General features: G+C 46.8%; 3 protein-coding genes across 3 annotated transcripts in view; all 3 read left to right on the forward strand.

The window, feature by feature from the left end:
* The first annotated feature begins 2066 nt into the window (after positions 1-2066).
* On the forward strand, positions 2067-36299 carry LOC149995628 (uncharacterized). Its single transcript, XM_090260003.1, is given in 7 exon segments — positions 2067-2292; positions 5741-5793; positions 6382-6508; positions 24767-24835; positions 30350-30475; positions 33020-34080; positions 34083-36299. Coding segments are annotated over 7 exon segments (2580 nt in total). The 3' UTR covers positions 35001-36299.
* On the forward strand, positions 10732-14468 carry LOC149995629 (uncharacterized). Its single transcript, XM_090260005.1, has one exon. The coding sequence runs from the start codon at positions 11945-11947 to the stop codon at positions 14408-14410; it is 2466 nt and encodes an 821-aa protein (XP_090116131.1). The 5' UTR covers positions 10732-11944; the 3' UTR covers positions 14411-14468.
* Positions 36300-70498: 34199 nt separating the features above from the next.
* LOC149995630 (uncharacterized) overlaps positions 70499-71892 on the forward strand; it is a 13997-nt gene continuing 12603 nt past the window's right edge. The window contains exon 1 of the mRNA XM_090260008.1: positions 70499-70578. The gene's annotated coding sequence lies outside the window, so the exon portion shown is untranslated. The remainder of the gene's footprint in view (positions 70579-71892) is intronic.

Consider the following 71892-nt stretch of genomic DNA (forward strand, 5'->3'; position numbering starts at 1 on the left):
TTTTTTTTTCCACAAAAAGGTTTTTCAAACTGTGTTAATAATTTCAATGAGAGTGTAGCCAGATCCTGCCACCCTGAAAGACAAAGATGCCTCTTAAAAATGGCTGCAGTTTTCCGCCTCATCTGCTTTCATCCCAAGCTCCCCACAGCCCAGAGAGCTCTGTTTGCAGACAACAGCAGTGCTCATTCCCAGCTGGGTCCATTCTTTGAAGAAGCAGTAGATAGAGCTGCTGGTCTGAGTCAGCACCAGGGACAGGTGTCCTGATGACATTCAGCAAGACGGTCTTGTCAATGGGTAAAGGGTTCAGTAAGACAGACATCTTACCAGGCCTGGCTGTATAGCTACAACAGATTTCTCTCTCTTCCTTTCTAAAATCAATGAGCATATCTTCCTGTGAGGATTAAAGAGAAAGATAAAGAAGTCATTAATCACCGCCTAAGGCGGCTGCAGTTGAATTTTTGTGATCACTAGGACATTCAGAAAATGCTTTTGCACTTGGCCTTGTGGGTCATGGTGTAAAAGGGCCCCAGCCTGAGGCCTCTTTCTACCCCAACTCCCCCACTTTTCTCTCTTGTGACCGCCCTCGTCTGTATCACTGTGCTCATCTGGAAAGTAGCTTGGTTGCCAGGACCAAATCCATTTGTACATCTTAATGACACAGATATCGAGGCCGGACTATTAGGAGAAGGAAAGGGTAGAATCAGGGGAGGCCACCTGAGCAGATCTCCATCTGCCCTGTGCCATGGCAAAGTGGGAGGGCATTGCCTTGTCAACCAAGCTTTTGCCTGGAACGTGGAGCATCCTCTCCTAGAGGCAGATACTCTTAAGTCAGACAGGAGGGCAGAGAAAACAAAGTACTACATTGAGTAGGCACAGTGGAAGAAAGGTGAATGGATAGGGGAAAAGCCCTCCTACCTCTTTTTACTCATGATTGGGGGTGGGATCAGAGGTCAGAATTGGTGCAGGGGAAAGTTCTGGAAGGAAGACTAGCCTGTCAGTCGTCCTTGGGGAAAGAAGCAATTGGTCGTGGGTACACACACCGCTCATACCTCAGAACTCGGAAATTGGGAAGGTAATTGGACGTTCAGACCATCCCACACCTGAAACTAATATAAACCCAGTGAAGGAAGGACCATTCTGTTACCCACCTGTGGAACATAGTGACTGGTGCGTTGGCGGGGTAAGGATCAAAGAAACTGGTCACTCTCAAACCGGTATGAGATACTTAACAGCTAAGGCTAACTAACTGAATCTTGAATCAGGGAGTCAGTCTCCAAGTTAACAGTAAAACAAAGGGAGAATATCACCAAACAAGCCAGGAAATGACATTTCTCAGCTAATCACAAATGTCTCTGAGATCAAAGGGTGGAAGGTATTCATCACCAAATACAGGGAAATGGGAAACTCGGTGTTAGAAACAAGGACATAGTGACTCCCAAACCAGGAGAAAGTCATTAGTAACAAAGGGCAAATGTAATTAAAGGATCTCTGAGAAGGGAGTTGATAGCATTAGCATATTCACAAATCACAATAAGGCCATTTAGATGAACGCGTTAGATTGTAACTCCGGAGTAACCAGTAATGGAGAAACCGGGAAGAAGGAGAGGGGAGGGGGAGCTAATTGCTCTCACTTTAGGGTGAGGAAGCTAATCACTTTAGGGTGGCAATTTCAGGGTGGGAAAGATAATCACTTTCAGGGCAATTTTAGGGTGGGGAAGCTAAGACTATAAAACCAGCCACCTTTGTCTACTTGGCGTGCACATTCTCCTGGCTGTGAGGCTGAGCCTGGCTCTGCAGACTCGTGAATAAAGGCCTCGTTTTACTGCTCAAGTCCTGTGTCCCAGTTTTTTAATATGAGCATTTCTCACACCCGGCAGACAAGTTAGGTAATCTTCAAGGAAGAGCTGCAGACCTAGAACCCGATTCCCCTTAGTTAATCACCACCCTTAGTTAATTGCGTTAGAGTGTAACTCTGGAATATCTAGTTAATGAAAAATGGGGGAGGAGGAGGGAAGGGGGTGCTACTCTGTAGGATAAAACCAGTTTGCACTTTTGCTTGAGCTCGCATGATCCTGGCTGGCTGTGCGCCCAACTGTGCTTTGCTGCTGAAGTCCTGTGTCCTGGTGTTCTATTGTATGCGTTTCTCACAGTGGGACCGTGTGTCTCTGGAAGCGGCGTTGCGAACACGGCGCCAGTGGGTTCCAAGAGGGAGTCTGAAACTGGACAGAGCCTGGGGAGCGAGCTGCGCTGCCCGGGTGACTGCACAGGGGCCACCTGTGGCTCCCAAAACAGGTTATTTTCATGGGGAGCAGTAGCTCTAGAAACTGTCTCCTGTTACGGTCTGACTGCGGACGGCTGGGATTTTTCCTCGGTTTTCCGGAGGGGATGGACTTTCAGACAAGAGTCTGCCATTGTCGCGGACTCCGCAGCATCGGAATGAAAACCCTTTTTGCAAGTGTGAGAAACACTCAATAAAAACTGTGACACAGGACTTCAGCAGTAAAGCGAGGTGTTTATTCACGAGTCTGCAGAGCTGGGCGCACCCTCAACCAGGAGAATGTGTGGGCGCCAAGTAGACAAAGATGGCTGGTTTTACAGTCTTAGCTTCCCCACCCTAAAGCTTCTACGCCCTGAAATTGCCCTGAAAATGATTAGCTCCCCCTCCCCTCTCCTTGTTCCCGGTTTCTCCATTACTGGTTACTCCGGAGTTACAATCCAAGGCGATTATCTAAATACCCCTATTGTGATTTGTGAATATGCTAATATTATCAATTCCCCTCTCAGAGACCCTTTAATTACATTTGCCCTTTGTTATTACTGATTTTGTACTCGTTTGGGAGTCACTATTTCCTTATTTCCTACACAAGTAAACATTGCCATCAGGACTGGAAGCAGGACGTCTGCGGAGGGGCTACCGCGTCTTTTCCCGCGTCGTCTGGCATTCCCTCCCCCTCCCCCTCGCTCTGCTCCCCGGCCGCCTTCGCTTCTCCCTGCACCGCCGTCTCCGTCTCCTCTTCAGTGGCCGCCACCCCCTCCGCCCTCCCCGCTGCTCTGTCGTCCTCCTCCCGCTCCGCTCCACTGCGCGACCTTCCCCCGATGCCGCTGAGCTCCCCACAACCGCGCCTCTGGACGTGAGGGCCGCGCCCGCCTGACAGGCTCAGGCAGGTTGACTGCGCTCACTCTGAGGGGAGGCTGGGATGGGAGGGGTGATGGCGGCGCGCGGAGGCTTCTGGGGCTCTAATCTCCTGGTCTGCGCAAGCGCAGTGTGATCGGGGATCCTAGAGGACTCTCGGCGTTTTGTGAGGTAGCCTCGTGGGGAGACCGGCTGCATCTGCCGAGGGCCTGAGGAGACCTCGTGGGGCCCTGGGAGGGGGCGTGTGGATGCGGGAGGGGGTGCGGGTCGGGGCGCGGTGGCGCGGGTGACGGTGCTGCGTGTGCGCGCGCTAGGTGAGACCCCGGGCCGTCGCTGTGTCTCCGTGTTTGTCCCCGCGCGTGTTCCGGGGGCCTCCTGGGTCTCCCTTTGCTCGTGTGTGTGTGTCCGCTCCTGTCTGGTCTCCCCGGTCCCTCTGTGCCCGCGTCTGTGAGCGCGTCCGCCGTCGTGTCCGTCCGCGGGGACTGAGCCTGAGGCCCCATCCAGGCGTCCGCAGTGTCTGGTCTCCTCCTCGGCGCCTGTCTGCGCGTCTGGGGGTGAGTGTGTCTGCGCGTGCGGGTGCGTCTGTCCTGTCCGAGGCTCCCCCCGCGTGTGCACCTGCGCCTGTCTGCGGGGGTGGCTGCCGTGTGTTCGGTGCGTGTGTGGGGGGCCCCCCCGAGAGCGTGGGGAAGGCTGCCCTCCTGCACAGGGGGCCTGGCGGAGCTGCCCACCTGCCGGCCCGAGCCCACCTGCTTCCTGCCCTCAAAGCCTCACCTGGCCGTGGGGGGGCGGGGCGTGGGTGGTCGCAAGGGGCGGGGCTGAGGAAGAGGTCAGAGACCCCGCCCCATGCTGACAGGGTGGGTTGTTGAGGGCGTGTGTGGGGTGCTCAGGGTATCTTTTTTAGCATTTGTAGGCCTTTCAGTAATTTTCTACTAGGCACTCTCACTCTCCCCTTTTTATAGATGGGGAAACTGAGGCTCAGAGACTATGTGAATCCCCCAACTTCAGAACCAGGCATTTGGTTTCCTGGGCACTCACACTAACCACCCCACAAATAGCAAATCCTTGTTTCTCCTTAGACCCAAAGGTCGGAAGGAAATGTCAGAAAGCTTGCACAGAGGAGGAGGTGCAGGAGCAGGTGCCGCCACAGCTCTGAGGCCACACTGTGTTCGGAGGTCACGTGCCCCGTGCCCATGTTCATTCCAGGGCCACTGCCTTCATGGCCTCTTTTTTATTAATAAAGTAAAAATTAGAGTCATGATTGCAGTGCTATAAGGACAAGTGTAGTCCAGGCTGGATTAGATATCGCTTTTTGTCTGATAATATCAGAACATGATGACATTTTCTATGACGCCTACAGGTGTCAAGGGCCTGGGCTGACTGTGCCTCCTGGGTAACTAGGCTCTGGTAGCTTCCTTGTCTTTCCATAAGCGCCCATGTTGTTGACCTCCTGGTGCAGGGATGAGAGTCAGAGACCACGGGTTCAGAAAGACAACATTTTTAAATATTAAATTTTTTAAGCCCTGGCTGGCGTGGCTTCATGTTTTGGGCACTGACCTGTGAACCGGAGGTTCACTGGTTCTATTCCCGGTTGTAGCCTTGTGCCTGAGTAGTGGGAACGAATGGTCCAGGTGGGAGCTGTGCAAGAGGCAACCAGTTATTGTGTCTCTCATGCAACAATGCTTTTCTCTGTCTCCTTCTCCCTTCATTCCCCTGTCTCTCTAAAAATAAATAAATGTTTAAAAATTTTTCTATTTAAAAATTCATGAAATCACTGCATCCAGGATATAACAGAACTGCTACTTTTTGGAGGTGATCTGGAATTTCAGACTGGACACCAGTAATGTATCTGTATATCCAAGGTGGTTGGTGTTTGTTTCTAGCAACAGTGCTATAATAAACATCATTTATATTTTTCAGTGTTTATGTTTCTTGATCAGTTGCTTCCCATTGGCACCCTGACCTCTGATCATGGGTGAAACCCACAATCTAGGCCTGAGCCATCACCTGGGACTGGACCAGATTCTTTGTGTTTGGGATGACACTCCAACTAATGCAGTCACAGAACTCCAGGATTACCCCATATATCTGATCACTGAGCCCCAGGAAAACCTCAGGAGATCTAGGGGTCAAGCATAGGGTAGGGGTGGTGCTGGGTGTGTATTCTGGTTCCTGGGGTGAGCAGTCAGTCCCAGGGTGGGTGAAGAGGGTCTTGTTCCTCCCTCCAAACTGTGTGATTGGCTGTGTTTGCATGCCTTTGTTTGGGGAATGTGAGTATGTTTTCGTGAGGTGAACAGGAAGCACGAGGACCTGAATGTACTCAGCCCAATTCTAATCCCAGCCTTGTGTTCTTGGGTGTATAACTTATCTTTTCACTCTCAGTTGCTTCATCTGTGACATGGGATGAGTGGAAATAGCCCCCACCTTCTAGGGACTCAGGATAATTAAATCAGTGACGTTTGTGAATGCCTTGGATGATATGGGCCCCCCGCACGGGTTTACTATTAACATGTGTGTGTGTGTCCCTGTCTGCATTTGGCTCAGAGCTTGACATGGTCTCTCACGGTGCTCTTGTGTTTCTCTCCCTGCACATGCTTGCCCATCCCCCAGTCACCATAGGCACTGGAAGGATGGCCACCCAGCTGCTGACCAAGAAGTCCCTGGTGAGTCATGTAATCCTGATGCACCTCGTTCCTTAGGATCAAGCTCTGGGCAGGGATGACCATCTGGGATTTTTATTTTTTAATTTTAATTTTTAGTTTTGTTTTTTTGTCTGTGGTTTTTTAAAAAGAAATTATTGCCCTGGAGGTGTGTCACAGGAGGCTGGAGTATCATCTTGTGCACCAAAAGTTTGCACATTCATCCCTAGTTAACGATGTAAGATGATATCTCATTATGGTTTAATTTGTAGCTGTCATGATTAGTGACCTTGACATTTTTTTATATATATGTTGGCCATGTGTATGTCCTTTGGAGAAGTATTTATTCACGCCATTTTCCCATTGTTTGATTGGGTTTTTTGTCTTCCTGGTGAACAGCTACATAGTTTTTTTGTGAGTCCGAAGACCATCCAGTGTACCTAGAAGCAAGTATAGAGAGTTATCGATTAGGCCCTTCAGAGCTCTGCACTTCACAGACACCATGTCACATTCATCCTCTGTGCCTTTCTGATCCTGTCGGCCCTTCTGCCCATGTCCCCTGACCCCAGTGAAAAGGGTCCTGCAGTGAGTGGTGTGCGCTTTCTCTCACAGGGCTCGGTGGCGTTCAGGGATGTGATGGTGGACTTCACCCAAGAGGAGTGGCAGCTGCTGAAGCCTGTGCAGAAGGACCTGTACAGAGAAGTGATGATGGAGATCTACTGGAACCTGGTCTCGCTGGGTAAGGGGCAGCTTTGCTGTTATACGCACTACCTGTCTATCACTCAGGATGACACAGAAATATAAAAGATGGACAGATCTGACTAAATACAGCATGAAAGTTAATTGCAACTAAAGATGAACTTGAGCCCTGGCTGGTGTACTCAGTGGTTTGATCACCAGGCTGTCAACCCACAGGTCACTGCTTTGATTACTGGTCAAGGTCCATGTCTGTATTGCAGGTAGGTTCCCCAGTTTGGGGCATGTGAGAGGCAACCAATAACAAATCGGTGTTTCTCTCTTCTTTCTTACCCCTTTCCCCTGTCTTTAAATATCAATATAAGTAACAGCAGTATGTAGTATGAAGTTGTAGAGAAAGGGACTCTTCATTTTAGGAGCATGAAGTTCTAACAACTCTTTTGGAAGGCAAAATTATCAACCAAATTTTAAATGACTCCATTTCTAGAGTACATCCTTTGAAATTTTTCCTATATATGAGTAGAGTTTTTCATTGGAAGAAAGATCATGAGAAATGCCCCAGATGCTCACCTACCAGACTGTCCTAACCTATTACGGTGTGTCAACATGAAGGAAATCATGATGCTCTTAAAACATGAGCATTCTTTGTAGTCACTGACTCAGAAAAACATTTCTGGACAATATTGTTCTGAAAAAACAAACTTTCAGAATTACTGTATGGTCCCATTTGATTAACAGCTTTTTGTGGACGTTTAACGGCCATTTGATTAAACTGTGACTAGTTAAAGATGAATGATTTGATGCACTTTGACATCATGTTAACTGGGAAATTGTTCTTTGTGACATAGACCACACACGTCCATTAGCACAAACAATTTTCTTTCCTTTCCCACCACCCTCCACCCTGTGGTGACCACTGTGGATTACTGTGCCTTTTCGAGAGTTTTATATTATGGACTATATGACATTTACTTTTTTTTTTTGTATATCTGACATATTATACTTCGCATCATATTTTTGAGGTTCACCATGATGTCGATAGGATTCAATAGTTCCCTTCTCCTTTTTCTTTCTTCTTTTTATTTTTGCTTTAAAAAAGGATGTGCTCCCCCAAAGATATGTATATTGATTTGAAAGAGACAGAAAGAATGAGAAACATCAATCTGTTGCCTTCCATAAAAGCCCTAACCTGGGTTCGGACCTGCCATGTTCTGGTGCTCGCGACGATGCTCCCGTCAATGGTGCTTCCTTTCTGTGGCCACAACTCATTTCTTTTCATTGCAGAGTGATCTTCTGCTTCATGGATAGTCCATACATTCAATTGATGATGAACAAATGAGTTGTGTCCAGTTCTGGATACTTTTCTGGAGACATATGGTGTCCTTTCTGTAGATCATGCTTGGGTCATACCTAGGTACTTATTTAACTTTTTCAGAAATGCCACCCTTTTTCCCAAAGCACTTGTCTCATTTTTACTTCCACCAGCAGGCGCTGGACATTGCATTACTCCGTGTGCTTGTCAGAACTGAATACGCTCAGCCTTTCTCACTGCAGCCACTCTGGTTAGTGAGCAGTCTTACCACAGCCCAGCTGACTGCTGGTGCTGAGGGTTTTCCAGGTGCTCATTTGTCAGCGGTCTGTTCTCTTCAGGGAAGTGCTTGGTTCGAGTCTTTTGCCTGTTTTTTTCATTGCGTTGTTTGCTTCCTTATGATTCACTTGGAATGTTCTTTATATTTTCTTTTGTTGTTAATTTCTGACTTAAGTCCTTTATGAGAAGTGCTGTGTAACTACCTTTTCCCATTCTGTGGGTCGTCTTTTCTCTTCCTCAATGGCATCCTTTCCAACACTTATGTTTTTAATATTGATGGGTCCAACTTATTTGTTTTGTTATTGCCTGTCCTTTTAGTGACATATCAGAGGGACAATTGCCTATTTAAAGGCCATGAAGATTTTTACTCCTGTTTTGTCTACAAGGTTTAGAATTGTAGCTCTTTTAGGTTTTGTTCCATTGAGTTAATTGCTGTGAATGATTAAAAGGGACTGACATCACTGTTTTTCTTTTCTTTATGTGAAAATTATTGCTGGTACATTTGGTACTGGGATCTTACAGATTTAAGTGTAGATTTGTATGATAAATGATCTGTGTATCACATTGTGTGCCCACCACCCAAAGTCACATCTCCTTGGATCACTACGTATTGTCGCTCCTTTGAATGTGCGTATCTAGGTGCCGAGCACCATTTCTTGATGAGCAGAAGTTTGTAATTTGAGCAAGTCTAGTTTTTCTATTACTTTCTTTGGGGATTGCACTTGAGACAGTATTCACAAACCAGGCTCTTCTCTGTCCTATCTGTGCGGCTACAGGCCAGTTATGTCCTCAGGGTATCTCACACCCATGGGCCCTAAACACACCCACCATCACTCTCCTGCTTTCTTCCTCTGGAAAGTTACCCTCAGTATCCATGTCCCAGGCCACCACCTGCTCTGAAATCTGGCATGATCCTTAGTCATCAGTGTCATAAAGCCAGTACCATTCTCCTACCTTAAGTAGTTGTCATACTTTTCCTCCTGGATAGAATAGTCACAGGAGGCCAGATAGTGACTCAGGGATTGGATCACGTGATACAATGTGCTGTGTGACCTTTGGGTAGCTACATTCTAAAGCTTCAATTTCCCCAACTGTAAAAGACATGTAATCTTACCAGAACTTTGTACCATGGCAGCATGTGATTGACACTCAGTGAAGGTTTATTAGGTTCCTTCTGTGTGTCTGACATGGTGGGAGCTGGGACCTGCCAGTACCTTTCCTTCACTGAGCTCATCTGCTGCAGAAGCTGACAGTATGTAGATCCCAGTAGAGCAGTGTAATGAGCTAAATCTCTTTTTTAAATATATTTATCCTTTTATTTTATTTTATTTTTTTTTTCAATTTTGTTTATGTTTAGAAGAGGGAAAGTGAGTAAGAAAGAGGGAGAGAAATATCACTGTGTGGTTGCCTCTCACTCACGCCCCCAACTGGGGACCTGTCCCCAACCTAGGCATGTGCCCTGACTGGGAATTGAGCCAGCAACCTTTTGGTCACATGCTGGCACTCATTCCAGTGAGCCACACCAGGCAGGGCTCTTGTTATTTTTAATTATAAAAAATTTTACTTTTTGTCCAGGCTGCTGTGACTCAGTGGATTGAATGCTGGCTTGTGAAGATAAGGGTCGCCGGTTCGATTCCAAGTTAGGACACATGACTGGGTTGTGTGAAGGGTCCCCAGTTGGGGGTGTGCAATATGCAACCAATCTGATTATCTCTTGCAACTCTGTTTCTGTCCTTCTTCTCCCTTTTTTTTCCATCTAAAAATAATAAAATAAAGTTTTTTCATAAATGTATTATAGTTCTCTTTTTGATATTTATTTTTAGAGAAGGTGGCAGGAGAAAGAGAGAAGGAAAACACTGATGTGCGAGAGAAACATCAATAAGTTGCCTCTTGCACAGCTCACCACTGGGGACTTGCCCTGCAACCCAGGCATGTGCTCTGACTGGAATTCGAACCTGCAACCTCTCCATGTACAGGCTGGCCCTCAGTCTGCTGAGTCACACCAGCCAGGTCAAAGTTTCTTCTTAATGGTTGCAAAACATACATAATATAATATTAATGATTAAACTCTTTTTTGACTGTTTAACTATTTTTAAGTGCACAGTTTGGTGGCATGAAGAACAAACACATTATTGTTCAACCATCACCACCATCCAACTCCAGATTTCTTTTTTTTTTTTTTTAAAGATTTTCTTTCTTTACTCTTAAGAGGGGAAGGGAGGGAAGAAGTGAGGTAAAAAAGAAAGACATCAATTGGTTACGTCAAAGTGAAGTTGCCTCTCGCGCGCCCCCAACTGGGGACCTGGCCTGCAAGCCGGGCATGTGCCCTTACTGCGGATCGAACCAGTATACCTTTCAGTTCATAGGCCAGCACTCAATCCACTGAGCCACACCAGCCAGGGCTCCAGATTTCTTAATCACTCCCAACTGACAATCTGTCACCCCTAGAGAAGAGTTCCCATCCCATTCCCCGATTCCTGGTACTCAGGTCCTACTTTCATTCTCTATCAATTTGATAATTCTAGTTCCCTCATATGAGTGGAATTATATGCTTTCAGTCATTGTGTGTGTGATTTCATTTGCTAAGTCTGTTAGATAGGTCTTTTTTTTTTTTTTTTTTCATATCATTTGGTACTGGGGGTTCCAAAATCATGATTTTCACATCCAATGCTTTAGGTTGCTATTCTGGAGAGGGGGGGCCAGTAGTCCTTGGATTATTTCTCAGCAGAGTTCAGACAGGGGGTCTTGGCAGGGGCATCCATTTAGGAGGTATTACCATAGAGAAGAGACTGAAATGTGGGCTGTCAGGACTCGGGAGGGGTCTGAAACTCAGATGTTGTGGGGCCAGTGGAGGCTTAAATGTCGAATGGAGACAGCTGCTTACCACTCCCCCTTTCTTTGTTGCCTTTTAGGAAGGAAGGCTCTTTGAGGCCAGATCTTCACTTTTTAAATGAGATTTCGGTGTAAGATTTCAGTGTTTAAAATGTTGAGAGGAATTCTGATGTTCATGTAGAGAGTCCAGAAATATGAACAGCCCATGGGCGGGAAACAGAGATTGAGGATGCCACGGGACACACCCAGGAGAGTACCTGAGTGGCTGTGGTCAGCAGGGAGGGACGAGTGTCCAAAGAAAAGGGTGAGGAGCCAGCAGCCAGGACCTGGCCACCCCTGAGCAGTGTATGAAGGTGGGAGCTTGGCTGGGTGGTGGAGAGACAGGACAACCAGCATAGCCACATGTGAGTCGGCTCTACTTTATCATTTCTAACTACAGTCGATCCTTTGAGAAACATCTGGCTGGGGGTGTGCACAACGAGGTCTAGAAGGGAGGAGCTGAGAGCCAGGAACCCTCACTGGGTTTGCCAGAACCCTGGATCTGCCTTCCCCCTCTTTCTCTACAAGGGTCTGCCCCCAGGTCTGACCTCTCCTGGCTGCCTTTGCACCCACTCCCAAGGGGACCCTTCTGCTCTCTGCTCACCTCCCTCAACCTCACCATCTCAGCTTACTGCTTCCCTTTTCCAGCTGTCCCCACAAAGGCTGTTCCCTACTCACAGGCTGTGCCTTGTGCCCTGGGAAGGTCCTCCCTCCCCACGTTGTTAACTACATTTGTGTCGTCGTCTCTTCCTCCTCCCCTCAGACTTGGATACTAGACCTGACCTGAAGGAATCAGACCCACAGGAGGACATTTGGGATGAGAGACCCTCCGTTGCGGTGGTGGTGAAAGGATCTACGAGGGATGGTTCCTGGGGTTGTGCCTATGAAAGAGTAGGGACACAGGGTGACTGGGTGGGATGGCGACAGGGAAGCCCAGGGACCTGTCTGTGGAATTTGGACACGTCCCTGGCATTAGGCCATGAATGTCAGGAATTAAAGACATTTGTCCAGCAAAGCTACATGTTGGACCCACCAAGATCAGAAGGATCAAAAGTAGCCGGGATACACCCGTTCACCATGTGTGGGAAAAACTTCAGTGCTTCAGGCTTGGATATGGCCTCCAAACCTATTGGAGACAAGAAGTACGGGGATTCTGGGAAGCCTTTCTGCTATACCTTGTCCCAGAAGGAGCAGCATCAAATCCACACCGGGGATAAACCCTTCCCCTTCATCACATGTGGGCAGCAGTTCAGTTGGCAGTCATATATCACCACCCAACACCACGTGCACACCAAGGAGAAGCCGTACATGTGCGGGGAATGCGGCAAGGCCTTCACCCAGAAAGCGAAGCTCAAAACACACCAGAGGACACACACTGGGGAGAGGCCATATGCCTGCCCGGACTGTGGCAAGGCCTTCCGTGAGAACTGGAGCCTAATAGTGCATCAAAGAACGCACACTGGGGAAAAGCCCTACGTGTGTGGGGAGTGTGGCAAAGCCTTCAACCAGAAACCCAACCTCATCAATCACCAGAGGACGCACACTGGGGAGAGGCCGTATGTCTGCCAGGACTGTGGCAAGGCCTTCCGTGAGAACAGTAAACTCATAGTGCATCAAAGAATGCATACCGGGGAAAAGCCGTATGTGTGTGAAGAGTGTGGCAAGGCATTTAACCAAAAACCCAACCTCATCAATCATCAGCGGACGCACACTGGGGAGAGAAGATACGCGTGCTGGGACTGTGGCAAGGCTTTTATCCAGAAACCCCACCTTGTACAGCACCAGAGGACGCACACTGGGGAGAAACCATATGCGTGCCAGGACTGTGACAAGTCCTTCTGTGAGAACAGGAAACTCATAGAGCATCAAATGACGCACAATAGGGAAAAGCCGTATGTGTGTGGAGAGTGTGGTAAAGCCTTCAGCCAGACACCCCACCTCATCCAACACCAGAGGTCACACACTGGAGAGAGGACGTATGCCTCCCAAGACTGTGGTGAGGGCTTTATTGAGAACAGGAATATCATAGCGCATGAAAGGACACACACCGGGGAGAAGCCATACGTGTGTGGGGAGTGTGGCAAGGCCTTCAGCCTGAAGAGGAGCCTCATTGTGCATCAGAGGTCACACACCGGGGAGAAGCCGTACATATGTAGGGACTGTGGTAAGGCCTTCAGCCAGAAATGGAACCTCAATCTGCACCAGAGGTCACACACTGGGGAGAAACCATACACATGCCAGGACTGTGGCAAGGCCTTCAACCAGAAACCCCGCCTCATCAATCACCAGAGGATGCACACTGGCGAGAAACCATATGCGTGCCAGGACTGTGGCAAGGCCTTCCGTGAAAATAGGAGCCTCATAGTGCATCAAAGGACCCATACCGGGGAGAAGCCGTATGTGTGTGGTGACTGTGGAAAGGCGTTTATTCAGAAGATCAGCCTCATTGTGCATCAGAGGTTACACTCTGGGGAGAAACCTTATGTTTGTGGTGACTGTGGCAAGGCCTTCAGACAGAAACGCCGCCTCATTTCTCACCAAAGGATGCACACTGGGGAGAGGCCGTACACGTGCCAGGACTGTGGCAAGACATTCCGTCAAAACATGAGCCTCATAGTGCATCAAAGGACACACAGCGGGGAGAAGCCATATGTGTGTGGTGACTGTGGCAAGGCCTTCAACCAGAAAACCCGCCTTATCAATCACCAGAGGGTGCACACTGGGGAGAAACCATACGCCTGCCAGGACTGTGGCAAGGCCTTCCGTGAAAACAGAAGCCTCATAGTGCACCAAAGGACGCACACCGGGGAAAAGCCGTATGTGTGTGGTGACTGTGGCAAGGCCTTCAGCCTGAAGAGGAGCCTTATTGTGCATCAGCGGACGCACACTGGGGAGAAGCCATATGTGTGCGGTGACTGTGGCAAGGCCTTCAGACAGAAACGCCGCCTCATCAATCACCAGAGGATGCACACTGGTGAGAGGCCGTACGCTTGCCAGGACTGTGGCAAGACCTTTCGTGAGAACAGGAAACTCGTACTGCATCAAAGGACACACACCGGGGAGAAGCCATATGTGTGTGGGGAGTGTGGGAAGGCCTTCAGCCTGAAGAGGAGCCTCATTGTGCATCAGAGGACGCACACTGGGGAGAAGCCATATGTGTGCGGTGACTGTGGCAAGGCCTTCAGACAGAAACCCCACCTCATCCTTCACCAGAGGACACACACCGGGGAGAAGCCGTACGCCTGCCAGGAATGTGGCGAGGCCTTCAGTGACAACAGGAAACTCATAGTGCATCAGTGGTCACACACCGGGAAGAAGCCGTATGTATGCAGTGAATGTGGCAAGGCCTTCAACCAGAACGGGAGCCTCATTGATCATCAGAGGACACACACCGGTGAGAAGCCTTACGTGTGCCCGGACTGCGGCAAGGCCTTCAGTGGGAAGAAGTCTCTCAAGAAACACCAGAGGAAACACACTGGAGAGTAGCTATATGCCTGTGGGGAATGCTGAATGGCCTTCAGCCAGAAAGGGAACTTCACCATACACCGGAGGAAGCGCACTGAGGGTAAGCAGTATGCATGCCAGGACTTTTGCAAGGTCTGCCGTGAGAACAGGATACGCATACTGCATCAAAGGAGCACAGCAAGGAAAAGCTATGTGTGTGGGGCGTGTGGCAAGGCCTTCAGCCTGAAGAGGAGCTTCATTGTGCATCAGAGGATGCACACCGGGGATAAGCGGTACGTGTGTGGTGACTGTCACAAGGCCTTCAGACAGAAACCCCATCTCATCCGGCACCAGAGAATGCACACTGGGGACAGCCATTCGCCTGCCAGGACTGTGGCGAGGTCTTCAGTGACAAGAGGAAACAGTGGTCACACATTGGGAAGACACTGTTTGTGTACAGTGACTGTGGCAAGGTGTTCAACCAAAACGGCAGCCTCATTGATTATCAGAGGACACACACTGGTGAGAGGCCTTAAGTGTGCCTGGACTGCAGCAAGGCCTTCAGTGGAAAGAAATCTCTCAAGAAACACAAGAGGAAATACCCTGGGGAGAAGCTGTACAGGTGTGTGGACTGCAGCAGGGCCTTCAGCCAGAGAAAGTGTCTCATCACACACAAGAGGATGCATACCAGGGAGAAGCTTCACACATACAGGCAGTGTGACAAGGCCTTCAGTCAAAACTTTCGCTCAGGAAGCACTGTTGCTTGCATACCAGGGAGGAGCTCTAGCAGTTCTCCCTGTGCCAGAAGAGCTAAGGCTACGATTTATGATTGTCCCTGTCAGAGCATCTGACTGACCACACACTGGAGAAGCCCTATTACTGCGGACAGTCAGGCAAAGTGTTCATCAGAAACTTCCCCCCTGTCCTCTGGAGGATCCACATGGGAGACTAGCCCTATGAATGTGTCACGTGCATGGGAACCTTCAGCAGGATCTTCAACTTTATGTGACACCAGGGGAGGAGGCACACTTGACAGAAGGGCATGATTCTCAAATTCCACACCCAGCAAGCGATTCCTGACCCAGCACCAGTTCCAGACTTGACCTGGAAGCTCACGGTAGGACACTACCAAAGCCCTGCCCACATGGGTTTTACAAATGTGGGCACAGGGGACAGGCCACTCAAGTGTTCACCATTTGCTTCTGCTGCATCTGCAGGGCCCGTGGAAAGCAAGACCCCCTACCAGTGTATCTGGGAGCATGTCCATCTCTTTCATAGAAAAGTAGAGGAGTGGTAGGTGGAAGAAAGTAGGGGAAAGGGGCTCCATGGGGACATTGTCATTTTGTCTCACCACCTGGATCTAGTCCAGATACCATGTCACCATCTGTGTGTGTCCTTGTTTTCCTTACACCCAGCCCCCAGCTTTCCTGCAACAGAAGAGTTTGTTGAGTGTTTCGTGATGGGAAAGAAAAAATTTTTAGTATTAAACAGTAACAGTAATTGCATCTGATGTTGGAGTTTCTCATAGTGGTCTATTTAAAAAAAAATATAAGTTGTAATTAAGTGAGGCCAATGTCCTTTTAAACACTTCTCAGCTGCAAAAGGTACATTTAGAAGTTGTCCTGTCAAAATGAGTGTAAAAGTTTGGTTGGAGGGGGTACAAGTACCCCACAGGAACCCAACAAACTTGCCCAAGATTGGAGGGCACTTGAAACTTCTAGCCCTGCATTCCGGACTTGGGGATGTTCAGACCAGAAGGCTGGACCTAGACCTTCAGCAGCAGAAATCAAGGATTGAACCCCTCCCAGTAGAGCTGTTTCAGTTACAGGAGGAAAATGTCACTTCACAGACTGTTCCCACAAACCCTGTGTGGGCTGGAATTCTTGTGAAAATAAAAGTGCCTTCCGGCAGGCGGGCACATTATCCATCTATGCCTCACCCAAAGCCTTAGTCATGTTTTACTTAATATTTCATTATTGATGATGACAGTGATCTGTTACCAATAATATACAGCAAACGATATCAGAATGTTGCTCTATTAACAATAAATACATAAAGCATTTATTAAGGGGTAGTTACTACTTTGTAAAAGTTCATTTTTTAAAAAGATTTTATTTATTTTTAAAAGTGGAATGGAAGGAGAAAGAGGGAGAGAAGCATGAATATGTGGTTGTCTCTAGCATGCCTCTATCCTGGGACCTGGCTCACAACCCTGGCATGTGCCCTGTCTGGGAATCAAACCAGGAACTCTCGTTTGTGGGCCAGTACTCAATCCAGTGAGCCACACCAGCCATGGCAGTTAATTCTTTGAGATGCTTCTGTGAAGTTCGGTAAATGGCTGCTGACGAAGGCCCCTGAAGCCTTACCTTGGTCTCTGCTGGCTTTCCCCATCCTTGCATCACCAAAATAGTGGCGAGTTGGTGGTGATTAATACTGGAGTGGCTTCCACTTCTGTACAGTTGCTAATTTACTGATGTGCTCCAGTGGGACAGACGGATAACAGTGTACTTACCACCTGACCTGAAACTAGGACCCTCCTGATAGCTGAGTTGGCAACACACTTCCTGGATATGCCAAGGTTCAGGGCAATCCCTGATCAGGGCATATACAAGAAAACCAATGAATCCTCAATCAGTGATATAAAATAATGGATGTCTACTTCTCAAATATAAATAAATATTTAAAAAAGTGAAGTATATCTTCTTTTCAGGTCATCCTCACTAGTAATTTGCACTTGGTGCCACAGAGAGAATCAATGGACTTGATTCAGGTCACAAATTTTATTTATATTTAATGAGTTGTCCAATTTAAGTCATTAAAACCTTTCACATTTACAAGCATCACATTTTATTCATTTAACCCTTCAGGAAAACTATCATAGAATATCTGGATGCCCTGGGTGGTGTGCTCAGTGGATTGAGTGTCTGCCTGCAATCTGAAATGCTGCTCGTTCGATTCCTTGTCAGGACACATACCTGGGTTGTGGGCTAGGTCGACTATTGCAGGTTTGTAAAAGGCAACGAACTGATTTTCTCTCATATGTCATTTTTTCTCTCCTCTTTCTCTCTTGCCCTCTGACTAAAATAAATGTTTAAATCACAAAAAGAATATCTGTTATGTTCCAAGTATACTTGCAAAAGGTGGAGATTCAGGGGTGTATTTTAAAAATACTGTCCCAGGGACTTCTGGCCTAGATGAAGGCATAGGTAAACCAGCTTCTCCATCTGCCATTAGTAAGAGGAAATATAACTAACTCAAAAATAAGAAAAATAACAGTCAACCAGTATAGAATAAAGAAAGAAGAATTGAAGAATATGAGGAGAGGCTTGGGAATCTCTGAGACAAATTTAAACATGGCAACATCTGAATAACAGGGTGCTGGAAGGAGAAGAGAAAGACAAGAAATTGAAAAATTGTGTGAAAAAATAACAAAGGGAAACTTCCCTAATTTGGCGAAAGAAATAGACGTAGAAGTCCAGGAAGCACAGAGAGTCTTAAATTATCTAGATCCAAAGAGGACTACACAAATACACATCATAATTAAAATGCTAAAGGTGAAAAATGAGCAGAGAATCTTAAAAGCACCAAGAGAAGAGAGTTACCTACAAAGGAGTTCCTATAAGACTATAAGCTGATTTCTAAAGAGAAAATTTTCAGGTAAGCAGGGACTGGCAAGAAGTACTGCAAGTGATGAAAAGCAAGGACCTACCACCAAGATTGTGCTATTCCGCAAAGCTATCATTTAGAATGGAAGGGCAGATAAAGTGACTCCTACACAAGGTAAAGCTAAAAGAGATCATCATCACTGATATCTTACTATATGAAATGTGAAAGGGACTAAGAAAAAGAAGATCAAAACTGTGAATACTAAAATAACAAACTGGCAACTATCACCAGAAGTTAAAAAAACAAAAACAAACTAAGCAAACAACCATAACAGGAATACAATCATAGTTATGGGGATCATTTGGAAGGTTATCAGCTGGGAGGGAGAATGGGGAGAAATGGGAAAATGGTGCAAGGATTAAGAAGTATAATTGGTAGGTATAAAATAGGGGGATGTTAAGAATAGTGTAGGAAAGGGTGATGCCAAAGAACATACAGGCTGACCCATGGACATGAACGAAGAGGTGTGGGACATTTGGTGGGGAGGGGAACAAAGGGAACAAAATTGGGAGAAGTGTAACAGGACAATCAATAAAATATAAACACCAAAAAAAAACGTACAGTCCCCATAACCCATGGACATGAACAACAGTGTGGGGTGGACTGTGGGGAAGAGAGATGGAGAAAAATTAGAACTATAATAGCATAAAAAAAAAGTTTTAATATCCATGTTAAAAAAACATACATATCCCTACCATCATGGAGACCAAATTACAGAAAGCAAGGGAGACAGTATTAAAGAAAAAATATTTTATAAAAGTTTTATTTATTTTTAGAAGAGGAAGGAGGGAGAAGGAAAGGGAGAGAAACACTAACACTAACGTGTATTTGCCTTACACACCCCCACGTGAGTCCTGGCCTGCAACCCAAGTATGTGCCATGACTGGGAAACCGGTGACACTTTGGTTCGCAGGCTGACACTCATCTCACCAGCCAGAGCAAGAAAGATTTTTATTATAATTTCAAATTTTTCAGAGTTTGAAAATATGAAGACCCATGGGGTAACCACCTTTAAAATATAAGGGAGAGCCAGAGTATCGTGGGTCTAGCTGATCAAAAGCTCAAATCAGCCACTGAGCTTCCTGCCCCTTACAAAGGTGTGGAAATTATCTTAGGGGAAATGGATGCACCTCAAGTGTATCTTGCAATAATTAAATATAATTTAAAAAATCTCGGGATACAGTGAGGCCGCGGTAAGTGAACCGCGATATAGAGAGGGACAACTATTATATTTAATTATGTTTTGCGGATTTTTCGCTATATCGCGGGATTTTGTGGTACTGTACAGTAAATACTAAAAAAAATGTAAGATTCCTACTTCCCTATCGCGGGGGGTCTACAATGTAATACTTCACATAAGTGAGGGATTACAGTATTGCACTGAGTGGGCGTACTGCGAGCAAGATGAATGGAGAAAGGAAAAGCCCTCCAACCCCTTTGTGATCCTGACGGGCTGGGCTCACAGGAAGGAAGGAACTTGCACCAAAGAGGTCAGAACGGGGCAGAGGGAGGTGCTGGAAAGACGCCTAGCCTGTCCGTCTATCTTGAGGAGAAGAAGCGATTGGTCGTGAGCACACCGCCCCTCCCTCAGCACGCAGAAATTTGGAAGGTAATTGGACGCTCAGACCGTCTCACAGCTGAAACTAACAGAAACGCAGGTGAGCGAAGGGCCATCCTCTGACCCACCTGGCGAACAAAGTCTCCGCTGAATTGGCGGGACGTTGTGGCTCTGGAAACGGTGTCACGGACGCCGGCGCCTCTGGGTTCCGGGAGGGAGCCTGATCCCGGAGAGCGACCTCCTGGGGCTCCCAAATCACGGTACTTTGAAGGGGAGCAGCAGCTCTGGAAACTGCCTCCTGCTGCGGTCCGGCTGCGGACGGCTGGGATTCTCCCTCGAGTTTTCGTAGCGGATGGGCTTTCAGACAAGAGTCTGCCATTGTCGGGGACTCCGCAGCATCTCAGTGAAGAACCTATTTCCTTCCCACCGATCTGTATCTCTAGAGCTTCCTAATGGGGGCGGCGGGAGCGTAACCCCCACTCTGGTTCCGTAACGATAAGATGCACTGAAGAGGAGCCGGCACCTAACGGGACGGGCTGATACTTGTTTTCCTGCGTCTCTCACGCTTTAGAACTTTTCTGCCTGTCAGAATGGCGATTAGGGTCGGTGCTGGACGCCGGACGTCTGTGGAGGGGCTGCCGCGTCTTTTCCCGCCCCCACCGAGGCCCCGCCTCCTCTGCGATTCCCCTCCCCCTCGCTCTGCTCCCCGGCCGCCTTCACGTCTCCCTGCACCGCCGTCTCCCTCTCCCCTTCCGTGGCCGCCACCCCCTGCGCCCTCCCCGCTGCTCTGTCGTCCTCCTCCCGCTCCGCTCCACTGCGCGACCTTCCCCCGATGCCGCTGAGCTCCCCACACCGCGGCCTTTGGACGTGAGGGCCGCGCCCGCATCTCAGGCTCACGTCACGTTACCGTCGCTGGTTCTGAGGGGAGGCTGGAATGGAGGAGAGGGTTCGCGGCGCGCGGAGGCTTCTGGGAAGTGTAGTCGCCCGTTTCGCGCAGGCGCATTTGCCAAAGGGTGGGGGCGTGTCCTAGAGGACGCCGGGCAGGTCCGTAAGGGAGCATCGTGGGGAGTCCGGCTGCGTCTGCTGAGGGCCTGAGGAGACCTGGTGGGACCCTGGGAGGGGGCGTGTGGATGCGGGAGGGGGTGCGGATCGGAGCGCGGTGGCGCGGGTGACGGTGCAGCGTGTGTGTGCGTGTTTGTCCCTACGCGTGTCCCGGGGACCTCCTGGGTCTCCCTTTGCTCGTGTGTGTCCGCTCCTGTCTGGTCTCCCCGGGTCCCTCTGTGCCCGCGTCTGTGAGCGCGTCCGCCGTCGTGTCCGTCCGCGGGGACTGAGCCTGAGGCCCCATCCAGGCGTCCGCCGTGTCTGGTCTCCTCCTCGGGGCCTGCCTGCGCGTCTGGGGGTGAGTGTGTCTGCGCGTGCGGGTGCGTCTGTCCTGTCCGAGGCTCCCCCCGCGTGTGCCCCTGCGCCTCTGTCTGCGGGGGTGGCTGCCGTGTGTGCGGTGCGTGTGGGGGGCCCTCCGAGAGCGTGGGGAAGGCTGCCCTCCTGCACAGGGGGCCTGGCGGAGCTGCCCGCCTGCCGGCCTGAGCCCACCTGCTTCCTGCCCTCGGAGCTTCACCTGGCCGTGGGGGGCGGGGCTGAGAAAGAGGTCAGAGACTAAGTGAATCCCCCAACTCCACACCCAGGCATCCAGGTTCAATTCCTTGTTCCGCCTTAGAAACAAAGCAAGGAAGCAAATGTCAGAAAGCTTGGGCGGAGGAGGAGCGGGAGCAACAGCCACTCCAGGCTCTGCAGCCACAGCTCTGAGGCCACACTGGGGTCAAAAGTCACCGACGTCATGCACATGTCTGTTCGAGGGATACTGTGCCTTCATGGCCTCCTTTGCATTAATAAAGTAAAGATAGAGTTGTGATTCACTGCTATAAGGACAGGTGTAGTCCAGGTTGGATTCAATTAATTCTTTCTCTTTTAATATTAAAAGAAATGATGATATTTTAAAGGGCGCCTGCAGTTGTCAGGAGTCTGCCCACTGTGCTTCCTGAGTAAGTTGGCTCTTTGTGGCTTTTTTATCCTGCACTGAGCAGCCACGTTTTTGACCTCGTGGTGCAGGGATAGGAGTCAGGAAGTACAACTGCAGAAAGAGTACATCCGTAAAAATTAAATTCCGTTCAAGCCTCCCATCATGTGAATTTGTGGATTGGGTGCCATCCTGTGAAACAGAATGTCACTGGTTTGATTTCTGGTTGGTGCCTCGTGCCTGGGCTGTGTGCAGGGTCCGTGGTTAAGATGGTCCAAGAGGCAACCAGTCGTTGTTTGCCTTGCTCATCAGTGTTTCTTTCTCTCTTTCTCCCTCCCTTCCCTTCCCTCTGAAAATAAATGAATAAGTCTTTTAAAAAAATCTTTAAAAACACATGAAGTCACTGCACCCGGGGACATGACATAACTTGTGTTTCTGGGCTGGCAGCAGGGGTTTCAGATTTGACACTCAGAACTTAACATATATCCAGGGTTGGTTGGTTCTTTGATTGGTTGGTGTTTCTTTCTAGCAACAGTGCTATAAAACACATTGTTAAGATGTTTAGATGTTTATTGATTTCAGAGATAGAGGACAAGAGAGAGAAACATGGATCAGTTGCTTCCCATTGGCACCCCAACCTGTGATAGGTGCTGTAAGGGGCAGAGAAACTTGTGACTCTCAAGCCAGTAGAAAATAATGAGCAGCAAAGGAGAAATGTAATCTTGAAAAAGGGGGTCTCCGTGTCCGAGTCAACAGTGTTAGCAGTTACAAGTGAGGAAATGACATTCCTCAGCTCATCACAAATGTCTCTGAGATCAAAGGCTGGAAGGTATTCATCACCAAACACAGGGAAATGGGAAAGTCAGCAAACAAGTTAGGGCATCTTCAAGGGACAGCTGGAGACAGACCTGTAACCAGATCACCCTTAAGTTAATTATCACCCTCAGTTAATATATTCAGTAGCATTAGATTGTAACTTTGGAGTATTCAGCATGGAAAAACGAGAAGTAGGAGGGAAAAGGGTGAAAGAGGGAGTGTATAATCGCGTTAGGATGAAACAGTCTCCTCCAATTGTCTGTGTGCACCTTTGATTTGGCTGCGACCATACCTGCAGATCTGTGAATAAACTGCCTTGTCTACTGCTTAAGTCCTGTGTCCTGGTGTTTTTATGGTGAGCGTTTCTCACAGTGATGAAACCCACATTCTAGATTTGGGCCAAAACCAGGGATTGAAGCAGACCTTTTGTTTTAGTCTGATGCTCCAACCAATGGAGTCACACACATCTAGTCTCCCTACATTTATCTGATCATTGAGCCTCAACAGTAACCCCAGGAGATCTGGAGGAGACCCAGTGGGTGAAGGCGGTGGTGGGGTGTCTTCTGGTGCCTGTATCCATCAATCAGTCTTTGACCAGGGGAAGAGGATCCTGTTCCTCCCTCCAGGCTGTGGGACTGGCTGTGTGTGCATGCATGTGTTGTATATTGTGGGAGTGTAGGCAAAAGTCACAAGCCCTCTGCCTGAGGGGCCTGCAAGCGGGCCCCCCTTCCCAGGTGTCCTGTGACCTCAGCCTGCAAGAACTTGCAAGCGAGTCTTGCTGACGCCAGCGGCTGCACGCGGGTTCTGGTGGCTGAGTCACGAAAGCCAGGGAACAAAGTGGGCTGAAGACCTAAGCCTCCTTTCCATAGTGATAACGTTGAATAGTGCGGACTCTTGGACCCTTACTCGCACATGATTCTTGGGGGCCGGTGTACAAGTCTCTAAGAACAAAGAAGCTTAAAAATTAGTGTTTCCTCTCCAATAGCAACTATATCGGATGTGGAACAGACCGTTGGACTTTTGTGATTTACCGCTTTGCTCTGTAGCCCTATAGGTTAATGTTTGTCCCTCTTAGTGGAATCACATAAGCCTTTTAGTTCTGTAGCTCTATAGGTTAACGTTTATTCCTTTTAGTGAAAAGAAAGTCTGTTACCATGTAAGCCTTTTTAGTTTCTGTTTAGTTTTACTTTAAAAATATCTTTTCTGCAACCCAATAAAAGGAATGGTAGGGCTGTGAACCATCGCTGATAAACAGAGAAAGTTATAGCCCTCTGTTCGTTGCTGGCCACTCATCCTGCTTGCTGGACTTAATCTCAGTGTCTCTTTCCACAAATATTCATGCAACATTGGAGTGTCAGTGTGTGGCTGACACTTGTGCACAGCCACATGGAACCGGATGTACTCAGCCCAGTTTTAATCCCAGTTTTGTGTTCTTGGGCGCATGAATTGTTGCATGAATATTTGTGGAAAGAGACACTGAGATTAAGTCCAGCAAGCAGGATGAGTGGCCAGCAACGAACAGAGGGCTATAACTTTCTCTGGTTATCAGCGATTATTCACAGCCTGACCATTCCTTTTATTGAGTTGCAGAAAATATTTTTTTAAAGTAAAACTAAACAGAAACTAAAAGGGCTTACATAGTAACAGACATTTTTTCCACTAAAAGGGATATACATTAACCTATAGAGCTACAGAACTAAAAGGCTTATGTGATCCCACTAAGAGGGATAAACATTAACCTATAGGGCTACAGAGCAAAGCGGTAAATCACAAAAAGTCCAAGGGTCTGTCCAACACATCTGATATAGTTGCTATGAGAGAGGAGACGCTAATTTTCAAGCTTCTTTGTTCTTAGAGACTTGTAAACCAGCCCCCAAGAATCGTGTGCAGGTAAGGGTCCAAGGGTCTGCACCATTTGACGTTATCACTATGGGAAGGAGGCTTAGGTCTTAGCCCGCTTTGTTCCCTGGCTTCCATGATTCAGTCACCAGGAGCCGCGTGCAGCTGCTGGCATCAGCAAGACACACAAGTTCTTGCAGACTGAGATCACATGACACCTGGTTGGGGGGCCTCCTTGCAGGCCCTCCGGCAGAGGGCTTGTGACTTTCGGCTACAATGAATTATCTTTTTGTCCTCAATTACTTCATCTGTGACATGGGGTGAATGGAAATAGTCCCAACATGTAGGGTGTCAGGAGGACTAAATCAGGGACATTTGTTGAGTGTCTTGGATGCTATCAGATCCCCGCACGTGTTCACTGTTAACATGTATGTGTGTCCCTGTCTGCATTTGGGTCTGTATTTGACATGGTCTCTCATGTCTCTCTTTTTCCCCCTGTGTCCAGCCTGCCTGTCCCCCAGTCACCATGGGCACTGGAAGGATGGACACCCAGCCGCGGACCAAGAAGGCCCTGGTGAGTCATGTCATCCTCTCGCACCTCCTCCCTTAAGATAAGGCTTCTGGACAAGGATGACCCTCTGCCCTTCCACCCCAAACTCCCTCAGGGCCCAGGCCTTGGGTCCAGTCTCCTCGGGTTGTATTCACCCCACATTGGGAAACTACTGTCTTGACACTGGCATTTTTTTACCACAGGGGACAGGATAGGTAAGCAGTGAGCTGCCATACCTTGGGGCTTTCAGGAAACACCACTGTGCACTTGGGATTTGGAGGCTTAAACATGTTTGATGAAGTGGGACAGAGGCCCTGGGGAGGAAGTGCTGGATGAGGGCCTTCAGAAGTAGGCAGACAGCACTAAATGTCCAGGGGAATGATGGGAGATGGAAGGAGGCTGTGTGTGCAGCCCGCCATGTGAATGTTCCTGGCTGTGGCCTTGATGTTTTACGATGTGTTATTAGGTGGCTATTTGTGGTATTTTTCTCCAAGTTTCCTTCTATGGATGAAATATTTTACAGTGAAAAATATACAGGTGTAGCTCAATTGGTTAGGGGATCATCCTGATATGCCAAGATTGTGGGTTCCATCCCTGGTCAGGGCACATATGGGAAACAATTAGTGAATTCCTCAGTAAGTGGAACAGCCTCTCTTGTCTCTCAAATCAATAGATTATATAGCTCTCTCTATATAAATATAAATATGAATGTCTATGGATAATTTTTTTTTTATCATCACTAGAGGATGTTTATTGAGTTTTAGGGAAAGAAGAAGAGAAAGAGAAATACAAATGTGATGGAAACATCTATTTGTTGCCTCGCACTCGTTCCGCAAACTGAGATCAAACCCGGAGCCTTTTGGGGTATGGGACAACGTTCCAACCAATTGAAACATGCAGTCCTGGCTGGAAAAAAATCTCTGTCGTGCGTTTTGTATCATTTTTCTTCTTTTCTTTTTTTTTTTAATTCTGAAAGGGGAGCTACTGTGTAAAGATATTATTCATTTTTTTAGAAAGAGGCGAACTGAGGGAGAAGGAGAGAAACATCTTTCTGGGAGACAAACAGTGAGATGCCTCTTGTACGCTCACTGCTGGGGTCTGGCCCGAAACCCAGGAATGTGTCGAGACTGGAAATACTCAGAACACTGAGCCACACCAGCCAGAGCTTTGTGTTTTCTTCAGTGACGATTCCTTGTAGAGGAAGGTTGGGGTGGGTATCTTAAGGCCTTTCTAAAGTCTTCATAGTTATGAGTTGGGACACTTTATTCTCACAGCACGGTGAAGCAGGGGCTGCCTTTGATTGTAGGCAAACAAATTACTTATCCTATTCTCTGCTGGTCCTCAGGAATCTTAGTATTCTTGAAGCATTATATTTTTATAAGATTTTATTTATTTATTTTTAAGGAGAAGGGAATGGAGGGAGAAAGAGAGGCAAGGAAAACATCAATCAGCTGCTGCCCGTGTCAGCCCCATTTAGAGACCCCACAATCACACTTCGGTTGGACAGATGATGCTCCAGACAATAGAGTCTCCTGTCCAGGGCTGAACATTTCGTATCAATGGAATCACACAAGCTACGGTGTTTTATATCTGGCTGCTTTCCCTGAGCATCACGTGTTTGATGTTCATCTATGTGGTACCAGGTATTCTTTCTCATGGCTGTATACTATTTCATTATACAGTAGGCCCTGTGTATGTACATTTATCAGGTGGTGTACATTTGGGTTGTTTCCACTTTTTAGTGGTTTTTACTAATGGTGCTGTGAAATTCATTTACAGATTTTTGTTTGAGCTTCTCATTTTTCTTAAGTGTAGAAGCAGCAATTAATGGATCCTTTGATGACAGTATATCGAACCATTTAAGGAACGATCCATCTGTTCTCCAACATGGATCCACCATGATGTCTTCACCTCTTTCTTTTCTGTGTTGGCTGCTTTGCTTTCCATTTTTGCTAGCATTCTTTACAATTTCTGATGTTTGTCATTTTTGTGTGGTTGAGATTGAGGGTTCAATTTTTCATAATTTCTTTTAGTGTAATTAATTATATTCTTATTAATTTATTTATTTTAATATTTTATTTATTTATTTTTAGAGACAGGGAGAGAAACACCAATGTGTGGTTGTTTCTTGTATGCCCCCAATTGGGGCCCTTGCGCAAAACCCAGGCATGTGCCCTGACCAAGAATCGAACCAGCAACCCCTTAGTTCGCAGTTCAGTGCTCAATCCACTCAGCAACACCCATCCAGAGCCATTTTTCTTTTTTTTTTAAATAACAGAGTATGATCTTGCTGGGTGCTCAGTTAATTATAGCATCATCTTGTATACCAAACAGTATGGTTTTGAACCATAGTCTGGGTATGTGCATGAGGCAATCAGATTGATGTTTCTCTCTCTCTGGCCCTGTGTTCCTCTCCCTGTAAAATCAATAAATGTATCCTTGACTGAAGATTTAAAAAAATAGAGCCTGATTTCACTATTGGAATTGGGTGAGGTTTTTCCTGGGGTGAAGTTGTTTCTGCCATTAGCTACCAATCCAAACAGAAGATGCCCTGGAATGAGTGGCCTCAGACACAATGGCACAGAGCACTCAGAGGGTTTCGGCATATCTGGTGGGAAACCCCATGTCTAGGGGAATATCCAGACGCTTCTGAGGGGGGGGGGCTGGGATTCTCACTTCCACACCATTCCTGTACAGTGTCGACTCCCAGATGCCCAGGACCTTCTCTGGTGTTCAGTCCGTTCCAACCCAGGCTCAGTGCATGGAGTCTGCTCAGTACAAATTTAATTAAGTGAGTTCAATCAGGCGGGTAGACTTAGGAACCATTTTTGGCAAGAGTTATATTTAAAAAGTTAAAATGAAAAAAGTACAATAAAGGACTCAAGAGGAACCTTTGGGAGGTAAAAAAGGAAAAGACCCATTTTTCATTTTCACCAGTATATTTATTGATTTGGATATATTTGTAGGGAACCACTCCCTGTGGTTTAGGGAATTGTAGCGTCAGCCCAAGCATGACCTGCCGCTAGCATCCCGGGTGTGCTTGTCTTTAAATTTCAAGATAAGACTGCGCGGGAGACATGACCAAAAACCACTAAGAGGGTTTCCATGGGAATTGGATTTAAAGAATACTTATTATGCTTTAGAACTTGCTCTGCTTTTCTTATCTTTAATGTAACATAAACAATCTCTAGCAAGGAATGTATGAAACCTTGCACCTAATGACAGTGTGGTGTCAAGATATTTAGTAGATCTTGACACAGACTGGTCACTGTGCCCTCTGTACTGGTACATGTAATCTGTTACTGTCAACTGTAATCTAAACGCCTAAAAGCTATTGATGATTTATGAAATTTGACCTTGTATCTTCTGTGTGTTTCCTCCTTAAAAAAAGGCATGAGCGACAGAGGTCTGATTGCTGTTCTTCCCTAGAGAGAGCAGCCACCTTCCTTCCCCTCACACATAATATAGTGTCCTTGATAGATTTGTTCCGCCGTGGTCATGAAACCTCTGCTGGACAGAGCAGTTTCCTACCGAGCCTAAGACATTGGAGGCACCTCCGACTCATATTGAGTATGTCGGCTTTCTGCCGCTATTGATTTCCAGAGGGTAGAGGTCAGGGGTGCTGCCTAACGTCCTCCAATACGTGAGACACCCCACAGCAAAGAATGATTTGGCCAAAATGTCAATAGTACGTAGAAACTTCGCAAATCGCTTTTGATGTCCTCGATCAGTCACAGCACCTTCCTCATACACCGCACGATTCTTCTTTTACATTTCAGTTGCACTTTTACCTCTCTTGAATTAATAAAGCATAATATACTGGAAATGTTGCATTTTTTCTTCTATCTTCATTATTAAAATTGAGACACAAAAATTCACCAGGTTTCATAAGTTTTTTATAAAATTCATGCTGATATGACAGCTGTTACAATACAATCTAACAAACATTTCAAATGAAGGTAAAGACAACTAAGTGCTATTAGAGCCACGCTATGGAAAAAACATAAGGGACATTTTGGTAAATCCAATACTTATCAGTATATCAATCTGTATACCTCTAATGTGTGGGGCTTTTAGTGTACCAATCACATCTAAATAGTGATTTTTTTTTTAATTATATGGTTTTTGTTTATTAATTTTAAGTATGTCTTATTGATTATGCTGTGACAGTTCCAATTTTTTTCCTTTCCTCGATTCCGTCCTGTACCCCACTTCTATCCAGCAATCCCACACCCCTTCTTTCATGTCCGCGAGTCATGATTGTAAGTACTTTGGCTTCCCCCTTTCCTATATTATTCTTAACTTCCCCGTGTCTATTTTGTACCTACCAATTGTGCTTCTTAGTCCCTGCACCATTTCCCCATTTCTTCCCACCGCCCCCCCCTCACAGCTGGTAACCCTCCAAATGGTCCCCATACCTATGATTCTGTTCCTCTTATGGTTGTTTGGTTAGTTTGTTTTTGTCTTTTTAATCAGTTGTTGATAGTTATGAGTTTGCTGTCATTTTAACGTTCATACTTTTCATCTTCTTTTTCGTAAATAAGTCCCTTTATCATTTCATATGATAGTGGTTTGGTGATCATGAACTCCATTTACGTTGCCATTCCTAGGAAGCACTTTATCTGCCCTTCCATTCTAAATGATAGCTTTGCTGGATAAAGTAATCTTGTTTATAGTTCCTTGCTTTTTATCACTTTGCATACTTCTTCCCAGTCCCTTCTTGCCTGCAAACATTGTATTAAGAAATCAGATGATAATTTTTTCGGCACCCCTTTGTAGTTAACTCTCCTCTTCTCCTGCTGCTTTTAAGATCCTCTCTTTATCTTTAACCTTTGGCATTTGAATTATGATGTGTCTTGGTGTGGTCCTCTTTGGGTCTAGCTTGTTTGGGACTCTCTGTGCTTCCTGAACTTGTATGTCTAGTTCTGTTGCCAAATTAGGGAACTTTTCCTTTAATATTTTTTCACATGAGTTTCCAATTTCTTGTTTTTCCTGTTCTCCTTCCAGAACCCTTATATTCTGATGTTCGCATGTGAGTCATGTCACCCTTTCGTACCTCCTTGCTTAGGATCAAGCTTCTGGGAAGGGACGACCCTCTGTTTTTTTAAATAAGATATTATTTCCATGGGGTGTGTCACAGGAAGCTGGAGTATCGTCCTGTGCACCAAAAGTTTGCGGGTTCATCCCCGGTTCATGATGTAAGATGATATCTCACTACCATTTAATTAGCAGCTCTCTCATAAATAGTGATTAAATTTTTTCATATGTCTGTTGGCCATGTGTATGTGCTCTTTGGAGAAGTATTTATTCAGCCCCTTTGCTCATTGTTTATTTGGGTTGTTTCTCTTCATGGCGAATAACCCCATAGTTTATTCGTTAGTCCGAGAACATGGAATGCTCAGGCCCTTCAGAGCTCTGCACCTTGGCAGTCACATGCATCCTGTGTGCCTTCCTGATCCTCTTGGCCCTTCTGGCCATGTATCCCAACCCCTGTGAGAAGGAGACTCTGCAGTAAGTGGTGTGCGCTTCCTCTGAAAGGGCTTGGTCGCGTTCAGGGATGTGATGGTGGACTTTACCCAGGAGGAGTGGAAGCAGTTGAAGCCTGCGCAGAAGGACCTGTACAGAGACGTATGATGGAGATCTACTGGAACCTGGTCTCACTGGGTAAGGGAAGCTTCACTGCATTATTCACCACCTGCCTGTCATTTTAGGATGACATAGAAATACGAAAGATGTACAGATCTGACTAGGTAAGGTGTTAAAGTTATTTGAAACTAAAGATAAATGTGAGCCCTGGCTAGTGTACTCAGTGGTTTAAGCACCAGGCTGCCAAAGCACACATCACCCGTTCAGTTCCCTGTCAAGGCCCATGTCTCTGTTGCAGGTAAGTTCCCCAGTTTGGAGTGTGCAAGAGGCAACGAATAACGCATCGATGTTTGTCTCCTACAGTTTCTTACTCCCTTTCCCTGTCTCTACATATAAAGAAATAAAATATTTTAAAGAAAGTAAATATAAAAATAATGTTGATTGGTGGTGAAGTGGGGAAGAGTATTTATTGCATGTAGAACAGAGGATTTTAAATTCATAAAGAGCTGTTAGGGAAAAACGAGAAAAAGACCAAATGAATGATAGAGAGATGGACCTAGCTCATGAGCATGCAATTCACAGATGTAGAAATACATGGAGTTAAACTTTACAAAAGATGTATAAACCATACTGATAGTTAACAGAGTAGCAGTTGAGTCACAGAAATACAATGCTTGCCATGGGGTACACAGAAATGAAGAGGAATACCATGCCTGGCTGGGTGTGGCTCCATTGCTTGGAGCATCCCCTCTTACACCAAAAGTTTGCTTGTCGGATTTCCTGTCAGGGCACATATCTAGGTAGCGAATTTGAACCCCAGTCGGGGCACATAAGAGAGGTAATTGATTGATGTTTCCTTTTCATCAGTGATTCTCTCTGTTCTCTCCCCACCTCTCACTCACCATCCACTTTCTCCCTCTCTTAAGCATATCTTGGTGTGAGGTATAAAAAAATAGAGTAATAGCAGCATGTAGTATAAATTTGTAGAGAAAGGAACTCTTCATTCTAGGAGTATTAAGTTGTACCAACTCTTCTGAAAGACAGTTTGGTTTATTCAGCCAAATTTTAAACGATTCCACTTGGGAATACATCCTCTAAAATTTTTCCTATAAGTGAGGGGAGTTTTCATAGGAAGAAAAATCAGGAGAAATGTCCTAGATGCTCACCTACCAGATGTCTTAATATGTCGAAATGTGTCAACAGGAAGGAAATCATGATGGTCCTCAGTATGAGCACTGTTTGTAGTGACTGACACAGAGAGATATTTCTGGACAATATTGTTCTGGAAAAACTAACTTTCAGAATTAGTGTACGGTCTCATTTCATTAATAGTTTTTGTGGACCTTTAACTGCCCTGTGATTAACTGCGAATTGTTAAAGTGAATGATTTCATGCACTTCAACCAACACCACCATCCACCTCAGGTTTCTTAATCGCCCCCAACTGACAATGTGTCACCCCTAGAGAAGAGCTCTCATCTCCCACCCCTGCCCTGGCACTCAGGTCCCACTTTCAGTCTCTGTCATTTGATGATTGTAGTTGCCTCATAGGAGTGGAATTATATGCTGTTGGTCATTGTGTGCATCACTTAGTTTCCTAATTTCCTTTGGTGGGTCTTTTTTTCTTCATATCCTTTGGGACGGGAGTTTCTGACATCACAGTTACCACATCCAATGTGCTAGGTCCACTGTCGGTCAGGGGTGCCCAAAAGGCCTTGGATTATTCCTCAGCAGAACTCAGAGGGGGGGTCTGGGTGGAGCACCCATTTAAGAGGTGTGACTATAGAGAGACTGAAATCCAGGCTCTCAGGACTTGGGCGGGGACTCAAACTCAAATTTGTAGGGCCAGTGAGGGCTTAAATGCAGGATGTGGACAACTGCTTACCACTACTACTTTCCTTGTCGCCTTGTAGGAAGGAGCGCTCCATGGGGCTGGATCTTTGTTTTTTAATGATATTTTGGTGTGATATTTCAGTGTATACATGTTGGGAAGAATCCTGATAACATGTAGAGTCCAGAACTCAGGACAGCCCCCTAGGCTGGAAACAGATTGAGGAACTACGGGACACACACAGGAGGGGACTGGAGTGGCTGTGATCAGTGGGGAGGGACGAGTGTGCAAGAGGAGGGTGAGGACCCAGCATACAGGGCCAGGCCGCTCCTGAGCAGCGTAGGAAGGCAGGAGCTTGGTTGGACTGTGGGGAGACAGAGGACAACCAGCACAGCCACAGGTGAGTCAGCTCTATGTCATCATTTCTCTCTAGAGTCAACCCTTTGAGAAGCACAGAGGGCTGGGCGTGTGCAGGACGAGGCCTGGAAGCGAGGAGCCGGGTGCCGTGAAACCTTACTAGGTTTGCGGGAGCCCTGGATCAGCCTTCTTATTTCTCTTCATGGATTTTCCCCAGCTCTGAGCATCCCTAGCCACTTTACATCCACTCCCAATGGGACCTTTCTCACTCTGCTCACCTCCCTCAACCTCACCATCTCCGCTCACTGCTTCCCTTCTCCCTTTGTCCCCACGACAGGCTGTGCCCTGCTCTCAGGCTGTGCCGTGTGTCTTGGGAAGGTCCTCTCTCCCCGCGTTGTTACCTACATGTGTCATCATCTTTCCCACTCCCCTCAGGCTTGGAGACTAGACCTGACCCGAAGGAATTGGACCCACAGGAGGATGTTTGGGAAGACAGACCCTCTCTTGAGTTGGTGGCAGAAGGATCTTCGAGGGATGGTACCTGGGTTTTTGCCTATAAAGAAGCGGGGACAAAGGGTGACTGGGAGGGATGGCGACACGGGACCCCAGGGACCTATCTGTGGCATTTGGACATGTCCCAAGCATTAGCTCCTGAATGTCGTGAACTTAAGACATTTGTGCAGCAAAGCCCCATGTCAGACCCACCCAGACTGGAAGGACGCAGAGGATCAGAGATACACCTGTTCACCATGTGTGGGAAGAACTTAGGTGCTTCTGGCCTGGGCACACCCACCAAACACATTGCAGAGAAGAAGCCCTACAAGTGCGGTGATTGTGGGAAGCCTTTCAGGTATAACTCACCCTGGAAGGAGCAGGATCGAATCCACACCAGGGAGAAACTCTTGTGCGTTAAGTGTGAGCCGCAGTTCAGTTCTCAGTCACGTATCGCCACCCACCAGCACGTGCACACCGGGGAGAAGCCGTATGTTTGTGGTGAGTGTGGCAAGGCCTTCACCCAGAAAGGGAAGCTCAACACACACCAGAGGACGCACACCGGGGAGAAGCCATATCGGTGTGGGGACTGTGCCAAAGCCTACACCCAGAAGATGAGCCTCATTGTGCATCAGAGGTCACACACCGGGGAGAAGCCATATGTTTGCGGAGACTGTCGGAAGGCCTTCAACCAGAAACCTCACCTCATCCAGCACCAGAGATCACACACGGGGAAGAAGCCGTACATTTGTAGGGAGTGTGGCAAGGCCTACAACCAGAAGATGAACCTCATTGTGCATCAGAGGTCACACACCGGGGAGAATCCGTATCTTTGTGGAGACTGTGGGAAGGCTTTCAACCAGAAACACCGCCTCATCCAGCATCAGAGGACGCATACCGGGGAGAGGCGGTACACTTGCCAAAACTGTGGCAAGGCATTTCATGGCAGCAGGGATCTCATAGTGCATCAAAGAACACACACTGGGGAAAAGCCATATGTGTGTGGGGGGACTGTGGCAAGGCCTTCAGCCACAAGACGAGCCTCATAGCGCATAAGAGTTTACACACTGGGGAAAAGTCATATTTGTGCAGTGACTGTGGCAAGGTTTTCAGGTACAAGCTGAGCCTCATTGTGCATCAGAGGACACACACTGGGGAGAAGCCGTATGTGTGTGGTGACTGTGGCAAGGCCTTCACTCAGAGAGGGCAACTCATACTGCACAAGAGGACACACACCGGGGAGAAGCCATATGTGTGCGGTGGTTGTGGCAAGGCCTTCATCCAGAAGAGGAGCCTCACAATGCATCAGAGGACGCACACTGGGGAGAAGGCATATGTTTGTGGTGACTGTGGCAAGGCCTTCACCCAGAAAGGGAACCTTAAATTGCACGAGTGGATACACACCGGGGAGAAACCGTACACGTGCAGTGAGTGTGGCAAGGACTTCACTCGGAAAGGGAGGCTCAAGACACATCAGAGGACGCATACAGGGGAAAAGCCATATGTGTGTGGGGTGTGTGATAAGACCTTCACCCAAAAATGGAATCTGAAAACACATGAGATGACACATACTGGGGAGAAGCCACATGTGTGCGGGGACTGTGGTAAGGCCTTCAACGAAAACTGGAGCCTCATTATTCATCAGAGGACACACACTGGGGAGAAGCCTTACTTGTGTCCAGACTGCAACAAGGCTTTCAGCTGCAAAAAGTACCTCAATAAACATCAGAGGACACACAATGGAGAGAAGCTGTACACATGTGGGGAATTGAGAATGGCCTTCAGGCAGAAAGAGAACCTCAAACTGCACCTGAGGACGCACACCAGGGAAAAGCCATATGTGTGCGGTGGTTGTGGCAAGGCCTTCGGCCAGAAGAGGAACCTAACAGAGCATCAGAGGACACATACTGGGGAGAAAACGTAAGTGTGCCAGGAGTGCCGCGAGGCCTTCCCCCGGAGCAATAGTCTCGTCGTACACTAGAGGACGCTCACTGGAGAGAAGCTGTTTTCTTGTGGGGATTGTGGAAAGACCTTCATGCAAAACATGAGCCTCATTGTGCATCAGAGGCCAAACACCGGGGAGAAGGCTATGAGTGCGGGAACTGCAGCAAGATCTTTACCCAAAACGAATGTCTAACCATACAGTGGAAGAACCACACTGAGGAGAAGCTATTTGCTTGTGGGGATTGTGGAAAGGCCTTCAGTGAGAAGCCACACCTCATCTTCCACCACAGGACGCACACTGGGGATAAGCCATACCTGTGCCAGGACTGTGGCAAGGCCTTCACCCGGAACGAGTACCTCATCACACACAAGATGATGTACACCAACCGGAAGTGTACATGTGTGACCATGTAACGACGTTCAGGAAAAACTATATGCTTAGGAAGCACAGGCATGTGCACAGTGGGGCATAGCCTTAGCAGTGCTCCATCTGCCAGAAGAGCTTCATGGCACGCTCGTCACTGTAGGAGCACCTGACAGACCATACCGTGGAGAAGCCATGTAAGTATGGCCAGTACACCAAAGCATTCATCAGGAACTTCCTCCTCCCTGTCCTTTGGAGGATACACGTGGGAGACAAGCCCTATGAGTGGGACAAGTGCACAGAAACCTTCAGCAGGACCTTCAACTTCATGTGACACAAGGATTGAAGGCACATTTGGCAGAGGGGCATGATTCTCAGAATCCACACCTGAAAAGTGAGTCCTGAGCCCATGCACCAGTGCCATACTTCACATGAGAGCTCAACGGTAGGACGCTGCCAAAATCCTGCCCACCCAGGTCTTAGGAATGTGGGTGCAGGTGACAGGTCACAGTGCTCACCATTTGGTGCTGCTGCATCTGCAGGGCCCTGTGGAAAGCAAGACCCCCTGTAGGTTTAGTATCTGGGAACATGTCCAGTGGGATCATGGATGCAGACCAGTAAACTGTCTCACAAGCTCGGCACCGCATTTAGTATGTCTGGGTGTCCGTCTCTGTGATTGTAACGTGGAGGAGGGGGAGGTGAAAGGAAGTGGGGAGGTGGGCTCCATGGGCACATTGTCACTTTGTCACACCACCTAGATCTAGTCTAGAGGTAAGGTTGTCACCATCTGTGGGTGTTCTTGTTTTCCTCATACCCAGCCCCCATGTATTTGTAATAGTAGAGTTTGTTGAGTGGTTGATGATGGAAAAAATCCTTTTTTTTCAAGCATTAAACAGTAATAGTAATTGCATCTGATGTCAGAGTTTCTCATAGTGATGTTAATTTTTTTTTAATATAAGTTGTTATTAATGGAGGCCAATGTCCTTTTAAACATTTCTTAGGAGAAAAAGGTACACGTACAGGTTGTCTAATGCAAACAAGTGTCAGCGCTTGGCTGGAGGGAGTATGAATCACCCACAGGAACCCAACAAGCCTGCCCAAGATTTGAGGCCACTTGCCCCTCCCATCCAAGCATTCCGGACTTGGCAATGGTCAGGCCAGAAGGCTGGGCCTAGACCTTCAGCAACAGAGACCAGGGAAGGACCACTTGCCAGCAGGGCTGTTTCAGTTACAGGAGAAAAATCCTCTCTCACTTCACAGACTGTCCCCTGTCCCCGTGCACCCCATAGGGCCTAGAATTCCTGTGAAAATAGTGTCTTTGGTTAGGCGAACGCATTATCTGTCTATGCATCACCGAAAGCCTTAGTCATGTTTTACTTAATATTACATTATTGATGATGATAGCAATGTATTACCAATAATAAAAAAATGATATTATAATGTTCCTCTATTAACAATAAAATAATACATTCAGCATTTATGAATAAATGGGTAGTTACTACTTTGTACAAGTTCTTTTTTCGAAAGATTTTATTTACATATTGTTAAAATGAGAGGACTGGAAGGAGAAAGAGAGAAACATGAATATGTGGTTGCCTCTAGCACACCCCTGTCCTGGAACCTGAATTACAACCCAGGCATGTGCCCTGTGAATTAAATAGACAATTCTTTTGTTTACAGGCCGGTACTCAATCCAGTGAGCCACACCAGGCACAGAAGTTGTTAATTCTTTGAGATGCTTTTATGAACGTCAGTAAATATCTGCTGACAGAGGCCCCTGACTCCTCTGCCTTCGGCCCTGCTTCCTTGCCCCCTCCTTGCACCACCAAATGGGAGTGAGTTGGTGGCCATTAATACTACACTGGCTCCCACTTTTTTTTTGGCTCCCACTTCTGTACAACTGCTACTTTACTAATGTGCTCCAATGGGACAGATAAAGCATAGTGTACAACTGGTGCCTCGGTGAAACACTTCCTGCATTTTCCAAGGTTTCAGCGTGATCCCTTATCAGGGCACACGCAAATAAACCAATGAATCCTTAAGAGTGTTATAAAATAATGTCTCCCTCTCAAATAAGTAAATATTTTTAAAACTGAAATAGATCTTCTCCTTTTGACATCATCCTTGCTAGGAGTCTTCACTTGGTGTCACATGGAGATCAGATGGACTCGATCCATATCACAGATTTTAGTTATATTTGAGTTTTCCAATTTAATTGAAAATCTTTACATTTACAAGCATCACACTTTATTCATTTAACCCTTCAGGAAAATAATTATAGAATATCTGGATATCCTGGGTGGTCTGTTCAGTGGTTTGAGCATTGGCCTGCAAACAAAAAGGTTGCTGGCTCGATTCCTGGTCACGACACACACTTGGGTTGTGGGCCAGATCCACTATTACAGGTGTGTAACAGGCAACCAATTGACATTTCTCTTACAAGTCATTGTTTCTCTCCTCTTTCTCTCTTACCCTCTGATTAAAATAAATAAGACGTTTAAATCACAAAAAGAATATCTGTTATGTGCCAAGAATACTTTTAAGAGGTGGAGATTCAGGAATGTAGTATAGGGACTTCCAGCCTGAATGGAGGCATAGGTACACATGCCTCTCTACCTGCCACAAAAGTAAGAGGAAGTATAACTATCTCAAAAGTAAAACAACCAGAACTGCCAGAGAATTGAACTGAATGGAAGTCCAGGAAAGAGATATAAATAAGCAATTCTCATCCAGACTGGTAGGAAGGGCAGTTAAAGGATGGAGAGGATACCATGTGCCTGTGGTGGTGGTGGTGGTGGTGACGCTGTCCATGGTGGCAGTGGCAGCTGGAAGGCCCTGGCTGTCAGCCAGCGGAAAACATAGCCACACATTATAAAAGTTGGGAAAGACACCTGTGGAAGAACCCCAGGCCCAAACCAGATGGCTCTACTCAAGTTTCCGTTGTTGGGGAAAACAGCCTTATTCTGATTTTTGAAAACCAGTAGGATTTGGAGCAGTGGAAGAAACTGTCGGTCTTTCAGCAGAGTCTTTGTTTAGAGGCCCCCATGGTCCTAAAACTCACATACTCGGAAAATCACAACCAGGGCAACAGCTAGAGGTTTGCCAGTCTCATACGGGAAGAGGGAGAAATGCCTGGAAAAGGGACGAGTGCTGAACAAGCGGCAATGTTACTTCTCAGACCACTCACCCCACATACAGTGACACAACGTGATGAAATGGGTTGCCGTGTAATGACAAATGTCAGGTTCTGCCCCTTATGACATTACAAATACATTAATTCTACCTAAGACAGAGGCAAACACGGGAGTCTGTCAAGTTGAGGAGACAGAGAAGTATTGCCCAAAAGAGGGAGCTGATCAAGGTTCCAGTGGGAGAACTAAGCAACAAGGAGATAGCTAACCCAACATGAATGACCAACCTAACAGATGCAGAGTTCAAAACACTTGGGATAACAGTGCTCCCAGACTTGACACACATGGTTGAGTACAGCAAAGGTATAAGGGAAGAAATGAAGGCTATGCTAAGTGAAAGGAAACAAAATGCACATGTAACTAATGGTGAAGGGAATGAAGCCAGTGTTCATAAAAAGCTTTTGGAACATAAAGAAAAATAAACAGTTCACCAGTACAGAATGAAGAAACAAGAATTGAAGAATATGAGGAGAGGCTTAACAACCTCTGGGACAACTTTAAACATGCCAAATTGAAATAATAGGGGTTCTGGAATGAGAAAAGGAGGAACAAGAAATTGAAACTTATGTGAAAAAAGGAAGGAAAACTTCTCTATCTTGGCAAAATGAATAGACATACAAGTACAGGAAGCACAGACTCCCAAACAAGCTAGACCCAAAGAGTGCCACCCCAAAGGACATCATATTAAAATGCTAAAGGTTAAAAATAAGCAGTGAATCTTAAAAGCACCAAGAGAAGAAAGTTACCTACAAAGAGGTTCCTATAAGACTATCAGCTGAATTCTCCAAAGAAACTTTGCAGGCAAGATAGGACTGGCAAGAAGTATTCGAGGGGATGAAAAGCAAGGACCTACCTACTGTATCCTGCAAAGCTATCATTTAGATTGGGAGGGCACATAAAGTGCTTCCTAGACAAGGTAAAACTAATGGAGCTTATCATCACCAAGCCCTTATTATATGAAATGTTAAAGGGACTTATTGAAGAAAAAGGTCAAAACTATGAACATTAAAATAAACTGGCAATTATCATCAACAGAAGTTCAAAAACAAAAACAAATGAAGCAAACAACCAGAATAGGAACATAATTATAGGTATAAGGATCATTTGGAAGGTTATCAGCTGAGAAGGGCTATGGGGAGAAATGGGAAAATGGTGCAGAGATTAAGAAGCATAATTGGTAGGTACAATATAGACACGGGGATGTTAAGAATAATATAGGAAAGGGTGAAGTCAAAGAACATACAGGGACGATCCATGGACATGAACGAAGGGATGTGGAACTTTTGGAGGGAAAAGGATTAATGGGTGGATGGGCATAAAGACAAAAAATTTGGGACAAAAGCATAGTCAATAAAATGTTACTTGAAAACAACAAAAAAAAGTACAGTCCCCATTTCCCATGGCCATGAATAACAGTGTGGTGTTGACTGGGGAAGGGCGATGGGAAAACATTAGAAGAGTAATAGCATAAAATTTTTTCTTAGAGGTTAAAAAACAAAAAAGAAACATATATGCCCCTACCATGATGGAGGCCAAATTACAGAAAACAAGGGAAACACTATTAAAGAAAAAATACTTTTTAAAGGTTTTCTTTATTTTTAGAGGGGACAGGAGGGAGATAGAAAGGGAGAGAAACATTAAATGTGTGGTTGGCTCTCACACGCCCCCCAGCTGGGACCTGGATGCAACCCAGGCCTGAGCTGTGTCAAGTAATAAAAGCAGTAGTGATCTGGGGCTTGCAGGCTGGCACTCAATCCACTGAGCCACAGCAGCCAGGGAAAGAAAGATTTTCATCATAATTTCAAATTTCTTCAGAGAGTTTGAAATATCAAAACCCACTGGGCCAACACCACCTTTAGAAAAGTAGGGAAGAGCCAGAGTTCTATGGGTTTAGATAATCAAAAGCTCAAATCAGCCACTGAGAGCTTCTGGTCCCTTAGGTGTGGAAATTATCTTAGGGGAAATGGACACACCTCACAGTGTATCTTGCAATATTCAGCACATAGTGGGTGTTTGTGATGTCTGCGTCTTGAGTGATGGGGGCAGCTGTGGCTTCCCTGGTGGCCCAATCTTTGGGAAGAACGAACATATCCATCTCTTCAGGCATCAGTTCTAGAGTGGCTGGATTTTTATACCAGCGGCTCATTCCAAACCTGCACAATTCATGGCCAAATCTGATGACATGATTGGCATATGTCCTTAACCACTAAAGTGATACCAAAATAGCACACACGGTGTACAGTGTACACAATTGATCATAATAGAAAGTAAGAATTTTTAAGAAATTTTAGCTGCAAGGCTTTTTGTCATTCCATAAAAGAAAAATGCCACCTACATATTGTGATTTCCAGTGTTTCTCATTCATGTTCCCATAAAATATATATGTTTTCTTATAAATACACAATATCCTTCTTTGACGCCACCTTTCAACGTAAAAGCTAGAATCTAGCCAATAACATATGTAACTATATATCACTTCCCCAATTTGCCCAACGAAACCATCTCCAGAATCCTTGCACATCTGTCATTTTCATTTTGGGAGGTACACTTTTGGCCACAGAAACGGTTTTGAAACTGAGTTAACAATCTCCCTGAGGTCGTAGCCAGATCCTGCCACCCTAAAAGATAAAGATGCCTCTTAAAAATGACTGCAGTTTTCCCCCTCATCTGCTTTCATCCCACGCTCCACACAGCACAGAGTTCTTTTTGCAGAAATCAGCTGGGCTCATTCCCACATGGATGGGTTCTTTGAAGAAGAGGTAGAGAGCTGTGTATTCTACCTAGAGGTTTCATAAAGGACAGCTCCACTGGTCAGACTCAGCAGCAGGGAGAGGTGTCCTGATGACATTAAGTAAGATCGTCTCCTGGAGGAGGAAAGGGTTCAGTAAGACAGCGCACTAGGCCTGGCTCAATAGCTTGAACAGATGTATCCGAAAGTGGATTCAGCCGTGGCAGACCTTTAGATGAAGCAATGTCCCGGGCACCAAAGTGTTGACGGTCGCAAGAGATCAATTTTTCTCTCTCATATCGATTTCTCTCTCTGCCTTTCTCTGTAAAATCAGTGAGCGTATCTTCCGGTGAGGATTAAAGAAAAAGATAAGTCATATGCACCACATAAGGCAGCATCAGTAGCATTTCTGTGGTCACTGAGACATTCAGAGAATGCTTTTGCACTTGGCTTTGTGGCTCATGGTGTAAAATGGCCGCACCTTGGAGGCCTCTTTCCACCCCAACTCCCCCACTTTTCTCTACCCTGACATCCCTGGTCTGTTTCACTGTGCTCATTTGGAAAGTGGCTTGGTTGCCAGGACTAAATCCATTTGTAAATCAAAGGATAGACAGCGAGGCCGGACCGCTGGGAGAAAGAAAGGACAGGATCAGGAGAGGCCACCTGCGCGGATATCCATCTGCCCTGAGCAATAGCCAAGTTGGGGGTAGATGGGCAGGACGTTTCCTTGCTAACCAACCTTGTGCCTGGAATGCCAATCTTTTCCTGGAGGCAGACACTCTAATTCAGAAAGGAGTGTAGGAGGAAGCACTTCACTGAGTGGGCGCAGTGCAAGCCACAGGAATGGTGAAGGGAAGAGCGCTCCTACCCTTTTCTGATCCTGAATTGGGCTGGGATCAGAGGAAGGGAGGGACTTGCACCAGAGGTCAGAACGGGGAACAGGGGAGGTGCTGGAAGGAAGACGAGTCCGTCCGTCTATTATGAGGAAAACAATCGATTGGTCGTGGGTTAACCGTCCCCCTATTCAGCAGGCGGAAATTTGGAAGGTAATTGGACGCTCAGACCATCCCACACGTGTAACTAATATAAACCCAGATGAAGGAACGGTCATTTTCTGACACACCTGGCAGTGTTGGCGGGACCTTGTGACTCTGGAAGCGGCCTCGCGGACCTGGGCACTTTTGGGTTCAGCGGCGGGTACGAGCTGAGCTGTGCGGTGAGTGCTCAGCAGCACCTGCGCCTCCAAATCACGGTGCTTTGAAGGGGAGCAGCAGCTCAGGAAACTGCCTCCTGCTGCGGTCCGGCTGCGGACGGTTGGGTTTTTTCCTTGGTTTTCCGGAGGGGATGGGCTTTCAGACAAGAGTGCCATTGTTGCGGACCCTACAGTTTACGTATGAAAAACCTATTTCCTTCCCACCGGCCTCTGCCTTTAGAGCTTCCTAATGGGGGTGAGGAGAGTGGAACTTTCTTTTAGGTTCTGTAACAATAACGTGCACTAAACAGGAGCCGGCACCTAACGGGAAGGGCTGATACTTGTCTTCCTGCGTCTCTCACGCTTATCAAGTTTTTTCCCCTCTGCATGGCGATCAGAGTCGGTGCTGGACGCCGGACGTCTGCTGAGGGGCTGCCGCGTCTTTTCCCGCCTCCACCGAGGCCCCGCCTCCTCTGCGATTCCCCTCCCCCTCCCTCTGCTCGGGGCCGCCTTCACGCCTCCCTGCACCGCCGTCTCCCTCTCGCCTTCCGTGGCCGCCACCCCCTCCGCCCTCCCCGCTGCTCTGTTGTCCTCCTCCCGCTCCGCTCCACTGCGCGACCTTCCCCCGATGCCGCTGAGCTCCCCACAACCGCGGCTTCCGGACGTAAGTGCTGCGCCCGCCTCTCAGGCGCACGTCACGTTATCGTCGCTCGCTCTGAGGGGAGGCTGGGATGAGGGTGATGGCGGCGCGGAGGCCTCTGGGAAGTGTAGTCGCCTGTTTCGCGCAGGCGCATCTGCCAAACGGTGGGGGCGTGACCTAGAGGACGCCGGGCAGTTTCTTGAAGGAGCCTCGTGGGGAGCAGGGCTGCGTCTGCCGAGGGCCTGAGGAGACCTGGTGAGGCCCTGGGAGGGGGCGTGTGGATGCGGGAGGGGGTGCGGGACGGAGCGCGGCGGCGCGGTGGCGCGGGTGACGGTGCAGCGTGTGTGCGCGCGGGGCTGAGACCCAGGCAGTCGCTGTGAGTGTGTCTCCGTGTTTGTCCCCGCGCGTGTCCCGGGGCCTCCTGGGTCTTCCTTTGCTCGTGTGTGTGTCCGCTCCTGTCTGGCCTCCCCGGGTCCCTCTGTGCCCGCGTCTGTGAGCGCGTCCGCCGTCGTGTCCGTCCGCGGGGACTGAGCCTGAGGCCCCATCCAGGCGTCCGCAGTGTCTGGTCTCCTCCTCGGCGCCTGTCTGCGCGTCTGGGGGTGAGTGTGTCTGCGCGTGCGGGTGCGTCTGTCCTGTCCGAGGCTCCCCCCGCGTGTGCCCCTGCGCCTCTGTCTGCGGGGGTGGCTGCCGTGTGTGCGGTGCGTGTGGGGGTCCTCCCGAGAGCGTGGGGAAGGCTGCCCTCCTGCACAGGGGGCCTGGCGGGGCTGCCCGCCTGCCGGCCGGAGCCCACGGGCTTCCTGCCCTCAGAGCCGCACCTGGCCGTGGGGGGGCGGGGCGTGGGTGGTCGCAAGGGGCGGGGCTGAGAAAGGTCAGAGACCCCGCCTCATGCTGACGGGTTGGGTTGTTCAGGGGTGTGTGGGGTGCTCAGGGCATGGCTCTGGGCATGTTATAGGCCTCCCAGTAGCTGTGAGGTAGGGACTCTCACCAGCCTGAATATGCAGATGGGGAAACTGAGGAACAGACTAAGTGAATCCTCCAACTCCACAGCCAGGCATCCAGGTTCCTGAGCCCCTACACCAACCACCTCACAAATGGCAAATCCTGGTTTCTCCTTAGAAACAAACGAAGGAAGGAAACATCAGAAAGCTTGTGCAGAGGAGGAGGGATATCAGCCATCCCAGGCTCTGCAGCCACAGCTCTGAGGCCACATTGGGGTCATAGGTTACCGTCCCCATGCACATGTCAGTTCCAGGGCCACTGTGCCTTCATGGCCTCCTTTGTATTAATAAAGTAAAACGTAGAGTTGTGATTTACTGCTATAAGGACAAGTGTAGTCCAGGATGCATTCGATTAATTCCTTCTCTTATAATATTAAAAGAAATGATGATATTTTAAAGGGCGCTTGCAGGTGTCAGGAGCCTTTGAGCACTTCGTTTCCTGGGTAAGTCAGCTCCTTGTCGCTTTTTTTTTTTTTTAAATAGGTTATATTGATTATGCTGTTAGAGTTGGTCCAATTTCTTTTCCCTGTGCTGCCCTCCACTTGGTGACACCCCTCCCTCCAGTTGTCCCCTCTTTTAGTCCATGTCCATTGGTTGTGCATATAGTTCTTCTCAACCTCTTCCTTGTCGCTTTTTTATCCTGCCATGAGCAGCCATGTTTTTGACCTCATGATTCATGGATAGGTGTCAGGAACTACAACTGCAGAAAGAGTACATCTGTAGAATTTAAATTCTGTTCAAGCCCTTCCTCATGTGAATTGTGGATTGGCTGCCAAACTATGAAACAGAAGGTCATTGGTTTGATTCCTGGTCAGTGCCTGGTGCCTGGGCTTTGAGGAGGGTCTGTGGTTAAGATGATGCAAGAGGCAACTGGTTGGTGTGTGTCTTGCACATCAATGTTTCTGTCCTTCTCTTTCTCCCTCCTTTCCCTTCTCTCTCTAAAAATGAATAAGTCCTTGGTGCAGCCACTATGGAGAACAGTATGGAATTACCTCAAAAGATTAAAAATGGAACTGCCTTTTGAACCAGCGACTCCACTACTAGGATTATACCCGAAGAATCTTGAAACACCAATTCAAAAGAACTTATGCACTCCTATGTTCATAGCAGCACTGTTTACAATAGCTAAGTGCTGGAAACAACCTAAGTGCCCATCTGTAGATGAGTGGATCAAAAAACTGTGGTACATTTACACAATGGAATACTATGTAGCAGAAAGAAAGAAGGAACTCCTACCATTTGCAACAACATGGATGGAACTAGAGAGAATTATGCTTAGTGAAATAAGCCAGGCAAAGAAAGAAAAATACCATATGATATCACCTAATACAGGAAACTAAAGAACAACACAAACAAAGGAACTAAATAGAACAAAGAGCAGAATAGCAGTCAATAGGGGGGAGGGGAGAGGGAGAGAAGGGGGATAAGTAAGGGAAGGGTTTAATTAAAGAGCCTGTATGAAAGACTCATGGACATGGACAACGGGGAGGGGTATGATTGCGGGAGAGGGGGTGGGCTGGGTGGGGGAGAGAAATTGGGGGAAAAGGGGACAACTGTAATTGAAAAACCAAAATTAAAAAAAAATATATATATATATACATTTTTCATCTTGAAAAAAAAAATGAATAAGTCTTTTTAAAAATCTATTTAAAAACACATAAAGTCACTGCACCTGGGGACATGACAGAACTCATGTTTCTGAGCCGCGACCAGTAATTTCAGATTTGACAGTCAGAACTTAACACATATATCCAGGGTTGGTTGATTCTTTGGTTGGTGGATTGGTGTTTGTTTGTAGCATCATCATCATCGGCAGCCGTCCGTCTCGAGAGACGATGGTGTAGCTTCTTAAGAGTCTATCTGCACCGCCGAGAATGGCTGTGCAGTCCAACTCGGGAGTGACATGGCATCCGTCCCCTCCCGTGTTGAATCGACATCTTGCGATGACGCTGGAGTGTCCCCTCCAGTGAAGCTGAAGCTACAGAGCCTGGGCAGGGTGATATGGAGGGTCTGCTGTTGCCCATGCAGCAGACCCCCCCTCTCTTCGCAGCTGAAGGATCCAAGGGAAAGACGGAGTCAATACAACTTGGCGTCAGGTGCGCCGCAGGAGTTGCCGGTGTTGACTACAACGTCAAACCGCCTTAGGGACTCCGGCTCCGGATTTTCTGTCGGGGTTTACTCCCTTAGCCTTTCCCCTGAAGAGGTATGCCGCAAGGCAGCGGAGGTTTTTTGGAATCAGAGTTTTCCTTCTCTGATGTGCCCTGACTGGAAGATCGAACCAGCGACACTTAGCTCGCAGGCCGACGCTCAATCCACTGAGCCAAACCAGCCAGGGACACAGGTGTGTACATGTACAGTATGTATGCATAGGTGTGTATACACACAGGTGTGTGTACTGCTCTGTGTACGTACAGGTGTGTGTGCATATGATGGTGTGGTGTGTTTGGGGGTTGTTTGTAGCAACAGTGCTGTAAAACACATTGTTCAGATGTTTAGATGTTTATTGATTTCAGAGATAGAGGACGAGAGAGAGAAACATGGATCAGTTCCTTTCTACTGGCACACCAAGCTGGGATCAGTGCTGTAAGGGGCAGAGAAACTGTGACTCTCAAGCCAGTATAAAATAATTAGCAGCAGAGGACAAATGTAATCTTGAAACAGGTGGTCTCCGAATCCAAGTCAACAGTATTAGCAGTTACAAGTCAGGAAATGGCATTCCTCAGCTCATCACAAATGTCTCTGAGATCAAAGGCTGGAAGGTATTCATCACCAAACACAGGGAAATGGGAAAAACTCAGCAAACAAGTTAGGGCATCTTTAACAGATAGCTGGAGAGAGACCTAAAACCAGATCACTCTTATTATTTACCACCTTCAGTTGATTTAGTTAATAATGTTAGATTGTAATGCTGGAGTATCCAGCATGGAAAAACACAGAAGGAGAAGGAAGTGGGGCGGGGGGGGGGGGGCGGCAGTTTACTCTAGTTAGGATAAAAAGCATCCTGCTCCGATTGTCAGCATACTCCTTTGTTTTGGCATTGACAGGACCTGTAGATCTGTGAATAAACAACTGCATTGTATACTTCTTAAGTGCTGTGTCCCAGTGTGGTGTTTTTATTGTGAGCATTTCTCATAGTGGTGAAACCCACATTCTGATTTGGGCCACAACCAGGGATTGAACCAGACCTTTTGTTTCAGGATGATACTCCAACCAATGAAGTCACACAGCTCCAGTCTCCCTCCGTGTATCTGATCATTGAGCCTCAACAGTAGCCCCAGGAGATCTGGAGGAGACCCAGTGGGTGGGGGTAGTGCTGGGGTGTCTTCTGGTGCCAGTAGCCAGCAGTCATTCCCTGGCCGGAGACAGAGGGTCCTGTTCCTCCCTCCAGGCTGTGGGACTGGCTGTGTGTGGAAGCATGTGTTGCATCTTGCGGGAGTGTCAGTGTGTGGCTGTGACTTGTGCACAAACCACATCTACCTGGATGTACTCAGCGCAGTTCTAATTTCAGCCCTGTGTTCTTGGGGACATGATTTATCGTTTTGTCTTTAATTATTTCATCTGTGATATGCGGTGAGTGGTAATAATGCCCACCTTGTAGGGTGTTAGGAGGACTAAATCAGGAACATTTGTTGAGTGTCTTGGATCTATTGGACCCCCCCGCATGTGTTCACTGTTAACTTGTGTGTGTGTTCCTGTCTGCATTTGGCTTGGGGTTTGACATGGGCTCTCACGGTGCTTTTCTCTTTCTCTTGTGCCCAGCCTGCCTGTCCCCCGTCACCATGGGCACTGGAAGGATTGACACCCAACCGCGGACCAAGAAGGCCTTGGTGAGTCATGTCATCCTCTTGCACCTCTTTCCTTGGGATCAGGCTTCTGAGCAGGGATGACCCTCTGCCCTTCCACCCCAAACTCCCTCAGGGTCCAGGCCTTGGGTCCAGTCTCCTGGGGTTGTATCCACCTCACTTTGGGAAACTACTGTCTTGACAGTGGCATTTTTTTACCACAGGTGACAGGATAGGTCAGCAGTGAGCTGCCGTATTCTGGGGCTTTCAGGAAACACTGCTGTGCGCTTGGGAAGTGGTGGCTTAAACATGTTTGATGAAGTGGGACAGAGGCCCTGGGGAGGAAGTGCTGGATGAGGGCCTTCAGAAGTAGGCAGACAGCACTAAATGTCCAGGGGAATGATGGGCGATGGAAGGAGGCTGCTTGTCTGGACGGCCATGTGAGTGTCCCTGGCTGTGGCCTTGATGTTTTACGATGTGTTATTAGGTGGCTGTTTGTGGTATTTTTCTCCAAGTTTCCTTTTGTGGCTGAAATATTTTACAGTGAAAAATATACAGGTGTAGCTCAGTAGTTTAGAGGATCATCTTGATATGCCAATGTTGTGTGTTCCATCCCTAGTCAGGGCACACATATGGGAAGCAATCAATGAATTCCTCAATAAGTGGAATAGCCTGTCTTTTTCTTTCTCTCAAATCAATAGATTATACAGCTCTCTCTCTATATAAATATAAATGTCTGTGGGTAAATCTTTTCTTTTTTATCATCACTAGAGGACGTTTATTGAGCTTTAGGGAAAGAAGAAGAGAAAGAGAAATACAAATGTCAGAGAAATATTGATTTGGTGCCTCACACTCGTGCCACAAACCGGGATCAAACCTGCAGCCTTTTGGTGTACGGGACAACGCTTCAACCAACTGAAACACCCAGTAATGACTGGAAGAAAATCTTTGCTGTGCTTTTTATTTTCTCTTTTTAAAAATTCTGAAAGGGGGAGCTACTGTGTAAAGGTTTTATACAATTTTTTAGAAAGATACGAACTGAGGGTGGAGAAGGAGACAAACATCTTTGTGGAAGATAAACAATGAGTTGCCTCTGGCATGCCCCCTACTGGGGATCTGGCCTGCAACCAAGGCATGTGCCCTGACTGGGAATCAAACAGGAAGGAGACCTTTTGGTTCACAGGCCAATGCTCAGACCACTGAGCCACACCAGGCAGCGCTTTGTGTTTCCTTCACGGGCTATTTCTTGTAGAGGAAGGTTGGGGTGGGTATATTAAGGCCTTTCCAAAGCCTTCATACTTAACAGTTGGGACAGTTTATTCTCACCCCACGGTGTGGCAGAGGCTCCCATTGATTCACATTAGCGGTAGTTGGGTGCATGTTCTGCTCATTGAATATAAATAACAGGGTATATAAACTATCCTTGTGGGAAGTGACAACTGATATCACATGATTTCCTCCTCAGTAGCATTGTTTATGGTGTTAGTGAGGCTTCTTGTTTAGAAAAAATTTTTCCCCCTTATGTAGATGAGCAAATTATTTATTCTATGCTCTCCTGGTCCTCAGGAACCTTAGTGTTCTTGAAGGATTATATATTTATAAGATTTTATTTATTCATTTTTAAGGAGAAGGGAATGGAGGGAGAAAGAGGGGCAAGGAAAACATCAATCAGCTGCTGCCTGTATCAGCCCTATTTAGAGACCACGCCCTCACACTTTGGACAGATGATGCTCCAGCCAATTGAGTCACCTGACCAGGGCTGGACATTTCTTATCAATGGAATCACATGAGCTATGGTGTTTTAAATCTGGCTGCTTTCCCTGAGCATCACGTGTTTGATGTTCATCTATGTGGTAGCAGGTCTTCTATCTCACGACTGTATACTATTTCATTATATAGTAGGCCCTGTTTTTGTACATTTATCAGGTGGTGTACATTTGGGTTGTTTTCACTTTTTGGTGGTTATTAGTAATGGTGCTGTGAACATTCATGTACAGTTTTTATTTGAGCTTCTCATTTCTCTTGGGTGTAGAAGTGGCAATTAATATGTCCTTTGATGACAGTATATTGAACCTTTTAAAGAATGGTCCGACAGTTCTCCATCACAGCTACACCATGATATCTGCACTTATATTTTCTCTGGCTGCCTTGGTTTCCTTTTTTACCAACATTCTTTAGGATTTTTGATCTTTGTCATTTTCCTGTGGTTGAGATTGAGGGTTCAATTAATTTTTCTTAATTTCTTTTAGTGTAATGAATTACATGCTTATATATTTTTTTAGGATTTTATTTATTCATTTTTTGAGAGAGGGGAAGGGAGGGAGAAAGAAGGAGAGAAACATCAGTGTGTGGTTGCCGCACACGTGCCTGCAACTGGATCCCTGGCTGAAACACAGGTATGAACCCTGACCAGGAATTGTACCAGCAACCCCTTAGTTTGCAGTCCTTCGCTCAAGTTATTGAACCACACCAGGCAGGGCCATTCTTTTTTTAAAAAAAATAACAGAGCATGACCTGTCTGGGTGCTCAGTTGGTTATAGCATCATCTTGTACACCAAACAGTGTGGTTTTGATCCTTGGTCTGGGTATGTGCATGAGGCAATCAGATTGATGTTTCTCTCTCTCTCTGGCCCTCCATTCCTCTTCCTCTAAAATCAATAAATATATCCGTGATTGAAGATTTTAAAAAATAGAGCCTGTTTTCATTCTTGGAACTGGGTGAGGTTTTTCCTGGGGTGAAGTTGTTTCTGCCATTAGCCATGAATCCAAATAGAAGATCCCCTGGAATGAATGGCCTCAGACACAATGGCACAGAGCACTCAGGGTTTCGGCATATTTTCTAGGAAACCCCATGTCTAGGGGAATCTCCAGATCCTTCTGAGTCAGGGGACTGGGAGTCTCACTTCCACAATTTCCTATACAGTGTCAACCCCCAGATGCCCAGGATCTTCTCTGATGTTCAGCCCTCCCAGCCCAGGCTCAGTGCATGGAGCCTGCTCAGTACAAATTCCATTAAGTGAGTTCAGCTAGGTGGGAACACTTAGGAAAAATTTTTGCAGGACTTATATTTAAAAAATTAAAGTGAAATAAGTAGAATAAGTGGTGCAAGAGAAGGTGATAAAGGAAAAGACCCAATTTTCACTTTCACCAGTATATTTATTGATTTGTACATTTTGATTTGTCGGTTGTTTCCCAATATTGGCTTCTAGGGGGTTGAGGCCAGTCGTGTTGCCTAAAATCCTCCAATGTGGAAGACACCCCCTCAGCAGAGAATGATTTGGCCAAAATGTCAATAGTACGTAGAAACTTCACAAATCACTTCTGATGTGCTCGATCAGTCAGAGCACCTTCCTCATACACTGCACGATTTTTCTTTTTCATTTCAGTTGCGTTTTTACCTCTCTTGAAATAATAAAGCATAATACACTGGAAATATTGCATATTTTCTTCTATCTTCATTATTAAAATTGAAGCACAAAAATTCACCAAGTTTGATGAGTTTTTTATAAAATTCATGCTGATATGACAGCTGTCACAACACAATCTAGCAAACTTGTTTCAAATGAAGATAAAGACAACTAAGCTCCATAGAGCCACCCTATGAAAAAAACGTAAGGGACATTTTGGCCAATGCAATACCTGAAGCTTTTAGTATACTAATCATACCTCAATAAAGTGTTTTTTTTTTTTTTTTAATGATACGTGTTCTTTATTATTTTTAAGTATAATTTATTAATTATGCTGTTATAGTTGTCCCAATTATTTTTCCCTTTGCTCCCTGCCATCCTGTACCCCACTTCTCTCCAGCAATCCGACCTCCCTTAGTTCATGTCCATGGGTCATGTTTGTAAGTTCTTTGGCTTCACCCTTTCCTATATTATTTTTAGTTCCCCTATCTATTTTGTACCAACCAATTATCCTTAATCGCTCCACCATTTCCCAATTTCTCCCCCTTACCCCTCCCAACTGTTCACCCTCCAAATGTTCCCCATACCTATAATTCTGTTCCTGTTCTGGTTGTTTGGTTATTTTGTTTTTGTCTTTTTACTCAGTTATTGATAGTTGTGAGTTTGCTATTCTTTTAATGTTTGTAGTTTTGATCATGTTTTTCTCATATAAGTCCCTTTGCCATTTCTTATTATAGTGGTTTGGTGAGGATGAACTGTATTAGCATTGCTTGTCTGCCCTTCCATTCTAAATGATAGTTTTTCTGCATAGAGTAATCTTGTTTAGAGGTCCTTGGTTTTTAATCACTTTGCATTCTTCTTGCCAGTTTGTTCTTGACTGCAAAGTTTCCATTGAGGAATCAGATGATGGTCTTATGGGAACTCCTTTGTAGGTAACTGTTTTTCCCCTGCTGCTTTTAGATGTTCTCTTTATCTTTAACTTTTGGCATTTTAATTATGATGTGTCTTGTGTGGTCCTCCTTGGGTCTAGCTTGTTTAGGACTCTCTGTGCTTCCTCGACCTCTATGTCTAATTTCCTTCGCCAAATTTGGGAAGTTCTCCTTCATTATCTTTTTTCTCATAAGTTTTCAATTTCTTGTTCTTCCTGTTCTCCTTGTGGCACCCCCATTATTCGGATGTTCACATGTGGGTCATGTGACCATCCCGTACCACCTTCCTTAGGATCGAACTTCTGGGCAGGGATGACCCTCTGATTTTTTTAAAGAAAAAATTATTGCCCTGTGGTATGTCACCTGAGGCTGGAATATTGTCTTGTGCACCAAAAGTTTGCAGGTTTATGCCCGGCTCACGATGTAAGATGATATCTCATTATGGCTTAATTTGCAGCTCTCTCACAATTAGATTCAAGTTTTTCATGTCTGTTGGCCATGTGTATATCCTTTCTGGAGAAGTGTCTATTCAGGCCCTTTGCCCATTGTTTAATTTGGTTGTTTGTTTTTCTGGTTAACAGCCACATAGTTTTTTTGTCAGTCAGAGGACCATCTGGTGCACTTATGCACCAAGGACACTGTGTGGTCAGGCCCTTCAGAGCTTTGCACCTTGTTGACACCACATCACATGCATCTTGTGTGTCTTTCTGATCCTTTCGGCACTTCCGGCCAAGTCTCCCGACCCCTGTGAGGAGACCCTGCGGTGAGTCGTGTGCGCTTCCTCTCAAAGGGCTTGGTGGCGTTCAGGGATGTGATGGTGGACTTCACCCAGGAGGAGTGGAAGCAGCTGAAGCCTGCGCAGAAGGACCTGTACAGAGACGTGATGATGGAGACCTACTGGAACGTGGTCTCACTGGGTAAGGGGCAGCTTTGCTGCATTATTCACCACCTGCCTGTAACTTTGGGATGACATAGAAATACAAAAGATGTACAGATCTGACTAGGTAAAGTGTTAAAGTTATTTGAAACTAAAGATAAACGTTAGCCCTGGCTAGAGTACTCATGGTTTGAGCACCGGGCTGCCAAAGCACATGTCACCTGTTCAATTCCTGGTCAAGGCCCATGCCCATGCAGGTAGGTTCCCCAGTTTGGAGCGTGCAAGAGGCAACCTATAGCACATTGATATTTGTGTCCTACACTTTGTTACTGCTTTCCCCTGTCTCTACATGTTAATAAATAAAATCTTTTAAAGAAAAGAAAATAAATATAAAAACGTTGATGGGTGATAAGGTGGGGAAGAGTATTTATTGCATGTAGAACGGAGGATTGTAAATACATAAAGAGCTGTTAGGGAAAAACGAGAAAAAAATCAAGCAAATGATAGATGGACCCAGCTCATCAGCATGCAATTCACAGATGGGGAAATACATCGAGTTAAACTTTTCAAAGGATTTATAAACTATACTGATATTCACCAGAGTAGCAATTGAGTTGCAGAAATACACCTCTTGCCATGAGGTACACAGAAATGAAAAGGGATTCCAGGCCCAGCCAGGTGTGGCTCAGTTGTTTGGAGCGTCCTCCCTTACACCAAAGAGTTGCAAGTCCGATTTCCTGTCAGGGCACATATCTAGGTAGCGTGTTTGGTCCTCAGTCAGGTCACATTACTGGAGGCAACTGATTAATGTTTCCTTCTCATCAATGTTTCTCTCTTCTCTATTCCCCTCTTACTCCTACCCACTTTCTCCCTCACGTAAGCATTTCTTGGCATGAAGTATAAAAAAATAGTGTAACAGCAGCATGTAGTGTGAAGTAGTAGAGAAAGGGCATCTTCATTTTAGGAACATGAAGTTGTAAGAACTCTTTTGGAAGACAGTTTGGTGTTATCAGCCAAATTTTAAACAATTCCATTTGAGAATACGTCCTCTAAAATTTTTCCTGTAAATGAGGGGAGTTTCCATAGGAAGAAAAATCTGGGGAAATTCCCTAAATACTCATCAACAGACTGTCTTAATGTGTCAAAGTGTGTCAATATGAAGGAAATCACGATGCTCCTCAAAGTTGTGCACTCTTAGTAGTGACTGACAGGGAAAGATGTTTCTGGACAATATTGTTCTGGAAAAGCTGTTTCAAAATTGCTCTATGGTCCCATTTCATTAACAGCTTTTGTGGACGTTTTAGTGCCCTTGATTAACTACAAATAGTTATTTAACACCAGTGATTTGATGCGCTTTCACATCATATTAATATTATCTGGTACATCATTCATTAGGACGTAGACTACACACGTGCATTAGCATAAACCGTTTTTCTTTCCTACCACCCTCCACCCTCCAGTGATTACTGTGGATTACTGTGTCTTTTCTAGAATTTTATATATATGGACTCATAGCCATGTACTCCTTTTTTTTTTTTTTTTTAATATGACTTTTTAGTGTTCCCATTATAACTTTGATGTTCACCCATGGTGTCTAAATGATTCAGTGGGTCCCTGCTCTTTTTTCTTTCTTTTTTTTCTTTTTAACTTTAAGAAAGGATGTGCTCCCCACGGATATGTTTATCAATTTGACAGGAAAAATGAGAAACATCAATCTGTTGCCTCCCATACAGGCCCTGACCTGGGGTCTGACCTTCAATATATATATATATATTTTTTAATGTTTTTTATTGATTATATTGTTACAACAGTTCCAATTTTCTCCCCCTTGCTCCCCTCCACCCAGCACCCCCCTCCCCCAGCGATCCCCCCCAAGTCCATACCCCTGGTTCGTAAAAATGAACTATCTCCCCCCTCTCAAATATTAGGACCCTTTGTAATCTTGTAAAGGACAATGGGCGAAGGTCTCAAGCTCCTCTAGCTGCTTCAAGCTGGACATGGTCGTCGTCCTACCTACCCTTGGGTCCAGAAAACCCTAATATGAGTGGGGGTGTGGAGGGGAGGGTGGCTCAATATATTTTTTTTAATAAGCTTTATTGATTATGTTGTTACAGTTGTCCCAATTTCTTTTCCCCTTGTTCCCCTCCACCCAGTGACCCCCTCCCTCCAGTTCCCCCTCCTCTTAGTCCATGCCCATTGGTTGTCCATATAGTTCTTCTCAACATATTCCTACCTACTCCATTCCCTCCTACTATGCTTCTTAATTCCTGTACCATTTCCCTCCCTTTCCCCCTTTCCCCCTTTCCCCCTCCCTGCTGACCTCCCCCGAAAATGTGCCCCATACCTAAAATTCTCTTCCCACTCTCATTGCCTACTTAGTTTGCCTTTGTTTTGATTCCCTAGCTTCTGTTGTTGGTTGTAGTGATACAGTTTTCATTTTAATGTTCATAGTTTGGTTCCTCTTTCTCCTAAACAAGTCCCTTTAACATTTCATGTAACAGTGGTTTGGATCTGATGAACTCCTTCAGTTTTACTTTGTCCTGGAAGCACTTTCTCTGCCCTTCTATTCTGAATGACAGCTTCGCCGGATAGAGTAATCGTGGTTGTAGGTTTTTGCTTTTCATTCCTTTGAATATTTCTTCCCAGTCCCTTCTTGCCTGCAGAGTTTCTTTTGAGAAATCAGCTGACCCCTTTGTACATGATTCTCTTCTTCTCTCTTGCTTTTAAGATTCTCTCTTTATCCTTAATTTTTGACATTTTGATTATAATGTGTCTTGGTGTGGTTCTCCCTGAGTCCAGTTTTTTTGGAACTCTCTGTGCTTCCTGGTCCTGTAAATCTCTTTCCTTCCCTAAGTTAGGAAAGTTCCGCTTCATTATTTTTTCACATAATTTTTCAATTCTAGTTCTTTTTCTTCACCTTCTGTGAACTGTATGATTCTGATGTTCGCCCGCTTATAGCTGTCCCATAGGTTTCTGAGCCTCTCCTCATTTTCCTTACTTCTCGTTTGCTCTTTCTGCTCTAGTTGACTGTTTGTTCCTTCCCTGTGTTCTGATTTGTTGATTTGATCCCTGATTTTCTCCTCTTCACCACTAGTTTTGTATGTGTTTTTGTTCATTTCAGCAGGACTAGCCTTCATTTCTTCCCTGTCTTGTTTAAGTTTTGCTGTTAGGTCTGTAAGCATTCTTATAACCAAAGCTCTGGACTGTGCCTCAGAATAATTACTTATCTGTTGAGCCATTAGATTAGATATTTGCTGTCTGATCAGCTGTGTGATTGGGATCTCTATCATGATCTGTGCCATCCTGACAGTTTTGTGTTTACCTCTACTTCCTGGGCGGGGCTGTCACAACTCCTTTGCTATAGGAGGCAGAGCCCCATGCACTCATCACTACCAGGCGACCCTTCTCAGCAAGCTGTGTCGTATTGTGTGTGGGCAGAGGTCCAAGATGGATTCCTGCCGTTAACTCTGCTGAGAGATGGGGAGCCTCCTCCTCCATCCCCACACCCTCCGGCCCTCACAGTCTGACGCAATGGGGGTCTGCCTTCCACAGCATTGGACTTGTGAGCTGAAGAGTTTAGTCTGCAGTCAAGGATGCTTCCCAGGTGCTTCTCACCTCCCCTTAAATATGGGTATCTGTGCTTACTGCCATACCTCTGCCGTCGCTGCAGCTGCCACTACCAGCACAGCTTGACCTCTCCAGCCCGGCTTTGCCCCTCCTACCCGTCTGGACGAGCACCGCTTCATACGTTCTACTTCCATGTAGCTTAATTTTCTGGAACTTCTGGTTATTTCTGGTTTTGTGGTAGTTGTATTTCTTTTTAGTTGTGGAGGGAGACAGAGCATGTCAGTCTAGGCCTCGGCCTCCATATTTGCCGGAAGTCTCCTGTGTGTGTTTTCCTCTGTGTCTTTGGAAGAGCTAACGCTCCTGTTACTTTCTAAGGAGAAATGCCTTAGGCTGACCTATAATCTTTTGATGCACACGACGATGTTCCCGTCAATGGTTCTTCCTGGCCAGGGCCATAAATCTCTTCTTTTCATGGCATAGTGATCTTCGGCTTCATGGATAGACCACCATGTGCTTATCCCCTCACTTGATTATGAGCAAATGGGTTGTGTCCAGCTCTGGATATTTTTCTGTAGACACACAGTGTCCTTTTCTTTTGAGCATGGGTTGGTCATACAGCAGTGCATATTTAACTTTTTCAGAAATGCCACCCTTTTTCCAAAGCACTTGTCTCATTTTTACTTCCACCAGCAGGTGCTGGGCATTGCATTGCTCCGTGTGCTTGTCAGAACTGAATACGCTCAGCCTTTCTCACTGCAGCCACTCTGGTTGGTGAGCGGTCTTACCACGGCCCAGCTACCAGCTGGTGCTGAGGACCTTCCTAGGTGCTCCTTTGCCATCGGTCTGTTCTTTCTAGTGAAGTGTCTGGTTCAAATCTGTGGCCTGTTTTTTTTCATTCTGTTGTTTGCTTCCTTATCATTCACTTTTGGATGTTGTTAACATTTTCTTCTGTTTTTAATTTTTGGTTTAAGTCCTTTTTGAGAGATGTGCTGTGTAACTACTTCTCCCATTCAGTGGGTTGTCTTTTCTCTTCCTTGATGGCAAGATTTCCAACACACGTTTTTAATGCTGATCGGGTCCAGATTATTTTGTTGTTGCCTATGCTTTCAGTGACATATACAGGGACAAGTGCCTATTTATTTATTTATTTATTGGAAGATTTTTTTAAAAAATTTTCAGAGATACAGGGAGTGAGGGAGAGAGAGAAATATCAATTGGCTTTCTTCATGCCCCCAACTGGGGACCTGGCCTGCAACCCGGGCATTTGCCCTGACTGGAATCGAACTAGTGACCTTTTGATTTGCTGGTTGGCGTTCAATTTCTGAGCCACATCTGCCAGGGCGACGGTTGCCTATTTAAAAGCCATGAAGATTTTTACTTCTTTTTTGTCTACAAGTTTTAGCATTTTAGGTGTTTGTTTAGGTCTTTGTTCCATTTTGAGTTAATTGTTGCAAATTATTTAAAAGGGGCTGACATCACTTTCTTTTTTAAGTTAAAATTATTACGGGTACATTGGGTAATAGGAACCTATAGCTTTAAGTGTACATTTGTATGGTAAATGATCTGTGTATCACATTGTTTGCCTGCCACCCAAAGTCACATCTCTTTGCATCACCACATATCATCCCTTCCTTGAATATACATATTCAGGTGCCCAGCACCATTTCTTGATGAGCAGAGGTTTGTAATTTGAGGAAGTCTAGTTTTTCTATTACTTTCTTTGGGGATTGCACTTTAGATCATATTCACACCCACGCTGTTCTCTGTTTAATCTTTGCAGCCATAGGCCAGTTATGTCCCCAGCATGTCTCACACCCGTGGGCCTGAAACACACCCACGTCACTCTTCTCCTTTCTCTCCTCTGGAAAGTTACTCTCAGCTTCCATGTGTCATGCCACCACCTGCTCTGACATCTGGCATTACTCCCAGACCTCAGGGTCACGAAACATTCTTCTAGTTTATGTACATGTCATACTTTTCCTCCTGAATAAAATAGTCACAGGAGGCCAGATACTGACTCAGGGATTGGATCACGTGCTGAAAGGTGCTGAGTGATTGATGTGTGTTTCTCTCGCAACTTGATGTTTCTTTCCCACTCTTTCTCCCTTTCCCTCTCTTTAAAAATAATAAAATAAAATTTTTTACACAATTATATTATTTTCCTTTCTGATATTTATTTAATTTTAGAGAGGGTGGTAGAAGAAAGAGAGGAGAGAAACATTGATGTGTGAGAGCAACATCAATAAGTTGCCTGTTGCACAGGTTACCACTGGGAACTTGATCCGCAACCCAGGCATGTGCTCTGATGGGAATTGGAACCTGCAATCTCTCCATGTACAGGATGGCCTCAGTCTGCCGAGCCACACCAGCCAGGTCAAAGTTTCTTCTTCACAGTTGGAAGACATGCATAACATAACATTAACGCTTAAACTCTTTTTGACCGTATAACTATTTTTACACTCACAGTTCTGTGACATGAAGGACAATCACATCATTGTTCAATCATCACCACCATCCACCTCAGGTTGGCACCCGTAGAGTCCCCATGCCCCTCCCGGCACTGGAACGCAGTTCCTGTTTTCTGTCTCTGTCATTGATGATTCTAGTTTTCTCATAGGAGTGGAATTATATGGTATCAGTCATTGTTTGTCTGACTTAGTTTCCTAACTCTCATTGGTGGGTTTTTTTTTTTTTCCTTCACATCCTTTGGGACGTGAATTTTTGACATCACAGTTAATACATCCAATGGCGTAGGTTGCACTTTTGGTCAGGGGTGCCCTAAAGGCATTATACTATTCTTCAGCTCAGAGAGGGATTCTGGGCGGAGCATCCATTTGGGAGGTGTCAGCATAGAGAGGAAAGTAAAATCTGGGCTCTCAGGATTGAGGGAAGGGATCTCAAACTCAAATGTTGTGGGGCCAGTGGGGGCTTAAATGGGGGATGGGGACAGCTGCATACCACTCCTGCTTTCTTGGTGCCTCATAGGATGGAGTGCTCCATGGGGCGGGATCTTTACATCTTTACTTTTTAATAAGATTTTGGTGTGAGATTTCAGTGTTTAAATGTTGGGAAGAACCCTGATGTCCACGTACAGAGTCCAGAACTCAGGAAAGCCCCCTGGGCGGAAACACAGATTGAGTAACCATGGGACACACACAGGAGGGGGCTAGAGTGGCTGTGGTCAGCGGGGAGGGACGAGTGTGCAAGAGGAGGGTGAGGAGTCAACAGCCAGGGCCAGGCTGTTCCTGAGCAGCATAGGAAGGCAGGAGCTTGGCTGGGCAGTGGGGAGACAGAGGACAACCAACACAGCCACACGTGAGTCGGCTCTACTTCATTTCTCACTAGAGTCAATCCTTTGAGAAGCACAGCGGGTTGAGAGCATGCATGACGAGGCCTAGAAGCAAGTGCCTGGTGCCGTGAATACTCACTGGGTTTGCGGGAGCCTTGGATCTGCCTTCCCCCTCTTGTCTCCAGGGGTCTTCCCCCAGCTCTTGAGTTCCCCAAGCCACTTTGCACCCACTCCCAAAGGAACTTTTCTCGCTCTCTGCTCACCTCCTTCAACCTCACCATCTCAGCTCACTGCTTCCCTTCTCCCTGTGTCCCCATGACAGGCTGTCCCCTGCTCTCAGGCTGTGCCGCTTGTCCTCATAAGGTCCTTCCTACCCACGTTGTTAACTGCATGTGTCGTCATCTCTTCCCCTTTCCCTCAGACTTGGAGACTAGACCTCACCTGAAGGAATCGGACCCACAGGAAGAGTTTTGGGAAGACAAACCCTCTGCTGCAGTGGTGGGAGATGGACCTACGAGGGATGGTTCTTTCGGTTGTGCTTATGAACAAGTGGGGACACAGGGTGACCGGTCGGGATGGCCACAGGGGAGACCATGGACCTGTCTGTGGCGTTTGGACACGTCCCAAGCATTAGCCCCTGAATATCATGAGTTTAAGGCATTTTCCCAGCAAAGACCCATGTCAGACCCACCCAGACTGGAAGGACTCAGAGGAGCAGGGATACACCCGTTCACCATGTATGGGAAGAACTTAGGTGCCTCAGGCCTGGACACACCCACCAAACCCATTGCACAGAAGAAGCCCTACAAGTGCGGGCGTTGTGGGAAGCCTTTCATATATAAATCGTCCTGGAATGAGCAGGGTCGAATTCACACAACGGAGAAACCCTTCTTGTGTGTGAAGTGTGAGCATCAGTTCAATTCGCAGTCATATGTCACCACCCACCAGTACCTGCACACCGGGGAGAAACCATACGTGTGCAGGGACTGCGGCAAGTCTTTCACCCAGAAAGGGAAGCTCAACGCACACCAAAGGACGCATACCGGTGAGAAGCCATATGGGTGTGGAGAGTGTGGCAAGGCCTACAACCAGAAGATGAGCCTCATTGTGCATCAGAGGTCACACACCGGAGAGAAACCATATGTTTGCGACCATTGTGGCAAAGCCTTCAACCAGAGATCTCACCTCATCCAGCACCAGAGGACACACACTGGGGAGAGGCCATATGCCTGCCAGAACTGTGACAAGGCCTTCCATGGCAACAGGGATCTCATAGTGCATCAAAGGACACACACTGGGGAAAAGCCATATGTGTGTGGGGACTGTGGCAAAGCATTCAGCCACAAGACGAGTCTCCTTGCTCATCAGAGGTCACACACCGGGGAAAAGTCATATTTATGCGGTGACTGTGGCAAGGTCTTCAGATACAAGCCAAGCCTCATTGTGCATCAGAGGTCACACACTGGGGAGAAGCCTTATGTGTGCAGTGACTGTGGGAAGGCCTTCAATCAGAAAGGGAACCTCAAACTGCACCAGAGGACGCACACTGGGGAAAGGCCATACACCTGCCAGAACTGTGGCAAGGCCTTCCATGAGAATAGAGATCTCATAGTGCATCACAGGACACACACCGGAGAAAAGCCATACGTGTGTGGGGAGTGTGGTAAGGCCTTCAGCCACAAGACGAGCCTCCTTGCGCATCAGAGGTCACACACTGGGGAAAAGTCGTATTTATGCAGTGACTGTGGTAAGGTCTTCAGGTACAAGCCAAGCCTCATTGTGCATCAGAGGTCACACACTGGGGAGAAGCCTTATGTGTGCGGAGACTGTGGGAAGGACTTCACCCAGAAAGGGAACCTCAAACTGCACCAGAGAACCCACACGGGAGAAAAGCCGTATGTGTGTGGAGACTGTGGCAGGGCCTTCAGCCAGAAGAGGAGCCTCACAGTACATCAGAGGACGCACACTGGGGATAAGGCGTAAGTGTGCCGGAGTGCTGCACGGCCTTCCCCCAGAGCAACAGTCTCATTACACACCAGAGGACGCACACCGGAGAGAAGCTGTATGTGTGCGAAGACTGCGGAAAGACCTTCATGCAGAACATGAGCCTGATTGTGCATCAGAGGCCAAACACTGGGTTGAAGGCTATGAGTTCAGGAACTGCAGCAAGGTCTTTACCCAAAACGAGTGTCTGATCATACTCTCGAGGAACCACACACTGGAGAAGCTGTTTGCTTGTGGGGATTGTGGAAAGGTCTTCAGTGAGAATCCACACCTCATCTTCCACCACAGGACGCACACTGGGGATAAGCCGTACTTGTGCCAGGACTGTGGCAAGGCCTTCACCCGGATGAGTACCTCATCACACACCAGATGACATATAGCAGCGGGAAGTGTACATGTGTAGCTGTGTAGCAAGACGTTCAGGAAAAACTATATGCTCGGGAAGCGCAGGCATGTGCACAGTGGGGCGTAGCCTTAGCAGTGCTCCATCTGCCAGAAGAGCTTCATGGCACGCTCGTCACTGTAGGAGCACCTGACAGACCATACCGTGGAGAAGCCATGTAAGTATGGCCAGTACACCAAAGCATTCATCAGGAACTTCCTCCTCCCTGTCCTCTGGAGGATACACGTGGGAGACAAGCCCTATGAGTGGGACAAGTGCACAGAAACCTTCAGCAGGACCTTCAACTTCATGTGACACAAGGATTGAAGGCACATTTGGCAGAGGGGCATGATTCTCAGAATCCACACCTGAAAAGTGAGTCCTGAGCCCATGCACCAGTGCCATACTTCACATGAGAGCTCAACGGTAGGACGCTGCCAAAATCCTGCCCACCCAGGTCTTAGGAATGTGGGCGCAGGGGACAGGTCACAGTGCTCACCATTTGGTGCTGCTGCATCTGCAGGGCCCTGTGGAAAGCAAGACCCCCTGTAGGTTTAGTATCTGGGAACATGTCCAGTGGGATCATGGATGCAGACCAGTAAACTGTCTTACAAGCTTGGCACCGCATTTAGTATGTCTGGGTGTCCGTCTCTGTGATTGTAACGTGGAGGAGGGGGAGGTGAAAGGAAGTGGGGAGGTGGGCTCCATGGGCACATTGTCACTTTGTCACACCACCTAGATCTAGTCCAGAGGTAAGGTTGTCACCATATGTGGGTGTCCTTGTTTTCCTCATACCCAGCCCCCATGTATTTGTAATAGTAGAGTTTGTTGAGTGGTTGATGATGGAAAAAATCCTTTTTTTCAAGCATTAAACAGTAATAGTAATTGCATCTGATGTCAGAGTTTCTCATAGTGATGTTAATTTTTTTTTAATATAAGTTGTTATTAATGGAGGCCAATGTCCTTTTAAACATTTCTTAGGAGAAAAAGGTACACGTACAGGTTGTCTAATGCAAACAAGTGTCAGCGCTTGGCTGGAGGGAGTATGAATCACCCACAGGAACCCAACAAGCCTGCCCAAGATTTGAGGCCACTTGCCCCTCCCATCCAAGCATTCCGGACTTGGCAATGGTCAGGCCAGAAGGCTGGGCCTAGACCTTCAGCAACAGAGACCAGGGAAGGACCACTTGCCAGCAGGGCTGTTTCAGTTACAGGAGAAAAATCCTCTCTCACTTCACAGACTGTCCCCTGTCCCCGTGCCACCCCATAGGGCCTAGAATTCCTGTGAAAATAGTGTCTTTGGTTAGGCGAACGCATTATCTGTCTATGCATCACCGAAAGCCTTAGTCATGTTTTACTTAATATTACATTATTGATGATGATAGCGATGTATTACCAATAATAAACGATATTATAATGTTCCTCTATTAACAATAAAATAATACATTCAGCATTTATGAATAAATGGGTAGTTACTACTTTGTACAAGTTCTTTTTTTGAAAGATTTTATTTATATATTTTTAAAATGAGAGGACAGGAAGGAGAAGGAGACGGAGAGAAGCATGAATATGTGGTTGCCTTTAGCACACCCCTGTCCTGGGACCTGGATTACAACCCAGGCATGTACCCTGACTGTGAATCAAATGGGCAACTCTTTTTTCGCAGGCCGGTACTCAATCCACGGAGCCACACCAGGCACAACAGTTGTTAATTCTTTGAGATGCTTTTATAAACGTCAGTAAATGTCTGCTGACAGAGGCCCCTGACTCCTCTGCCTTCAGCCCTGCTTCCTTGCCCCCTCCTTGCACCACCAAATGGGTTTGAGCTGGTGGCCATTAATACTACACTGGTTCCGCTTATGTACAGCTGCTACTTTACTGATGTGCTCCAATGGGACAGATAAAGCATAGTGTACAACTGGTGCCTCAGTTGGGAAATACTTCCTGCATTTGCCAAGTTTCAGCATGATCCCTGATAAGGGCACATACAGGTAAACCAACGAATCCTCAAAAGTGTTATAAAATAATGTCTCCCTCTCAAATAAATATTTTTAAAAGTGAAATAGATCTCCTTTTGACGTCATCCTTGCTAGGAGTTTTCACTTGGTGTCACCTGGAGATCAGATGGACTCGATCCATCACAAATTTTATTTATATTTGAGTTTTCCAATTTAAGTAATTGAAATACTTTACATTTACAGGCATCACACTTTACCCATTTATCCCTTCACGAAAATAATTATAGAATATTTGGATATCCTGCGTGGTCTGTTCAGTGGATTGATTGTTGGCCTCCAAACTGAAAGATTGCAGGTTTGATTCCTAGTCAGGACACATACTTGCGTTGTAGGCCGGATCCACTATTGCAGGTGTGTAAAAGGCAACCAATTGACGTTTCTCTCACAAGTCATTGTTTCTCTCTTCTTTCTCTCTTATGCTCCGATTAAATAAAAAGTTGAAATAAAAAAAAGAATATCTGTTATGTGCCAAGAATACTTTCAAGAGGTGGAGGTTCAGGGGTGTATTATAGGGACTTCTGCCCCAGATGGAGGCATAGGTAAACCCGCCTCTCCACTCACCACAATAGTAAGAGGAAATATAACTATCTCAAAAGTAAAAACAACCTAACTACCAGAGAACTGAACTGAATGGAAGTACAGGAAACAAATATATGAAAAAGGAATTGACATCCAGACTGGTTGGAAGGGCAGTTAAGGGGTGGAGAGGAAGCAGTGTCGCTGTGGTGCTGTTGGTGATGGTGACAGCAGCATTTGAAAGGCCATGACTGAGGTTAGCAAGCAGAAAGCATAGTTTCACATTATAAAAGTTGGGAAGGACACCTGGGGAACAAACCCAGGACCGGACCAGACCAGATGGCTCCGTTCAAGGTTCTGTTGGGGAAAACAAAGCCTTATTGTTTTTGAGTCAAAACCAGTGAGGTTGGCAGTAGGGGAAGAAACTTTTGGACTTTCAGCAGAGCCTTTCTTTAGAGGCCCCCACGGTCCTAAAGCCCACCCATTCTGAGAACCACAGCCAGGGCCACAGCTAGAGGCTTGCCAGTCTCATATGGGAAAAGGGAGATATGCCTGGAAAAGGGATGAGTGTTGAGCAAGTGGCATTGTTACTTCTCAGACCATTCACCCCACATACAGTGCCACCACGTGGTGAAACGGGTCACCCCTCAATGACAAATATGTAAGGCTCTGCCCCTTATGACATTACAGATACAATATCTAAAATACAGAGTCAAAAACAGGAGTCTGTCAAGTTGAGGAGACAGAGATATATGGCCGAAAAGAGGGAGCAGATCAAGGTTCCAGTGGGAGAACTAATGTACAAGGAGATAGCCAGCCTAACAGATCAGGAGATAGCCAACCTAACAGATGCAGAGTTCAAAACTCTTGGGATAACGTTGCTTATAGACAAACATGGTTGAGTACGGCAAACACATAAGGAAAGATATGAAGGCTAAGCTAAGTGAAATGAAAGAAAATGCGCATGAGTCTGGCTGCTGTGGCTCAGTGGGTTGAGCGTCGGCCTGCAAACCAAGTGTCGCCAGTTTGATTTCCAGTCAGGACACATGACTAGGTTGCACATTACGTCCCCAGTTGGGGGCGCCTGAGAGGCAAACACACAGTGATGTTTCTCTAACTCTCTTTCTCCTTTCTGCTCTCTCTAAAAACAAACAAATAAAATTGAAAAAACTATAAAAGAAAATATACATCGAACCAATGATGAAGGGAATGAAGCCGGTGTTCATTACAACGATTTGGAATATAGAGAAAAATAAACAGTCCACCAGTACAGAATGAAGAAACAAGAATTGAAGAATATGAGGACAGGCTTAACAATCTCTGGAACAACTTTAAACATGCCAACATCTGAATAATAGGTGTTTTGGAAGGAGAAGAGGAAGAACAAGAAATTGAAACTTATGTGAAAAAGAATGAAGGGAAACTTCCCTGATTTGGCAAAAGAAATACAAGTCCAGGAAGCACAGAGAGTCTAAAACTAGCTAAACTCAAAGAGGGCCATCACAAAGCACATCATAATTAAAATGCTGAAGGTTAAAAATAAGCAGAGGATCTTAAAAGCACCAGGAGAAGAGTTACCTACAAAGAGGTTCCTATAAGACTATCAGCTGATTTCTCCAAAGAAACTCCTGGCAAGAAGGGACTTGCAAGAAGTACACAAGGGGATGAAAAGCAAGGAGCTACCGCCAAGAATACTGTATCCTGAAAAGCTATCATTTACATTGGAAGGGCAGATAAAGTGCTTCCTAGACAGTGTAAAGCTATAGGAGATCATCATCACCAAGCCCTTATTATATGAAATGTTAAAGGGACTTATTGAAGAAAAAGGTCAAAACTATGAATCTTAAAGTAACAAATTGGCAACTATCATCAACAGAAGCTCAAAAACAAAAACAAATGAAGCAAACAACCGGAACAGGAACATAATCATACGTATGGGGATCATTTGGAAGTTTGTCACTGGGGAGAAATGGGGAAATGGAGCAGATTAAGAAGCATAACTGGTAGGTGCAAAATAGACACAGGGATGTTAAGAATAATATAGGAAAGGGTGAAGTCCAAGAACATGGCAGAACCTTTGATATGAACCATAGGGAGTGGGACATTTGGAGGGAAAGGGATTACTGCATAGAGGGTAACAAAGGGAAAAAAATAGGGACAACTGTAAAAGCATAATAAAACATAATTTAAAAACAAAAAAAAAGTACAGTCCCCATTTCCCATGGCCATGAACAACAGTATAGTGTTGATTGTGGGGAAGGGCGATGGGGAAACAGGACAACTGTAACAGCATAAATTTTTTCCTAACTAGACGTTAAAAAAAAAAAAAAGAAACATACATGTCCCTACCATTATGGAGACCAAATTACAGAAAGCAAGGGAGACACTATTAAAGAAAAAAATTTTTTTAAGTTTTATTTATTTTTAGAGGGGCTAGGAGGGAGAAAGAAACAGAGAGAAACATTAACGTGTGGTTGGCTCTCATCCGCCCCCAACTGGGACCTGGCTCCCAACCCAGACCTGAGCTTTGACTGGAAATCAAAGTAGTGACCCTGTGGGTCGCAGGCTGGCACTCAATCCACTGAGCCACACCAGCCAGGGAAGGAAAGATTTTTTATCATAATTTCAAATTTCTTCAGAGAGTTTGGAATATCAAAAACCACTGGGCCAACACCACTTTTAGAAAAGTAGGGAAGAGACAGTTTTATGGGTCTAGCTGATCGAAAACTCAAATCGACTGAGATTTTCCTGTCCCAAAGACAGGTGTGGAAATTATCTTAGGGGAAATGGACACACCTCACAGTGTATCTTGCAATATTCAGCACATAGAGGATGTTTATGATGTCTGCGCCTTGAGCGATGGGGGCTTCTGAGACTTCCCTGGTGACCAATCTTTGGGAAGAACAAACATATCCATCTCTTCAGGCATCAGTTCTAGAGTGGCTGGATTTTTATACCAGGGGCCCATTCCAAACCTGCACAATTCATGGCCAAATCTGATGACATGATTGGCATGTGTCTCTACCCACTAATGAGATACCAAAATAGCACACATGGTGTACAATGTACATGACTGATCATAATAGAAAGTAAGAATTTTAATTTTAAGCTGCAAGACTTAATCATTCAGAAAAAAATGTCACTCATATCATGATTTCCAGTGTTTATCACTCATGTTACCATAAAATATATCCATGCTCTATTGTTATAAATACACAATATCCTTCTTTGACTCCACCTCTCAACATAAAAGCTAGAACCTGTACAATAACTCACATGTAAATATATAGTACTTCCCCAGTTTGCCCTTGGAAACCATCTCCAGAATCCTTGCATGTCTTTCTTCTTTTTCTTTTTGGGGGGTGTAATTTTTGCCACAGAAATAGTTTTGAAACTCAGTTAACAATCTCCCTGAGGTTGTAGCCCGATCCTGCCACCCTAAAAGACGATGCCTCTTAAAAATGACTGCAGTTTTCCCCCTCATCTGCTTTCATCCCATGCTCCCCACAGCACAGAAAGCCCTGTTTGCAGATATCAGCAGGGCTCATTTCCAGCTGGGTGGGTTCTCTGAAGAAGAAGAAAAGAGAGCTGTGCATTCTACCTAGAGGTTTTGTCAGGGACAGTTCAACTGGTCTGACTCAGCACCAGGGAGAGGTGTCCCTATTGCATTCAGTAAGATAGTTTTTCTCGAGGGGTAAAGGTTCAGTAAGACAGACAGCTCACCAGGCCTGGCTCAACAGCTTGAATAGATAGATGTATCTGAAGTGGTTTCAGCCGTGGCAGAGGTTAGATGAAGCTATGTCCTGGCACCAAAGTGTTGTGGGTTGCAAGAGATCGATGTTTCTCTCTCACATCAATTTCTCTGCCTTTATCTGTAAAATCAGTGATCATACCTTCCCGTGAGGATTAAAGAGAAAGAAGTCATTCTCACCACCGAAAGCGGCTGCAGTAGTATTTCTGTGTCACTGAGACATTCAGAGAATGCTTTTGCACTTGGCTTTGTGGCTCATGGTGTAAGGTGGCCGCAGCCTGGAGGCCTCTTTCCACCCCAAGTCGCCCACTTTTCTCTCTCATGACCGCCCTTGTCTGTATCACTGTGTTCATGTGGAAAGTAGCTTTGTTGCCAGGACTAAATTCGTTTGTACGTCTTGAAGACATACATAGCAAGGCCCAACCACTGGGAGAAAGAAAAGGCAAGATTAGGAGAGGCCACCTAAGCAGATCTCCATCTGCCCTGAGCAATGGCACAATGTGGGGGTGGGGGACCGTTGACTTAGTAACCAACTTTGTGCGTGGAACATGGACCATCCTTTCCTGGAAGCAGACACTGACCCAGACAGGAGTGGAGGAGGAAGAACTTCACTGAGTGGGCACAGTGCAAGCCAGAGGAATGGAGAAGGGAAAAGCCCTTCTACCCCTTCCTGATCATGATTGGGGCTGGGATCAGAGGAAGGAAGGGACTTGAACCAGAGAGGTCAGAACGGGGACAACGGGAGGTGCTGGAAGGAGGACGAGTCTGTCAGTCTATACTGAGGAAAAGAACCGACTGGTCGTGGGTTAACCGTCCCCCTATTCAGCAGGCGGAAATTTGGAAGGTAACTGGATGCCGAGTCCGTCCCGCACGGGCACACGGGCAACTAATATAAACCCAGATGAAGGAAGTGCCATTTTCTGGCCCACCTGGCAATCATCCTGTCTGTAGAGTTTGAGGGACCTTGTGGCTCAGGAAGCGGCCTCGGGGACATAGGCGCCTGTGGGTTCCCGGGGGAAAACTGAAACGGGACAGCGGCCGGTGCGAGCTCAGCTGCCCGGGTGAGTGCTCAGCGGCACCTGCGCCTCCAAATCACGGTGCTTTGAAGGGGAGCAGCAGCTCAGGAAACTGCCTCCTGCTGCGGTCCGGCTGCGGACGGCTGGGTTTTTCCTTGGTTTTCCGGAGGGGATGGGCTTTCAGACAAGAGCCTGCCGTTGTCGCGGACCCTCAGCGTCGGAATGAAAACCCTCTTTTCCTTCCCACCGGCCTCCTCCTCTAGAGCTTCCTAATAGGGGCGGCGGGAAGCGGATCCCCCGCTTTGGTTCTGTAACAATAACATGCACTGAAAAAGGGCTGGCACCTAACGGGACGGGCTGATATTTTCTTGCGTCTCTCACGCTTATCAACGTCTTTGAAAGTCGGCATGGCGATTAGGGTCGGTGCTGGACGCCGGACGTCTGCTGAGGGGCTGCCGGATCTTCTCCCGCCGCCACCGGGATTCCCCCTCCCTCCCCTCCCCCTCCCTCTGCTCGGGGCCGCCGTCACGTCTCCCTGCACCGCCGTCTCCCTCTCGCCTTCCGTGGGCGCCACCCCCTCCGCCCTCCCCGCTGCTCTGTCGTCCTCCTCCCGCTCCGCTCCACTGCGCGACCTTCCCCCGATGCCGCTGAGCTCCCCACAACCGCGCCTCTGGACCTGAAGGCCGCGCCCCCCTTCCACGCTGACGTCAAGTTAGAGTCGCTCCCTCTGAGGGGAGGCTGGGATAAGGATAATGGCGGCGCTGAGGCTTTCGGGAAGTGTAGTCGTCCGTTTCGCGCAGGCGCATCTGCCAAAGGGTGGGGGCGTGTCCTAGAGGACGCCGGGCAATTTCTTGAGGGAGCCTCGTGGGGATTCCGGCTGCGTCGGCCGAAGGCCTGAGGAGACCTGGTGGGGCCCTGGGAGGGGGCGTGTGGATGCGAGTGACGGTGCTGCGTGTGTGCCCGCGTGGGGCTGAGACCCCGGGCTGTCGCTGTGTGTCTCCGTGTTTCTCCCCGCGCGTGTCACGGGCGCCTCCTGGGTCACCCTTTCCCGTTTGTGTGTCCGCTCCTGTCTGGCCTCCCCGGGTCCCTCTGTGCCCGCGTCTGTGAGCGCGTCCGCCGTCGTGTCCGTCCGCGGGGACTGAGCCTGAGGCCCCATCCAGGCGTCCGCCGTGTCTGGTCTCCTCCTCGGGGTCTGTCCGCGCGTCTGGGGGTGAGTGTGTCTGCGCGTGCGGGTGCGTCTGTTCTGTCCGAGCCGCCCCCCGCGTGTGCCCCGCGCCTCTGTCTGCGGGGGTGGCTGCCGTGTGTGCGGTGCGTGTGGGGGCCCTCCCGAGAGCGTGGGGAAGGCTGCCCTCCTGCACAGGGGGCCTGGCGGAGCGGCCCGCCTGCCAGCCGGAGCCCACGGGCTTCCTGTCCTCAGAGCCTCACCTGGCCGTGGGGGGGCGGGGCGTGGGTGGTCGCAAGGGGCGGGGCTGAGAAAGAGGTCAGAGACCCCGCCCCATGCTGACCGGGGTGGGTTGTTGAGGGCGTCTGTGGGGTGCTCAGGGTTTGGCTCTGGGCACGTTATAGGCCGCCCAGTAACTGAGGTAGGGACCCTCACCAGCCTCAATATGCAGGTAGGGAAACTGAGGAAGAGACTAAGTGAATCCCCCAACTCCTTGCCCAGGCATCCGGGTTCCTGAGACCCCACACCAACCACCTCACAGGTAACAAACCCTTGTTTCTCCTTTGAAAGAAAACAAGGAAGGCATTGTCAGAAAGCTTGGGCTGAGGCGGAGGAGCAGGAACAGTTGCCACCCCAGGCTCTCCAGGCACAGCTCTGAGGCCACACTGGGTTCAGAGGTCATCGGCCTGAAGCACATATCTGTTCCAGGGCCACTGTGCCTTCCTTCATGGCCTCTTTTTTATTGATAAAGTAAAAATTAGAGTTGTGATTGACTGCTAAAAGACCAAGTGTAGTCCTGGCTGGATTCGATTAATCCTTTCTCTTATAATATTAAAAGAGATGATGTTATTTTAAAGGGCGCCTGCAGGTGTCAGGAGCCTTTGCCCACTGTGCTTCCTGGGTAAGTTGGCTCTTTGTGGCTTTTTTATCCTGCAGTGAGCAGCCATGTTTTTGACCTCATGGTGCAGGAATAGGAGTCAAGAAGAACGACTGCAGAAAGAGTACATCTGTAAAAATTAAATTCTTTTCAAGCCCTTCCTCATGTGATTTTGTGGATTG

This window comes from Furipterus horrens, unplaced genomic scaffold (assembly GCF_987537825.1).
Source record: "Furipterus horrens unplaced genomic scaffold, mFurHor1.1.pri manual_scaffold_13, whole genome shotgun sequence".
Taxonomy (NCBI): Eukaryota; Metazoa; Chordata; class Mammalia; order Chiroptera; family Furipteridae; genus Furipterus; species Furipterus horrens.

What these genes read in the sequence shown, in the direction of transcription:
- LOC149995629 (XM_090260005.1), top strand. Translation starts at nt 11,945, where the DNA reads ATGTTGGACCCACCAAGATCAGAAGGATCAAAAGTAGCCGGGATACAC.